At 41.5% G+C, this 72089-nt stretch overlaps 1 protein-coding gene and 3 long non-coding RNA genes across 8 annotated transcripts in view; 3 read left to right on the top strand and 1 right to left on the bottom strand.

The window, feature by feature from the left end:
- Nucleotides 1-2911, top strand: part of LOC143135073 (uncharacterized) — a 4553-nt gene extending 1642 nt beyond the window's left edge. The window contains exons 3-7 of one of the 2 annotated variants that reach the window (XR_012988785.1): nucleotides 347-419; nucleotides 941-1055; nucleotides 1354-1413; nucleotides 1932-2023; nucleotides 2120-2911. This is a non-coding gene — a long non-coding RNA (uncharacterized LOC143135073). The remainder of the gene's footprint in view (nucleotides 1-346; nucleotides 420-940; nucleotides 1056-1353; nucleotides 1414-1931; nucleotides 2024-2119) is intronic. The other variant, XR_012988784.1, reaches the window with a different exon arrangement.
- A 37448-nt stretch (nucleotides 2912-40359) lies between these two features.
- Nucleotides 40360-55822, top strand: LOC143133919 (uncharacterized). Of its 3 annotated transcripts, none has more exons than XM_076293886.1 (8): nucleotides 40360-40622; nucleotides 44309-44665; nucleotides 44795-44876; nucleotides 46105-46563; nucleotides 51352-52092; nucleotides 52263-52333; nucleotides 52445-52488; nucleotides 54112-55822. In XM_076293886.1, the coding sequence occupies exons 1-8, from the start codon at nucleotides 40410-40412 to the stop codon at nucleotides 54146-54148; spliced, it is 2004 nt and encodes a 667-aa protein (XP_076150001.1). In that variant the 5' UTR covers nucleotides 40360-40409; the 3' UTR covers nucleotides 54149-55822. The 3 variants fall into 3 exon arrangements, with proteins under 3 accessions (XP_076150001.1, XP_076150002.1, XP_076150000.1); XM_076293887.1 differs by having other exon boundaries at nucleotides 40360-40637; nucleotides 46105-46410; XM_076293885.1 differs by having other exon boundaries at nucleotides 40360-40637.
- A 5831-nt stretch (nucleotides 55823-61653) lies between these two features.
- LOC143133918 (uncharacterized) lies at nucleotides 61654-66817 on the top strand. The gene is made up of 4 exons (XR_012988568.1): nucleotides 61654-61799; nucleotides 61949-62087; nucleotides 62815-62900; nucleotides 66037-66817. It is a non-coding gene; the product is annotated as an uncharacterized LOC143133918 (long non-coding RNA).
- Nucleotides 66818-69928: 3111 nt separating this feature from the next.
- Nucleotides 69929-72089, bottom strand: part of LOC143133917 (uncharacterized) — a 7502-nt gene continuing 5341 nt past the window's right edge. The window contains exons 1-7 of one of the 2 annotated variants that reach the window (XR_012988567.1): nucleotides 71955-72089; nucleotides 71752-71840; nucleotides 71562-71654; nucleotides 71351-71433; nucleotides 71052-71229; nucleotides 70751-70883; nucleotides 69929-70285 (exon numbers count right to left, since the gene is read on the bottom strand). The exon at nucleotides 71955-72089 is cut by the window's right edge and continues 625 nt beyond it. This is a non-coding gene — a long non-coding RNA (uncharacterized LOC143133917). The remainder of the gene's footprint in view (nucleotides 70286-70750; nucleotides 70884-71051; nucleotides 71230-71350; nucleotides 71434-71561; nucleotides 71655-71751; nucleotides 71841-71954) is intronic. The other variant, XR_012988566.1, reaches the window with a different exon arrangement.

Raw genomic sequence — 72089 nt, 5'->3', positions numbered from 1 at the left:
TTTTTAAGAAATACATTTGAAATCAATCAAGGTTCAAAATCCCTGTGCACAGCCCTTTTGCAGGTGCTGATGGTGTGCAGTATAACTATTAAAAAGTCAAAAACTAGTATAAATCGCACACTGAAGGGTATATTTTGTTGACTTTATTTGGCGTGAAGGCTTTAGGTTCACGTTCAAACCTGATGAAGAAAATTGTGAAACGTGTTGTTCACGCCAAATAAAGTGGGTAAGGTTAAAAAAAAAAAAGATTTTGTCTTTTGTGAATTAAGTGAAATAAAATCGGAGACCGAATTTCTTAAAGCAGCCCTTTAAGATTCCAATTTTTTTTTCTTGTTCTTCAAACAAGGCACATCAATCCACTGGTGCAAAAGAAGAGAACACCTCTGCCATAGGAGATTCAGCAGAAAAAGGCCAAACAGGTGAGCATTTAAAATTAAAATATCACTAGGAGAAATCCTTGTCTGTCTCGTCTCCAAAATGCAGAAGCCTAGCTTTGTGTTCCGGTAGTGTCTCATCAGTGGGCACATTCAATCTTGCAGCTCTGCACTGATCTGGCTGAACGTAAAGTATGTTTATTAGATTCAGTCAGATCTGCTTGCAGATCTAGTGCTGCAAGATCAAAATCCCACTGATTTCATGCTACTGGAACACGAAGCCAAGCAATTTGCTTCCTTCAGATACAGGTCTTGTTATAACCTCTCTGTACACTTTACAAGTTTACAATACTTCTGTTTGTCTGTAGAGACCCTCATCACACAACCACAGAAGTGTAATTATATTTTGAGCACTAACAGTGGTATTAAATAGCGTTTGTTTTTTGACGTTCTAGCTGCCCCCTTAGCTTTCTTGTTTGTACTCTGGAGTTACACTTTTTAGAGGGTGCATGTAAGTTTTCTCTTTACAAGTGTATCACTGTTATTGTTTCTTTTTTTACGCATAGATGGTCCAGGAGGTTCTGGAGAAGAGTTAAATGGGAGAGGAAATAATGGAGGAGTATAGTAGAGCACCTTGACACACTGTACAAGAAGGCATCTTCTGAATATCCTGGTCCATGGGTATGTTTTGTTTTGAATAAATTAATCTAATTGTATACAACAGTTAGGTCCAGTCAAACTATGAACTATTTTCTGACTGAACGAGAGGGATTCCATGGGTGGGGTTATCTCAGGACATCCCTACTCAGACTTAGGTAGTGCCATTTTTACATTGATCCAATGTTATCGTTCCATTCATTCAAAGTGAGAGAACAGTGTAACATAACATCACAATTGACTGTTTGAGTGAGAAAAATAGAGTGCATGTAATAGGGTGAATAATGTAATAAAATGAAAAATCATTATTGTGCACATATAGCCTCACACAACCTGCCTGCAGAGTGACAAGAAAACCCTAAATTGATGTCTTTTAATCCAGGTATTTGGTAATAGAATTGCTATGTAAAAACAACATTGAACTGGTGATTGTGGGGTTGATAAATGCTATAAGGCAGAACCTTAGCTGTAGGAATATCTATTACCAACTACACAGTGGCTTCATTTTCAAAAAACTCCTGAAGACACAGCTCTTTAGAGAACATCTCCTCTCATAGCACTACTTACAACAAGTCTTGCTGATCCTAGTACTTACCACCTGTCTTGAACTGACACTCAACTGTTTAAAAACAGCACTCACTGATGCACTTATTCTTACTGTACTCTACTGTTTTTAAATTGTTGAGAGAATTGCTTTAAAACTTAAACTGCTACCATGTTAGTTACTTTGGTTAAAAATGTGAGCCAAATCTAATGTAATGTAATATTACTTAAGCATATTTTAGTGGCAAGAAGCGTTAAGTCTATATTTTATCCATAATCCATGTTTAATCACTCTTCCATTTTATAGCTTGTAATGTTGTCTGAATATATCTAATATAATTTTCCTATTGTTTTTAGAAGGATACCAGTACGTAGTCAAAGAAAAAGATATGCACTCGGCATTGTGACTGTTTTCTAATCTCAGGGATCCTTACTCCACCAATGGCTATGTAAGATTTTACTCATTTCCATTTAAGGTTATATATAATAATAATGTTCAACTATTGATCTGGATAATCATAGTTCTTGCCCACATTATTTTGCAGGAACACTTCTACGATGCTGGAAGAGGGACAGGCTATCTGGCATGGCGCCTAAAGCAACGAGTGTCGCAGCGTTTGGTCAAGAACAGCTCGGGAGCCTTGGAATACATGAACACCATGAGCTTTTTAAGGAGGTAGACTTTCTAATGAGGAGACAGCACTCAAAAAATCCTCCATAGAAATGCATGGGGTTAGTTTGTAACGTATGGTGTTGTTTACATATATCACACCCCCCTCCGTGACAAAACGTGGACATGTGAATACATTGAGCCAATCATGTGGTGTGTTGTGAAGACATTGATTGTGCCAATCATGTGTTGTGATCTTGCCGCTAGAGCAAGATTGGTGTTGTGAAGCCTGCCGAAATAGATGCCCGATAAGTGCCCAAAATGTGTTGCAATATGGCTGCTGAGTGGAGGGACTTGCCTAAAAGGACTTTGGGTATACCCACATGTAACATCACTTCATGGTGCATTATCTGTCTTGCTTATGGAAAATTGGCCCATTATTGCACATCTCTAGTAATAGGTTTGAAGCAAAACACAAGTTTGTCAAATTGTAAAAAATCTCTTGATTATATTGTTTTATTTCTTGTTTATGAAATGTTTACTCAGTGTTGCAGAGCATTTTCATGCATATGTGGTTATGGATTGTGAGGAACACTGTTTTATTGTTAGTCAATGATTTGTATGAGTATAAGGCCTTTGCTCAACAAAATGCTTATGGACCAAACTTTGACATATATATTGTACCTCTGCGCATTGATTTGAGCCATATCATGGCAAATGTTAATAAAAAAAAGAAAAGTAATTAATTTGCTGTGGTTTGTTTAATATGTTTATTTTGATAAATATATGGCTCTAGAAACGAATTAATTAATTAATTACTCCAATAGAGTTAATTTTGAAACTCTGATAAGAGTTAATTATGAATCACTGATGGAGTTAATGATACACTCCAATAGAGTTAATTTTAACTCTGATAGAGTTAATTATAAAACACTAGGCTAGTGTTAATATGGCAACACTATGGCAAGTGTTATTTTAACACTGATGAGTGAGGATTATATAAACTCTGGAATAGTGTTAAAATTAACACCCGTAGAGTAAAATTAACACTGGCCGATTTACTGTGTGGGACAATGCACCGCTTAGATTGGATAACAAACTTTTCTCCCACTGCATCCTTATATGCGCGAACACATTACTCAGACAGAAAAACAAGCTGTATACCCACTGCGCACAAATGCGCTGTTTAGGCCAGCAAACCGAAAGACTCACTGTGCACGAATGCACTGCTTAGACAAAACAACTTCTCATACTGCATGTGAACATGCCGTTTAGGCTGGAGGAACAGAAAGACTAACTGTGCGCGAACGCACTGCTTAGACAGGAGAACATCTTTTCCCATATACTGTTGATTTAGGTCGGAAGACCAGAAGTGCATGCACGACCATTGATTGTGCGCGAACGCACCGCTTGGAGAACAAGCCTTTTCTCCTAACCTACTGCATGAACACACGGTAAGCTAGTAAATTAAAAGACTCACTGTGCGCGAACACACTGCTTTAGCTATACAACTCCAAAAGCCCTTACGTTTCGTAATGAATTTAGGCTGATTACCATCCCTGCACACCTGCGTGTAAATCCTTAACAGGGCGAAAGTTAGTCTTGACCACCCTGCCAATTATCAGCCTTTGTTTTCTAAACAAAGCATCATTCACGCGGCTTGTAAGATCAAAAAGCGCAGAGAGAAACACAACAGGTGTCAACAATTAAACCGGCTACACTAGCTTGCATTCAACAAGCCGCCGGTAACGTTCTATAGTAGAGCGGCTACAAGGCCAATTTGGCAAGAATCGTGCAAATTATGATACAAGCATGAAACTTGGTAGGTATGTGCTTATGACCAATACAATCAAATCTAGAATTGCATAGAATTGACCTAGCAAATTATGATACAAGCACGAAACTCAACATGTATGTGCTCATGAGCAATACAATCAAATCCACTTGATTTGCTACTTGAAATGCTGGCCATTTTCCAAGATGGCGTCCAAAAAGACCCGAGAAATTTGCAAAGTTCAAATGTGCAAATTGCAAATGTGGTGTAAATAATTGTTCACTCTCCTTAAATATGTTTCCATAGATGATGAAGTGATACAGATATTAAAAATGTTCCACAATGACAAATAAGCCACTTATGACACACAAATAGCATGGTGATAACATGCTAATAATGCCAGTTCTTAATGTCAATGGAGGGTGTTGCGTGATGCCACCCCCCCAAACAAATAAAATGGTTATGACATGCTAATAATATAATGACACTAATATGCTAATAACGGCAATTCATGGTTTTCTCGATGTTGCTGTTAAACAAAAGATGCGTGTACACCAGAAACAACCTCAGCTACAAAGTAGCCAAGGTCGTTGAAGAACCTTTGTCATGAATTCGCTTTTTTCGCTCTGGATGTTTGATTTAGCTAATCACATAACGGCTCTGGCTTGTCAGCCTGGGACATTCGAAGATAAGAGCATTCCAATTGTTTTTTGCCGAACCGCTCATTACCATCATATTAGCTGACTTTTAATTGCTAAATCGCTTAATCGCTCTGGTCGTCCAGATTGGTTCGCTCCAGGCGAATTCACTTTGGTCGCTTTATTCGCCGACCCTCCATAGACAAATAATGACTTCCGTCTTTCCGGTTGCATAGGTCGCTTTTGGTTTTACATGCAAATAACAGCGGTAACAGTTATTAACGACAAATAAGCCCCTTATAACACACTGATAACATGGTGATAACATGCTAATAATGACAATTCTTGATGTCAATGGAGGGTGGTGCGTGATGCGATACCATTGTGGTAATAATATGCTAATAACAGTAATTTATGATTTTCTCGATATGGGCGTTTAAAAACACTAATAACGTGCTAATGGTACTAACGGTAATAATATGGTAATAATGTGCCGCTCACTATAATTTGTGCTCTCTGCGACTGTCCCCACAATTACCCCAGAGTTAGAGAACAAGGCGACCAGAGTGAATCAATCAGCAGTGGTCCAATGTCGCTGTAAGTGACTAAAATTAATTCAGAATAACCTCAGTGGCTGGTTTAATTCAGATAGTTTTGGTCTAAATATTGTAAGGATATGGATAATGATACAGTGCATATACTCAAATGTAAAATGGCATATACAGTGTAATTTGTGGTAGGAGAGTAGGCTACAAAGTAGGGCAGTAAGAACAGGAATATTATATATGAGGCATACTAGCATATAAGTGTTCTGTGTAACCACTCTGAAGGCCTGACTGACCGCAACGTCAAAAAAAAAAAGTTTGGTTTGACTAACTGTAGCAACATTGCCTTTTTCCATCCTCAAGGTGAGGGTGGGTAAAGAAATATAACATCTTACTTGTGACATGGTCAGAATAATCAGCAATTGATATTGATATACTGCCACACCACTCATCAAAGGCATTTTCTTCTTCTCCACCTGCTGTATGTGTTTGCACAGCTTTGTTAAAACAGGCTTACATTGTTGAAAAACAAATAGCATTTTTATACACGTGCGTCTTTCTGTTAAAATACCTACACTAAATTCTGAATCACATTTTGCCAATCAGCCCAAAACGAATTGAAATTTAAATAACTGTTCCATGCATGGATTCAAAAGGTGATCAAAAGATCATACCTCAATCTGATTTTTTAGATTAACAATGGACAACGACTGACTGGTCAAAGTGCTGTCTGTGTCAGCAGGACACAAAAGAACAAGTCTCCTGATACGAATCCTGCAAAGACAGATAAAGATGGCTATACATTATTAGCAAAACATATCCCACTCCCACTCTCTTAATGCATTGCCTATCAAACTTGATTGTGCAAGACTTGACACAGGAATGAATTGAATTTCCAATGACTTCATCATAGAAGGAAACAGAAATGTAGTGAATGTTAACATTGATTTGGGCCACATCTTCTAAATTAATTGCAATTAATGAAGTTCTAGTGTCTTATTTGGTGGCCATCTTTAAAAATGGCTGCCATATTACATTTTCAAGTTGCAAATGAGGTGGATTTCATTATATTGCTCTTTAGCACAAACACACAAAATTACATACTTGTATCATCATTTTCTTGCTCACTTCTGGGCTAAATTCAGTCTTTTGGCGGCCATATTGTAAAATGGCTTCCATTTCAAGTGGCGAGTCAGGTAGATTTGATTGTATTGTTTTTTTAGCACATTCATGCCAAAATTCATGCTTGTATAATATCTTGCTTGATCAATTCTGTGCAACAAATCCATTTCTATGGTATTTTTTGGCGGCCATCTTGGAAAATGGCCGTCATTTAAACTGGAAAATCAGTTAGAATGTATTGTGTTGGTCTTAAGCACATACCTGCCAAATTTCATGGCTGTATCATAATTTCCTTTGTCAATTCTGTACAACAAACCAATTTTTAGAGTTTTTCATGGGGGCCATTTTGGAAAATGGCCGCCATTAAAAATGGCAAATCAGGCAGATTTTATTGTATTGGTCTTGAGCACATACATGCCTAATTTCATGCTTGTATCATAATATCTTTGGTGAATTCTGAGCAATAAATCAATTTCTAGGGTCTTTTTTGGCGGCCATCTTGGAAAATGGCCGCCATTTCAAGTGGCCAATCAGGTAGATTTGATTGTATTGGTCTTGAGCACATACCTGCCGAATTTCACGCTTGTATCATAATTTGCACGATTTTTCCTGTAGCCGCTCTACTACTACCGTGAAGGCGAAAGTAAACGCCTCACTAGAACGAATATCAAAGGGAAAACCAGTTTGAATCCTCAGGGACCAAAGGCACCTGCACGATAACGTGGCGGATTACTGGCTTCTAATGAAATCATACTCACCGGTCTCAGAATTGAGGCGAGAAAGGCAAAGAGGAAGAGGCATGTCCCTGAATGCATTATATTACGGCGGGACAGCCTCCAGGTCAGTCACATGACATTGTTGATATAATGGTCTCGAGAAAAGGTAGAAGGATGGCATCATTCAAGGTGTAGACCATGGTGACGGTCTGAGGGAGGTCGAAATAGATCTCCGTTTACCACAGTTTAGAACCAAACGCATAAACGGAGTTTTCAAAAAAAAAAACACTGTGGCCGGAGTTTTTTTCTCCGTTTGCGTCTAAATGAAAGGCTCAAACGTAGGGAAATGTCTTCGTTTATAAAAATACACATGCTCATGTAAACGGGGTCTTAAATTAGTGAGTGAGTGCACCCCCCCCCAAATCTCATGTCACCCTGCCCGGTACACATGAATGTTGGTGGGCATGTAGCCCCACTAGACTTTTACGGAAAAATCCCCCCCCCCCCGAAACCCAAAAATGCAGTTTTTCCTAAATAACTACCTGAACCGTGGCACCGAGGATGAAGACATTTTTATCAAAGTGAATAATTTTTATCAAAGTGAATAATAATAATTTTCGTCAAAGTCAATAATTTGTGTCAACTCGCCGCAATGTAGATTTATTAACGCACCCGTGATGATCTACATCTCCATTTAAACCAAATGTTTTAGAGCGCACGTTGAGAGATGTATCTTTGCAATGGATGATTTAGTACCAACGTTACACCGGTCTGATACAGTTTTGCCTATGGCTATACCGTGAGACTGAGACGCTTTTTGTTTGTTCGAAGTGCGTGTTTAGGGTGTGAGAGGGGAGTCGATGTGCTTTTTTTCCAGCTTGGTAGTTGTAGTCTATGCGATTAAAAAACATGTGTATGTGAAGTATCCAAACAATGATAACACTTTTCATTATGGCTGCTTTAGCACAGACCTTGAGCTACTGTACAGTGGGTTGGGTTCCATTTAGAAGTGTCGCTTTCCGTGATTCACTGTGTGGCAAAATAAATCTACATTGCGGCGAGTTGACACAAATTATAACCTGACCCTTGCCCGATGAATATCGCTCCGCCTAGCTCCACTCATCCATCTGGAACCGATCCATTGGAATGGTGTTTCAGAAGGCTGGGCCTAATCAAAAAATGCTTGCATATGATTGAATAAGCCACTTGTCCGTCATTTATTGACGTGCTACTTCAACCACTCACATCGAAGCCAACCCGTGACGCTGATAACAGTCTCAAGGTCGCTTCTCCACTACGTCACATCTATGAAACTCCTGCCCTGCGTCCTGATTGGCTGAACCATAAAGTCGGTTGCAGAAATCACTCTCAATGGAAGAGGTCCCAGATGGATATGAGTGAAGCTAGGCGGAGCTAAGCGGAACGAAATTCATCTGGCGAGGGTCAGGTTACACAAATTATTCACTTTGACGAATTTATGTACTTTCAGTCCTATTTACTTTACTTTGGGCCATGCTCTTCCTTACTTGAATCACCTTTAAAAATAGAGGATTGAATTACTTGTGATTGTTTAGAGATTTTAAAGGTTTTATACCATGCTACAATTTTTTTGGCAAGTGCTACAAATCTATTCACCTTTGGAGCGCCAGTAGGCTACTTTCTGTGCGGCCCGCAAACACACATGCCAAACAAGCATACACAAAAGTTTCAAGATTGGGGGATGGAGTAGAATATGAAGACAAATTGATTAATGTGATTTATTTTCGCGGAATGGATGTACAGGACTGAGCGGTGGTCATATTTTGTACCGCTATGCGGTAAATCTAGTTATTTCTGCCATGGCAAGCCTGCTTCATGTTCATCTTAAAGTCTTTTTGCTGTCATAGGTGAACATTGTGCACACTTAATGCACGCAACAAAGCATACCTCCGACTTTTCTCCAAACTTGCTTGAAGTTATTTCTCCTGTTTTCATTTTTTTCTTTACATCTTCAAGCTTCACGTTGCACTTAAACTACACAATACAGCACAGCAGGCACAGGCCCGGTGTGATGCGTGCGAGTGGAGAAGCTGCGCATGACACGTGTTGCGCAGATGACATTACAAATTACATTTTGTAACTCTGAGCCTAACTTGTATAACTTTGTACACACTTGTTACTTAGGCCTACTTTGTTAAAGGGACACCAGGCAACGTTTTTGTGTTAATTACTCATCTTCGTAAGTCGGTATATGGTTAAATGACTCATTAAGTATAAGTATATATACTTTTTTGATCCCGTGAGGGAAATTTGGTCTCTGCATTTAACCCAATCGGTGAATTAGTGAAACACAAACAGCACACAGTGAGGTGAAGCACACACTAATCCCGGCGCAGTGAGGCACTTCAGCAGCGGCCCACTGGTCAGGGCTCGAACCGGCAACCCTCCGGCTACAAGTCTAGAGTGCTAACCAGTGAGCCACGGCTTCATTCGCCCTTATACTTATACTTATACAACTTTCTGGTCCGGTCCGAACACATCCGGATGTAACTCGGCGGAAATACTCGAAAATTTAGTCAGATTGTAGTTTCTAAGAAGACTGCAAAACGGACTCCGACTTGGCTTTGTTGCTGTTGAAATTGTAAGTAGCCTACCCTTGGGTGAACTTCGTTTTTGTAATGTGATTTGATAGTCTCTTGAACAATGTGTTGCTGTTGAAATTGTAAGTAGCCTACCCTCTCTCGCCTTTTTAAAAAAAAAATGCTTGATCAAGGACCCGGCCCGGCCCGAGGATAGTGGCTGGAAATATCGGCCCGGCCCGGCCCGCAGGTTCTCGGGCAGAGAATCTAAACTCTATCGAGGATTCAGTAGGTAAGTTATATTACGTTAGCTAGACCTCGGGAATGTTTCCAGGGTTGTGTGCAGTGGCGACGGTAGTGCTAAGCCTTCACACTCAAATTGTCAGCCGCCTTTCATAGCTGGCCTGACGAGGGAAATGGCCTTCTATGGCAAACAGTCACTGGCTGAAACTTAGCCTTTGTTTTGAACTACGTTTGTATGAGTGGTAGGTTGTGGTGTAAAATCACTTGATTGTAGGCTTAGCTGTTAGTTTGTTGTTCAGTTGAACATATTTATCTAACAACTGTCTCTTTCCCCCCCCTTCTATTTCTGTTAGGTGCCGCTTCACTCTGCTACTGGAGGATCAGGCTGACTGCAACTGCTATGGATGCTATAGGCCTACTGAATGGATGGGAGGAAAGCATAGCACACATGAATTTCTAGATGAAGAGGGAATAAATGCACTTGCTTAACTGATAAGTTGTCAATGGTTATTTATGGAAGCTTGTGTAGCCTAAACCAGACATACGTAGGCCTAGCCAAATTTATCCTGGCTGTAGATAAATATATGAAATATCCAAATATTTTGCCAGATTAGGCTAATAGTGGTTTACTGAGGTTTAATATCAATTGAAATACCATTGAAATCACGTTGATCTTTAGTTTGGTTGTAATTTCAACATTGTTTCAATATTCATTTTAGTGGAAATACCATTGAAATCCTGTTGATCTGTTGTTAGTATTACAACGTTGCTTCAATATTAATGAAGGGTGCAAAAGTGATGTAGAATCAATTTTGCAGTGCGACGTTTCAATGATTTTAACGTTGACAAAGTAATGTTGATTTTAACATAGATTCAATGACTAATTGTTATCTGGGTGCAGAATGAGCAGTCATCAACACCAACTGAAAGCCCCGTTTTGCAGGTAGCCTTTTGCATTGCATACAATTAGGCTTTCTCTGAACTGCATTTTCCAAAGGCCAGCTTTCGTGCTTTGTGTCACAACTTCAGAACGGCTTGACGCACATGCTTCAAATTTGGTGTGAACATTTGTATGGACTCAATGATGAAGTCAAATGTCCAAGGTCAAACCCAACTTGAGTGTGATATCTCAAGAATGCCTGACACACAAGGTTTTTTGGTACAAACAAGGGTTTGTATGACCTCAAAGATTAAGTGATTCAATGTTTTCTTTTTTTTCAGGAATCTCCCCACCAACATTAACCCAGCAGCTTTCCATCCACTGTTGTAATTCCTCTGGCATTACATTTCTAGTTAGTGAACATTAGTTCACTTTAGCTACTGCAGCCTTCATACTGTCATATCAATATCATGCCACTGTCAAAACAATATTTAGCTTAGGCATACTTCTTTATGCATTTAATGAGCATTTTGTGTAATAATTCACAGCAAGTTAATAAATATAAATAAGTTGGAATATGAAGGTGGTCCAAGAGCAGACAATGCACCGGTCCATGCATCAGACCGACAGAATTAAGTGGTGATTGCAGTCAGGTACGAAGCACTGCACCATGTTGCTAACGTTAACATTAACCACTTTCAAACACACAATATAAAATACACAATGATAAATATAAAGCTTCAGATTTTCACTCGCAGATGAATAGAGCATCACAGTCCCGCCCCAGTCATTTGAGAGGGAGTTAAGTCATTTAGAGACGAATGACCGCGTCGCAGGAAGTGCATCATAACAAAGGGACGCCAGACCCTCTTGTAACAGCTGTACTCTGCAGACTCGTAAAAGTAGTAAGTAAGAAGACAGAGAAAGCCCTGCGGTTTGCTATGTCCAGAATGTAACGTTACATTCTGGACATAGCAAACCGCATAGCCTATATCGCTTTTCCTGAAGGGGTGTCTTTATTATTTTAACTGTATTGATTCTAATTTGTATTGATGCTTTACTGTATTGATGCTAGCCTTCTCGTGATATTTTAAGTAGGCCTATTTCTAGAAAATATATATTTAATTAATTTTAACTGACCCGCCCGCAAATGACCCGAATATCATTAAAATATTTGGTTTATGACTCATAACCGCGGGTGACCTGCAAGCTTACGAGGGGAGTTGTGGGAGATTCAGGTAGGGTTGCGACTTTTTGGACTCGCCCACTCTGTCAAAGAGACGCGAATCATGGCCGAATCTTGGACCACCTTCATCTTCCATCGCCATCTTCCACAGCCCTCTCTGTCTGGCTCTGTCTGTCACACCCACCCACCACTGGGTGTCTTCCTATTGCTCTGAGCGCTTTCTGCCACTGGAATTCTGTCAACATTCTAAATCACGTTTCCTGCATTTTTTTACACTGATCACTAAAATTATCATAACTTTTGAAAGGTTAATGATATTCCAATACAGTCTTTTTTGTTAAATAGCCCACAACTTGCTGAACATTTCATACACTCTATATTTTTCTCTATCTTGTAGAGAAATATGATGAAAATTCATTTTTATGTGAATGAAATTAAATTTTGACAAATTCCGGATATACATTTGGAGAGGATTTTCAAATACTGTTCATTACTATATCAACATTACCATATGTATTTTACATCATTTGATAGAACTGATCCTTCTGATTACAATGGTATGTATATCCCATTGATGGTATGTATTATACTCAAGAAATAAGGTTTTTTGTGTGAGGAGGTCATCCAGCACCAAAAATGGAATGTTCGGCACGGGCACGAAAGGGTTAACAGGCCTGCATTGTAGCACATAAATTCAATATCAAGTGTTTTCCCTATACGTGTGTCTATCTATTTAGCCAACAGCAGAAAATAGCAGAATATCCAAACGTTTTCAGTAGGCTAGCCTACCATTGTTGCAGAAATCACATATAAGAAAGTATCCCTTCGATTTCTGTTTATTTTCGCATATTCCAACATAAGGGACTGTACGATATTTACCGGGGGGGGGGGGGGGGCGGTCGTCAGGGGGGGGAGGGCCTAAGATAATTTTTTAAGCCTTAGGGGAAGGCCCAGGAGAATTTTTTTGGCCTGTGGGGAGGGCCGAGGAAAATTATTTTTTCCTGATCCATGATAATTTTTTCCTCTGATCAATGATCCGTTTTCGATATTTTAAAAGGTTTGTAGGCCAAAACATGATTTGCGTCTCTTTGACAGAGTGGGCGAGTCCAAAAAGTCGCAACCCTACCTGAATCTCCCACAACTCCCCTCGTAAGCTTGCAGGTCACCCGCGGTTATTAGTCATAAACCAAATATTTTAATGATATTCGGGTCATTTGCGGGCGGGTCAGTTAAAATTAATTAAATATATATTTTCTAGAAATAGGCCTACTTAAAATATCACGAGAAGGCTAGCATCAATACAGTAAAGCATCAATACAAATTAGAATCAATACAGTTAAAATAATAAAGACACTCCTTCAGGAAAAGCGATATAGGCTATGGGAAATATTGGGAAAAGTTCTTAAAGAAGATGACAGTAGTACAAGTTATGGTCTATGTAGGCCTACTTCTTGAGGCCTGCAGGAATAAATCTTATGGCACAGACTACACAGCCATATCTACCGGTATGTATAGGTTCGCACATGCATAAAAGTTACCTTAGTTCGTTGTGTTTGTGACTTTAAACAGTGGATGTGCTTTAGTAAAGCTTTGTGCTTCATTCAGCATTTTAAACCAGTTCTTACACTAACGTTTTGACCAGCAATGTATCTCTTTTGCCTACCTTGCCTCCCCATTTCTATTTTCTATGTCCATGGCCAAATCTTATCCTATTCTAATCCTTGGTGGTTGCGTGCATGCTTGCACTCTTATTCTCATTCTCTCTCCTGCGCAAACATTATGTCCTGCATGCCTGCGTGTAGTTCTACTGCATAAAGTTTCGCAAATAAATTAGTTTGTTTTACAGAAATGGACTACTGCATGCAGGCTATAACCAAAAGCACACATTTTGTTAATAAGCGGGTCGGATCGCGGGTCGGGTATAATTTTGTCCTAATTAATATTCGCGGTCCGAGTTGCGGTCGGGTTGATTAAAATATCGGGCGACCGCGGGCCGCTTGTGACCAAACCCGCACAACACTGGTTTGTAGCCCCGTGTATGTGTGCTTATGACATTTGCTGGCCGTTTTAACCTTGTAAACGTCATTTTCGACCAGTTTTATTTGATTCACGTAGGGGGGAGGGCCTAGGAGAATTTTTTTGAGCCGGGGGGAGGCCCCTGGAAAAAAAATTTGACCAGGGGGGAGGGCCAGGCAGAACATTTTTAACCCGATCGTCTGGCGACCGGCCCTCCCCCCGCTAAATATCGTACAGTCCCTAAGGAAGCAGCATGAGACTCCCGTCAAAATGGTCATGAGGGGATTCCTCCCAAATGGCCCTATCACGTCTTTGAACTGACGTCATGAGGGCGTGTTTCAGCTCGTGCAGCTCGTGGAAGGCAACTGCAAGATCTGTCTGCAGGCTAAGACTCCCCCGATATTTTAAGGCCATGTGACATGGTGTCACGGTGGTAAGTCCCTCCCCGGCTGACAGAAGTCGGACAGAATTTCTAACCAGCAAACATTGCGTCCATCCCAGTATGCATTGTGTTCAACCCAGCATGCATCACATCAAGTCAGATCTGCACAGATCTGCCGCAAGTCGAACTCGCCTATTTAGAGACGAATGACCGCGTCGCAGGAAGTGCATCATAACAAAGGGACGCCAGACCCTCTTGTAACAGCTGTAGCCTACTCAGTGATACTGCAGACTCGTAAAAGTAGTTAGAAAATAAGGCAGAAAAACGACAAGTTTCCTCGTGCTGCTTCCTTATGTTGGAATGTGCAAAAATGTACAAACAATCAAGAGGATGCCTTCTTGTATGTGATTTCTGCAACAGTGATACTGCAAACGTGTTGATAGCCTATTGTTGATTTATATACTGTAGCCTAAAGCATGTCACACAGTAGCCTAGCCTACAGAAAACACTTAGTGATATAATGATAACTTGTATGCCTACAATGGTTTATTAAACATCAGTCATTTATTTAGTCAGTCATCATGTTCATGTTAATGAATAGGAAGGACACCTAAACGATAGCCATAAACCAAAATTTCACGCAATATCTGCCGTGAGTCCCTATGCGTGAATCACGAGCTCCTTCCAGCTGACTGGCAGATCTCGTGGACAGTCAGTCACGATCGATTATTTAATAAATAAATGTGAATTACGAATAATAATAAAAAGCTTCTACCTAATGTGACTATTTTTTCCATGAACTGTAAAAGAAAACACGTTTTTTCCAGCTGTATTCTCCATAAAGAGTAAAGTAAATGATGTACTTATTTCCGGAATTGACGTCACTTCCTGGACTCGTCTGAGGCTGGTCTAATGGGTCTGAGGTCTCTAAAATGATTTAACCCCTACTGGTCCTCCGAGAGAGCTTAGTTTCCGGAAGTAAATTTCCCATTCATTTCTCCCATTGATGTTTTGGAAAAATCCGTATCTAAAGAGTTTTAGAGTATGTCTTAGGCTAATCAGCTATGGAGTAACTCATAAGCATACAACATATCATTTCGAGTGAAAAAACGAAGAGAAAGTCCAAAAAAAGTCAAAGGCTGTGTACATATTTTCATTTCCGAGCGAAGGAACTACTCATCCCATAAACCACCGCGCCTCACTGAATAATTATCACGAACTGACTGCCATCCTGATGCATGGACCGGTGCATGGTCTGCTCTTGGACCACCATATTCAGTTTGCTGTGAATTATTACACAAAATGTTCATTAAATGTACGAAGAAGTATTTCTAGGTTAATGATTGATGATATGACTTGTACAGCATGAAGGCTACAGTGGCCTAGCTAATGTTAACTAGCATTACCAACCTCCCTGCAAAACTCACCACACAACTTTGTAGGTCTTGTCCCTAATGCTGGCCCTTACAAAACCCACAAGCTAACTCTCGGACACACAACAGTCAATAATGTGTCCCGATTTAAAGTGGTTTTCACCCCTTTGGAAACTGAAATATTCACGGGGGCATGGACTGTTTGCTAACCATTTTACTGCAGTGTCTAGCTGCTAGCCGGTGGTAGCATCCAGCTTGCATGTGCTATCAGCTAGCTAGCTAGTTACAGTGCACTGTACTGTTCTTCCTAGGCAACTTCTTCTTATTATTATTCCGCTTACCACTTTTTCCGTACGCAAGTACAGTTTAACTTAGAAACTTCATTCAAACTTTGTAACGTAGGTCTTCAAACAGATCGGGTTGGTATGACTTTTCAACTTTGAAACTTTTATACTTTTTAAGCTATTAAAGAAAAACTTTTTAAAAATCCCCATAGACTTAACATTGCCGATTATGACATCATAATACGTCCGTTAAGCAATTAGAATCCTATGGCAGGTGTTCAGGCCAGAGCCATATAAAGGTTCAAAAGTTGAAGTACTTAATGAGGACAGGGCTTTTTATGCCTTGACTAAGTTGATGTTTCCTATAAACAACAATTCATGTTCATAGAAACAACAAGGTCACTAAAACATTATATGTTGTTGTTATATGTGTTGCAGCATGTAGGCTAATGTTAGCAGCATTATAATGACATTCTAATGTCTGAAAGGCTAATGATTAGCCTTTCGGCTACCTGAAAAGTTAAGTGTTTAAACTAGCATTTACAGTGTTCTATTTGATGGTCCCCCTTGAATTTTCGCCCTCTATATGACCATATACAATCGCTTAGTACAGCCGTAGCTGGTTTTGAGTCTACCATGTGCAGTTAAGTTTTTATGGCTTATACCCGAATTGTCAATGGAGAAATTGCATTGAATTCTTACTTCCGGAAACTCCTGAGGGCGGGACTGTGATGCTCTATACATACAGTTGGTTAAGACGTTCGGAAAGGTTACCGCCCCCCACGAGGGGAAAAGCATGCTAACCTCACACAATAGAAGTCAATGGGCGAACTAGCTAACAGTTAGACTTTATACATTTGTTTTACATTCAGGTGGAGTTCTGCTTGTTTCTGAATACAATAATTTGAAGGAATTGTGTTTACTTAACTGCCCAGTGTATCCTAACAACTTAATTCACCCTCGATTGCCCAATGTTGACGACAAATTTCTCTGGAAGCTATATTCAATGGTAGCATCATTACGTTGCTAACTGGCTAACTTTATATCGTCAGTGTAACATAACCAACTGGTACACATTACTTGTTAAAACTATTCCCACGGCCATTGTAGGGAATGTGCATTCATGTGAGAATAAATTCAGATGCAACTTACGAGTATGTGATGTTAAGGCAAAAGGGTTAGCTTGCTAAACCGAGCTACAGTCCGGCCATTGAAAGCAGTTCTACAATGAGTACACTCAAGACAGTTCTGGCCGTTTAACTGGAATTAGCAAAATGAGGGAACTTAATGTTACCCTTAACCTCCTTGACACACAGATAACTCTCAGTTGAAACGTGTTTGCCGTTTAGTGATGTTTGCTAAAAGATTTAATATTTTTATAGGTGCTTTCTGTACTCAAGCCGGTGCACCTCCATTAGATTACATGCAATCGAAACAAATGTTTTCCCCCTCGGGGGCTTTTCAGCCACGGTAACCACGGCAACTGGGGGCGGTAACCACGATTATGACTAGTTGCCGACTGTATGTATAGCAGAAGATAGAGAAAATTTGGAGCAGTTCGCCAACGTCCAATCAGCGTTGGTTTTGAGGCGGGTTTAGGTGTGACGCAACGAGAAGCTACTGTTCAATCCAGTGTTGTAGTAGACTACTCAAGTCCAAGGCTCGAACTCGAGTCCGAGTCATTAGCTAATTTTAGAGACTCGTGACTTGACTTGGACTTGAGCACTGATGACTCGAACTTGGACTCGGACTCGTGCATTCGCACTCGCGAGGACTCGTCGAGGACTCGACTTTTTTTTATAATATATCATAAGGCTATAATTGTAGTATGTCATTAGGCTATAATTTGCTATATGATTTTAATATCTAAATTATTCGTAATACTAATTTTAGTTCAAGGGAATGTTAGGCTACTGCTTCGTGTCGTAGGCTACATCACAAGTCACATCATGTTCACATGCAAAGCAAACGTAACTTTAACACCAAAATGCCTGGAGATATGGCCGCCGCTATTTCAATGTAGTAGGCTATTGCCAGGCAATATTAGTTCTCATACATGACATAACATTACCTAAGATTACACTCAGCCTAGGCTAAACAACACACACTGCTGCTGGATAGCTGATCATCGTGACTTGGTGAACAGTGTTTTCCCTGACTGACGTGAAAAGCGAGGTTCCATTCATTATAGTAGAGCGGCTACAGGAAAAATCGTGCAAATGATGATACAAGCGTGGAATTCGGCAGGTATGTGCTCAAGACCAATTCAATCAAATCTACCTGATTGGCCACTTGAAATGGCGGCCATTTTCCAAGATGGCCGCCAAAAAAGACCCCAGAAATTGATTTATTGCTCAGAATTGACCAAAGATATTATGATACAAGCATGAAATTAGGCATGTATGTGCTCAAGACCAATACAATAAAATCTGCCTGATTTGCCATTTTCCAAAATGGCCACCATGAAAAACTCTAAAAATTGATTTGTTGTACAGAATTGACAAAGGAAATAATGGTATAGCCATGAAATTTGGCAGGTATGTGCTTAAGACCAACACAATACATTCTAACTGATTTTCCAGTTTAAATGACGGCCATTTTCCAAGATGGCCGCCAAAAGACTGAAATTTAAGCCCAGAAGTGAGCAAGAAAATGATGATACAAGTATGTAATTTTGTGTGTTTGTGCTAAAGAGCAATATAATCAAATCCACCTCATTTGCAACTTGAAAATGTAATATGGCAGCCATTTTTAAAGATGGCCACCAAATAAGACACTAGAACTTCATTAATTGCAATTAATTTAGCAGATGTGGCCCAAATCAATGTTAACATTCACTACATTTCTGTTTCCTTCTATGATGAAGTCATTGGAAATTCAATCAAGCAAAAATCAAGCAAAAAGGCACATAACTGAGATTCAGTGTTTCACAAATGAACTATGTACAAAGACTACAAACCCTGGAAGGCCTAAATTAATCTCAGAAATCTCACTGAGGGACAATAGAAGAGAGCTTATGCAACAGCATCAGGACTGACAGAGCCGTGCATCAACTTGCCTATCTTTGTGCTTAAGAGCAATATAATCAAATCCACCTCATTTGCAACTTGAAAATGTGTTTCACAAATGAACTATGTACAAAGACTACAAACCCTAGAAGGGCTAAATTAATCTTAGAAATCTTACTGAGGGACAACAGAAGAGAGCGTATGCAACAGCATCAGGACTGACAGAGCCGTGCACCAACTTGCCTATCTTTGTGCTAAAGAGCAATATAATCAAATCCACCTCATTTGCAACTTGAAAATGTGTTTCACAAATGAACTATGTACAAAGTCTACAAACCCTAGAAGGGCTAAATTAATCTTAGAAATCTCACTGAGGGACAACAGAAGAGAGCGTATGCAACAGCATCAGGACTGACAGAGTCTTGCACAATCAAGTTTGATAGGCAATGCATTAAGAGAGTGGAACAAGGGAATATTTTTTGCTAATGTTGTATAGCCATCTTTATCTGTCTTTGCAGGATTCGTATCGGGAGACTTTAATAGTTATTTTGTGTCCTGCTGACACAGACAGCACTTTGACCAGTCAGTGTGTGTTATACGTTCGTTGTCCATTGTTAATCTAAAAAATCAAATTGAGGTATGATCTTTTGATCACCTTTTGAATCCATGCATGGAACAGTTATTTAAATTTCAATTGGTTTTGGGCTGATTGGCAAAATGTGATTCAGAATTTAGTGTAGGTATTTTAACAGAAAAACGCACGTGTATAAAAATGCTATTTGTTTTTCAACAATGTAAGCCTGTTTTAACAAAGCTGTGCAAACACATACAGCAGGTGGAGAAGAAGAAAATGCCTTTGATGAGTGGTGTGGCAGTATATCAATATCAATTGCTGATTATTCTGACCATGTCAGATGTAATATTTCTTTACCCACCCTCACCTTGAGCATGGAAAAGGGCAATGTTGCTACAGTTAGTCAAACCAAACTTTTTTTTGACGTTGCGGCCAGTCAGGCCTTTAGAGTGGTTACACAGAACACTTATATGCTAGTGTGCCTCATATATAATATTCCTGTCTGTTCTTACTGCCCTAATTTGTAGCCTACTCTCCTACTACAAATTACACTGTATATGCCGTTTTACGATATCCTTACAATATTTAGACCAAAACTATCTGAATTAACCCATTCGCGCTGGATGCTGCATGACGCAACATTGACCCTCCCGCTGGATGCTGCGTAGTGCAACATTGACCCTCCCGCTGGATGCTGCGTAGCGCAGCATGCTTTTTATTTCATGTTTCTAGGTGCTACAGAGGCTTAGATATTACATTTTGGTAGACGTTGACAATTTTTAGTATGTTTTCAGAAAACCCTCAGGAAATAAGGTTATTTAGTCTAGAATGCCATAGGATTCTATAGGCGTTTTTAGCAGGCATTTCAGGAGTAAATGGGTTAAACCAGCCACTGAGGTTATTCGGAATTAATTTTAGCCACTTACAGCGACATTGGACCACTGCTGATTGATTCACTCTGGTCGCCTTGTTCTCTAACTCTGGGGTAATTGTGGGGACAGTCGCAGAGAGCACAAATTATAGTGAGCGGCACATTATTACCATATTATTACCGTTAGTACCATTAGCATGTTATTAGTGTTTTTAAACGCCCATATCGAGAAAATCATAAATTACCGTTATTAGCATATTATTACCGCAATGGTATCGCATCACACACCACCCTCCATTGACATCAAGAATTGTCATTATTAGCATGTTATCACCATGTTATCAGTGTGTTATAAGGGGCTTATTTGTAATAGCTGTTACCGCTGTTATTTGCATGTAAAACCAAAAGCGACCTATGCGACCGGAAAGACGGAAGTCATTATTTGTCTATGGAGGGTCGGCGAATAAAGCGACCAAAGTGAATTCGCCGGGAGCGAACCAATCTGGGCGACCAGAGCGATTTAGCAATTAAAACACTTCATCATCTATGGAAACATATTTAAGGAGAGAGAACAATTATTTACACCACATTTGCAATTTGCACATTTTAAATTTGCAAATTTCTCGGGTCTTTTTGGACGCCATCTTGGAAAATGGCCAGCATTTCAAGTAGCTAATCAAGTGGATTTGATTGTATTGGTCTTGATCACATCCATGCCAAATTTCATGCGTCCATCATATTTTGCTTTGACAATTCTGTGCAATAAATCAATTTCTAGGGTCTTTTTTGGCAGCCATCTTGGAAAATGGCCACCATTTCAAGTGGCCAATCAGGTAGATTTGATTGTATTGGTCATAAGCACATACCTACCAAGTTTCATGCTTGTATCATAATTTGCACGATTCTTGCCAAATTGGCCTTGTAGCCGCTCTACTATTAATTTTCATTCAGGGCGTGCCCTGCCGTGCTTCTGTCTGTTAATTTGCAACAGGCTATTATCGGATGAAATAAAAATAAACTAAACGTTTTCCCGATCAAGATATAGCATAATTCTTAATTTTGGTGTCATAAAATATAGAAGCATAACATTAAATTGCCTAGTAGAGTGTCCATGTAGTGTCAATGTAGGCCTACATGTCTGCGCAAGTGAAACTGACAAACTGAACCTCTCGTGGGTAGGCCAGAAACAACTATATTTAAAACCACGAATGAAATGGATTACTGTTACTGTTCAAACGAGCGATTTGATAGCCTAATCCACTGCACGAAAAAAAAGGAAATAGCAACGTGTTCTATTTCTAACAGGTGAATATCGTAGCGAATAGTATGGCGATGGCAGCTTAAAAAACATTTATTTCACTCATCTCGCTGAAATGAACGTGGCCTGTTGCACAAATAAATTAATTAGGCAGATGATCTACATCTTCGTTAACCTAAAGCTAGTTTTCATCTCTATTGTTGATGTGAAATATGTCTCCATAGTGTCAGTGAAGTGATAACATAATTATGCAGTTGCCGGTAGCCAGTGTTCACGTCACGGGAGTCAGAAAGAAGCTACCAAGACGGGCCCTGCTCTGTTTCTGTCCCTCCCAAACTGCGTTAAAATTGTGTAGGCTATTTAACAGCCAGAATTTTAAAAAAATGCCCTTTTATGATCCACACTACCTCTTACAAAATAGGCCTACTCCAACGTTCATCTAGCTCTTGTGAAGTATGAACTTCTACAACACTGCCTATACAATTGTCAGCAGTCAGTAACAGCATAATGTGACTTAATGGCCTGAGTGATTGGGATGTGGATTGCTCATTTATTATGAGTAGGCCTATAGGCTATGGCAGTGTTTTTCAACCTTTTTTGTACCACGGCACAATTTTGACACTTAAAATGTCCCACGGCACACTAATCCTGTGTGAGGAAATAAGAAACATACCATAGCCTAAAATTTCAAATAATAGCTACACAGATATGGCCTTATTATGGCTTCTATGCAAGACCTGCTCAATAAAACAAGCGCCCTCTGTTTCATTTGTAGGTGACTATCTTATTTAATTGTTGTTATGAACTGGATATGTGATGATTCTGTGAATACTGGATATGGGGCCCCTTTGTACAATGCCTGCATACCACAAATAGTGCATTCATACATGTGGTTATAAATTCTTTGATGCAACAGTTGCTTTTTTCTGGACCAGTGAGTGACATTTGGGTAATTTTCTGCGGCACACCTGATGATCTCTCACGGCACACTAGTGTGCCCCGGCACAGTGGTTGAAAAACACTGGGCTATGGTATAGCTATGGTATGGTATTCTCTCCAATATAATAAATACAACACATTGGGTTTGGCAAGAAATTTGGCAATACTACTTTCACACAAGTGATGGCACCCCTGCTTGGAAACAGAAGATTGTCTGTTTTGCTTTTAAGGATTTCATCTGCAATGGAAAAAAAATGGAACAACATGTAGGCTATACTTACTTTAGTGCTGGACTTGGACTCGACTTGATCAATAGGGACTCGACTCGGACTCGACGTGGATCAATAGTGACTCGACTCGGACTTGACTTGGATGAGTAGTGGACTCGACTCGGACTTGACTTGGAATTTTTTTTTAATGACTTGGACTTGACTCGGACTTGAACACTGAGGACTCGAACCTGGACTCGGACTCGAGGCATAGTGACTTGACTACAACACTGGTTCAATCTAAACAACATGACGACTTCCACGGATGAGATGAGCATAGCTATCGCTGAAGTTTTATCCGAATATTCAAGTATTCCTGGGGAAGCCTCTGCAAAGTAGCTGGGAGGAATGAAGGACACAGACATCCTCCACGGCCAATTCCAGTTAGTGTTTGGTAGCCCTGAATCTTAATCTTAAAGGAAAATTCCGGTATTTAGCACTTTGAGTCCCTTTTCTGGTTTGTTTTGGATGAACTAGAGTGGTGGACACAAACTCTTAAAAAGTGCTATGAATCTATCAAATATAGCTTAATAGCTAAGAAAAATACAATTGGTAAGAATAGAGATGCTTTGTTGCAATAAGAATAATAAAAATAAGAATATGATACTACTACTACTGCTCATAATAAACCTTTATATCAAATAAATGTTTCTGACAATCACTTCTCACACCCTATGCATCTGTCTGCACTACTATTCTGCCCCTTTCTTGTCATTTTAATGCTTTGTTAATAAGAATAATAAAAATAAGAATATGATACTACTACTGCTTATAATAATAATAAACCTTTATATCAAATAAATGTTTCTGACAATCACTTCTCACACCCTGTGGATCTGTCTGCAATACCATTATGTCCTTTTCTTGTAATTTTAATATCTGTGTGAGTTTGTAAAGTTTTTTTTTTAACCCTCATGAGTATACACACAAACATGCACACATGCACGTGCCACACACACACACACCACACACAAGTTGTCGACTATTTACAAACAAAAAAGCTTTAGGATTACATAATGAACAATGTAGCATTTTGAAATTTTGAAGCCCTCTTCTTCATTTCCTCCATCCACTGGTCAAGTGGCAGAACAGCAGTCTGGGGACAGTAAATGTGGCCATAATACTGGCTGTGGCCAGTATCTTTGTTGCGGGGTTGGTGGCACAGACTGCACTTATTTTTGTCCACAGTGCGGATGTAGGGCCTCCGAGCAGGTGTTGGGGAGGGAATGGGGCCAGCAGGAGCAATCTGCCGGACGGCAGGAACAGGAGCTGGACACAAAAACACAAACGGGGCAAAGGCAGAACTGGGGTTGGGGATGACAGGTGAAGGAGCAGAAACAGGTGTTTGAACAATGGGGGGAAATGCAGGACCGGGGTTGGGTACAACAGGTAAAGGGGCAGAATCAGCAGGGAACAACTGCCTTGGCCGGAAAACGTTTGGAGGAGGGGGGTGCGGGGCCAGAACTGCAGACTTTCGCTTGTCCACTGCCTTTCCCACTGTGCTTTCAGGCAGGTGGTAGCGGTGTTGTGGACCAGGCTGTGAGGCTGCTGCAGTGGGGCGAATCTGCCCCATTGGCTGGCAAGTTCACACCCTGAAGCAGGATGGCACATTCTTTCATCTTCAGCCGCTTGTTGTGCCACTGAATTAATGTTGTTTGATTCACCTCAAACAATTGCAGGGTGGTACTCTGCATCACAGTCCCATTGCGCATTTGGGGCTCCTGTGAATATCACACAGTTTAACAAAGATGGACTCTACCAGGCGGCAACAGTCTGGCCACTGGGCAGGTGATCCTGTTGACCCAAGGACGCAACGGGTCATGCTGTCCACACCAGGCGTGAATTCAGTCTATTCTGTCTATTCCTGGTACACTGCGCTCATCCACAGCCAGATATCACAGGCAGAAGAACAACACAACTACCACAATGTACTTGTCACAAAGAGTCTTACCAGCGGTTCCCCAGGCACTGGTTGCACTGCTGGGGGAGCAGTGGCTGCAGTGACAGAGACTGTGAGGCTGGTCGGGAGAAGAAGGACGGAGGCGTAGGTGGTCGTAGCGGATGGACCAGAGGAGGCATAGGTGGTTATGGCGGATGGACCAGAGGAGGCATAGGTGGTTATGGCGGATGGACCAGAGGAGGCATAGGTGGTTATGGCGGATGGACCAGAGGAGGCATAGGTGGTTATGGCGGATGGACCAGAGGAGGCATAGGTGGTTATGGCGGATGGAGCAGAGCCAGCGTAGGTGGTCGTGGCAGATGGACCAGAGGGCACCCTGGTCATGGAGTTAAAAGACTGAAGAAAAAAAAAACATGTTTATGGAATTTAATCTATCTTTTTTACTTTGCTTTTTATTAATCTATTTACTCTTTAGATTGTACAAATGGTATTTTGTTTGTTTCTATTTTTTTTTTCATTGTGCTATACAATTAAAGTTAATAGTACTATCCAAATAATACTACTTGTACTGTTATTATTAAGAATAGTTACCAGTTGTTGCTTACTGTAGGTGCTGCTGTAGTGGTGTTAGCAGACCCAGTCTGGACAGAGGCAGGAGTGCTGGCTATGCTGGTCGTGGCAAGTGATGAGCCAGGGGACAGGTCCAGCACCTCAATAGTGGGATCCAGGTTGAGGTCCAAACTGCTATCTCCGAAGCCCTCATCCTCCAACGGTACAGGTAATCTATACCCATAAGTTCACCTGGGACAGACAGGGAAACACAGTTTTCAGAAAATTAATATGAATATTCTTTTTTTATGAATAAGCTAAAACTCACCAGTATAGACAGATGGTGGCTGAAAAGATGGTACAAGCTGTCTTCCAAGCACCTTAACACTGTGGGTGTTGACACAGTGCACCAGGTCCCCACAGTAGCTTAACAGGGACGGAGGTTTGCCTGCCAGAGATGCTATTTTACGGCCCTGATTCCACCTGTTCAGGCCTTCCAGGAGGTGCAGCTGGAAATTCAAGCTGTTGGCACTTGTTCCTTTAGATAAGATCAATAACTTTAAGTTAATTTGGTTGTGCTTTGCTATTCGAAAGCCATTCTTGTGTCACCATTAATATTTCTGATGAATAATGATTTATACTGACCTGGAATGAACCTGTTCAGATGGAGATGAAAGGACTCCAGTGATGTGGAGCACACCTGTAGTTTGGTGGCCTGGCCTTGCCTTGCTACGTACTTCCGCTCGATTTCTCCCTCCACAACTCCGTCTGGGATTCCGGCCATTGGCCTCGCTCGCAACGAGCAATTCGACCCCGAGCCAATCAGCGAGTAGGAGGCGGGAGTTGTGAGAGATGACGTCGAGATTCTGCGCTGTGTTTGAATTGTAGTCCCCTACTGGAGAGTTGGCAATGGCGGAAGTTAATGAAGCAATTCAGTCCGTGCTGGCTACGCTTCCAAATGTTCAGGAATTGAAGTCCGAACAAAAGGAGTGTTTAACACATTTTATTTCGGGCAAAGATGTTGTGGCCTTACTCCCTACGGGATTTGGGAAAAGTTTGATTTGTATCGTGCAGTAGCCTCAATAATAAATTACAGCATGTGCGGCAGACCCGGTATGAACGAAGCGGCGTGTTTTCAATGATCACATCAAACTTTGACAATTGTGATGATATTGTAGCGCCGAGGCTATTTGCCCCCGTGTTGGGCTTTCCCCTGTGTTCTAAGACGTCTAGTAAGTTTAGTCAGAGTAGAAGTGGACTACGTGCGAGTGAGTTGTGTTGCGTTGTGTTGTTGGCTGATGAGTGTGAATGACGAGTGATCGAGACCGTGATTGATCATCGATCAGTTTGTTGTTTTGTAGTGGACACCTCCTGTTGCCCGTGCACTTGCCTGTACATCTATAGGAAACTATAGGAGTTTTGGAACAATATATCAGCCTCCCCGTCTCCTAACTTCTCATCGGCGTTAGGCCTACAATATGTTATCTTCAAACTTACTGTCGAATAGTAATCTGCTATTTGCTATTCTTCCACTAACTCTTAAATTTGTATCGCAAAGCCGGCATCTGTCATTTACATCCATCTTCTTCGCTCTGGTGGGGAATGGTTGTTGTATAGCCTACAACGCACGCAATTTCTGGTGAGCGTTGTAGTGTAGCTTACTTCACGATCGAGCTGGCGCATAACATAGCCTACGTCACGGCCAAACGTTAGCGATTGGGTGAAATCAGATCCAATCGTTTCAAACTTCTACAGAGTCCACGCATCCAGTTTGAAAATGTACGTCAATAGCCGAGATCCCAGACCTTTGTAGAAGCGAACCGAGGGCCAATGGCCAGGCTAGTAGTTTGGAAGCACAATACCCTCTTTGGTGGTGGTGCCAGTCTGTGTGTAGAGCAGCACACCTGGTTCGTCCTGAATGCACTTTACGTGCCTTTTCTGGACTTGCCAGATGTGCTGCATCCTCTCCGGGTCCAAGAGAGGGACACCAAGAAGGTCTCGACCCTTTACCCCCATTAGCTCGCTGAGGAGGTGCTTGATCATCAAGATGGTCTGCTGCTCTCCTCTTGTCCGCCTTCGGCAGTGCAGGGCCAATTCCTCCTTGGTAATCCGTTGGTCCACCACAGTGTCGGTGATGCCAGGGACACCTTAATGTCTCAGCTGCTCCCTCTTGGCCTTGCCTCAGCAGAGACACATCCCCACTGTCCCATTCAAAAATGCACGAAGACATGCGTGCCATGAAAATGGGGTAAAGAGGATGTGCATCCTTAGTGCACCCAGCTGCCAGTCGCCGCATGAAGTGGTAGATATCCAGCTTTACCACCAAGTCTGCCCACCCACCAAATCGCTGCTTGAGCTTGGTCTACCCAGTGCCCTCCCGACAGCAGTCGCAGTCCACATAGAGGAGCTGAGGCAGAGCCACACCCGCATCTGTGTACCTCCGGATGAGGTCAGCTGCCATTCGGTCCAGGGCAGGACCCTCCTGAGCTGTCAGAACACTGATAAGGATCTGGCCCACCTCATTACTGACAGATGTCAGCCACAGCGCTGTTCCTTTTGCTAACCTCAGCAGCTTCTTTGTTATCTGTAATCACACAGAAAAGACAGTCAGTGATGCTAAATTATTTATTTATGTAACATTACTTCCATATTTCAGGTCTGTACTACTACTAATGGTGTATTTCCAATTCTTTTGATTAAAATATAAAAGTAGTTACCTATTTGGTGGAGTCCATTGTCAGGATGGTAAATCTCAGTCCAGCTAAGTAGTAGTCAGTAAGTCCAGCTGGTCCAAGATGGCCTTGCTGGTCGAAATGAAGGCTGTTTTGCACCCACTGCACCAAAGAGTCTCTGTGATCAGCAGGTAATACCGATCCACATCCAGTACCTGGCGGGCTCTCTTGTGTGCCCCATAGCCTGTGAGCTGTCTCCCATACACAGGACAGGACAGCCCGAACTTCCAGAGGTGGTATGGCATCCACAGTAGAAACCTGTGTGTGAAGTAGCGCTCTGGAGTAGGGCCTTGGTGATAAATCAGAGCTGGCTCTGGTGGATCATACCACAGCTTCAGGTCGGTACAAAGCCAATGTTGCTTCCACAAAGCTGCTGAAATCCACTTCTGATCCTGTGGTGATATGGTTTTCATCAACTTTGCGGGAAGCCATCCAGACTCTGAACCTGGAGCGGTCACCGTATTCTCAGCAGGTTGGGCAGAGGATTCAGCCGAAGATGGAGCAGTAGAGGGAACACAGGCGGAGCTGATAACAGGGAGCAAAGGACGTCCCAGAGGAGGCAGCGGCTGACACTTCCTAATGTATGCCTCTGTATACCAGAGAGCCGAACTCAACTTTGGCGGTCGTTAACGTTAACTACCAAACGAGCAATAGTCAGCCTCCGATTGCACCAGAGTCTACGTTTACGGTGGGTTTGTTCCAATCCGTCTTTTTCAGGCAGGTGCGCAAACCCTTTCATCGACCCGACGAGAACCCAGCAATGGCAATCAAGACGAGTCAAAACAGCAATCAAAAGTCTACAAACAGATACCGCAAGGTAGTTACTATTATGAAGCTAATTCATACTAAATTAAGACATAGCTAGCTATAGCTCATGTATAGAGGAATGATAACTTAATTTGAGAGAAAGGTTAGCTTACCTGCATGCATGCATCCAATGTAGCTTAACGTTAACGTTAGCATCCTGCATCTTCTCAGAATAGCATTTATAACTCTGCTATTACATGCTCGACATGCTCAGTTAAGGGCTTTATTTGTAAGCTCAGTTATGTAGGTATTCATTTTTTCTTTAGTGTTTGCGTTGTAATTCGGTTTTATGCTTACCTTGGTGAATTAGACCAATTTCACAGCCAATTTCACTTAACGTTAGCGCGGGAAAGCCATAGTTGGGGGGAGGGAAAAAAATGGACATTTAAGCCACACTACGAATGGGGTGTGTATAAAATTGTGCAAAAGTGTGCACGTAATGGTATAATTTAGGATGATATTGTAACGATTGATGCGACACCCAGTTGTCCAATCAAAGGTTTATTAGCGGAAGCGGGAAACACACATACCAAGACCAAAGACACCATTACACAGGAAAACACCTGTCTTGCGCACGCGCATTTCTGCCGAAATGGATGCCCGACGAGTGCCCAAAAAGCGTTGTCAAATGGCCGCCGAGTGGAGGGACTTGCCTAAAAGGACTTTGCTAACACCGACATTACACAAACCAGCATTCACACACATTGCATTCTGGGAGGCTAGCACTTTACACGACGTTACAATATATTTCCTTGATATTTCCTTAGTTAGAGAACAGTGCAGCTGCCGCTTGTTCAGGCTGCGCGCGAACTTGAGTAGAGAGATGCTCTCAGTAAGGAAAATGAAAGAGCGCACTGGTTATATGTTGACTAACGTAAAGTAAAGCATAAGTGATGAGTAAAGCATAATGCATACCTGTCAATATTTAGCTTTCCAAAAACGGGACATTTTTTTAGAGGCAACAATGCGTACTATGGGCCTCAAAAGAGGCCAAGGCCGCGCAGGGCAAAAGCCTGAGTGTGAACAAGCTGCTGTGGGAGCCAAAGACGGCCTACAGAGAAGGTAACATCCTGGCATAATGACAACCTAATGCAGTGCAGTAGAGCTTTTGCTGGCTTGTTCACTAAGGTAATAAAATGTTTTTTTTTGTCTCCAGCAAAAAAGCGCTGTCACATTAACAACGCTACTGAGGCCCAGTACCTGGGACAGCTGGTCCTGACCTTCGGCTGGTACTTTGGGAGGAGCTTCAAGTGGCTGGTCGAGAATGATGTCGGTTACATCAAATAGTAAGTACATTGCAGAAAACATTCAAGAAAACCAAACCAAACAGCGTACAGTTGACCCGTTCTTAAACTAACCATGACGTGTGTGTGTGTGTGTTTCAGTGTTCTTGACCGCCACTTGGAGGAGACCCAGGACCCAAAGAGATAAACTCCCATCAATGACGGGTGGCTGAAAGACAGCCTGATGAGTTATGTGACGCTGTTCCCGCCCGTCTCTTGTCACCTAGAGGTCAACGTGGATCGGGCCCTTTATGGCCAGGGGCAGTTCAAGTCCTTCACCTTCCTTGAAATGTGGCGCTGGTACAGCCTGCATAAACGCTACCAGGGTGCATCTGGGAAGCGGGCCAAGAAGTCTACCAAGAAGTCTGCCAAGAGTCAGACACAGCAGCCTGCTCCTCCTGCTGCCGCTGCTCCTCCTGCGTCTCCTGAGCCTCCACTCCTTGCTGCATCTGAGAAGCGGGCCAAGAAGTCCGCCAAGAGTCAGACACAGAAGCCAGCGCCGTCGTTGCCCAGTCAGCCTGCGCCCAAACCGTCCTCCAGGTCCGCCAATCGTCAGACACAGCAGCCAGCGCCATCCACCGAGCAGCCTGCGCCCAAACCGCCCTCCAGGACCTCCAAGCGTCAGACACAGCAGCCAGCGCCATCCTTGCCCAGTCAGCCTGAGCCCCCCATCCATGAAGCGCAGCAGCCCGAGACGTCCACCAGCCAGGTTGCTCCTGACGCTCGCCCTGAGCCGCAGCTGTCAACATCACCCTCCAACAGCCAGTCTCAGCCTGCCTCTCAGTCTCAGTCTGCCTCTCAGTCTCAGCCTGCCTCTCAGTCTCAGCCTGCCTCTGCCACCACGTTGTCGCAGAGCGACTCTCCTGTAAGTGTAAAAATGACGTTTGGCACGGTCCTGAAAATGGACTCCACAAAGAAGGCAAGTTAACCAAGAGTGTGTTGCATACATACAAGTAGATAGATAGATAGATAGATAGATAGATAGATACTTTATTGTTGAGGTGAGGCAGGGACTGAGCCTGTGATTCTCTGTGCATAGTGAGGTAAGGTAAGGTGCTCTGTGTGAGTGAGTGTCATGGTGATGGTCCAACAGTGCAACAGTGCAAGAATAAAGTCTAGAGACCAGCATAAAATAAATATGGACATATCAGCGAGTAGGCAAGGTAATATATATCCTTCTTCTTTGTGAAGTACTCACAGGAAAACACCACATCATGCAAACCTAAACTGTACTCTTATTTGTTTGTTTGTTTGTTTTGTCATAGGTGGTGAAGAAGCTGTCTGGGGAGGGCAAGAGCTCGGCCGAGTGGTTCACCAGCATCGGCAACGAACTCTCCCAGATCGTGTCCTTTGTTCTCACCTGCGAGGAGTCTGTGGATAAGCTGGAGCCCATGTGCCGTGGAGTGATGGAGAGATCCCGCCTCGCCAACCAGCCCGTCCCCCAGATCCTTTACATCGACAGGGGCTACTGCAGGGCACAGGGTCCGACGGCTGTGGAGACGCTCTTCCAGCCTTGGATGGACAACGGGATGGTGGTGAGGCTGGATATCTTCCACTGGCTCCATCGTTTCGACAAGGCCCACTCGAAGTACCCCGCCTTCAAATCTGCGCTGGCCAGGGCGGTGCTGCGCGGCCGTCAGGGCTAGAGACTCATCTGTCATGGAGGACAAGGATGTGGTCTGATGTTACATCTCGCGGGAGCAGTTAAAGCACCACGTCCGACTGGTCACCCTCGGCGCCCATGAGACGTTTCGCCTCATTCACCTGACAGGAATACCTGTTTCGCCAGAGCACGGGGGAGTCTGAGGCTTTCTCCCTTGACGGTCTTGTCAACGATGGCCCGGCCCCCGAGGAGGAGGTGTATCAGCCTGGTGAAGATGATCCCAGCGCCGAGGCAGACGAAGCCTACCAAAGCGACGAGGACCTGGAAGACATAGATGCTGCCCGCATCACGCTGACCAACAACGAAACGGCCACTGTCCATCTGCCAGCCTTTGTGAGTCTCACCAACATGCTGCTGAACCACAAAGACATTTATATACATATATGGACATTCATATTAGACATTTTTAGATTATTTTAGAAAGAACATTTGATGTGACTCTCTCCCTCTCTCTCTCTTTCTCTCTCTCGCTGTTTTGCAGGAGGACGCCTGCAGTGCCAATCCCCTCTCTGGGTTCCAGGAGCTGGAGGCCTTCTGCGCTACCCTAGTGCAGCTTGGGGGTGCTGACCAGAAGTTACAGCTCACCACCAACCAGCGCAACGCCATCCTCGACGCCTGGAATGCGGTGGAGAAGCATGACAAGCAGCCACAGAAGTACCACTAGCTGTACCGCACGCACTGGGGCAACACCTTGTACTGCCGTACAAAGAGGGATGACCTCGGCGATGCCGCCCTGATCCAGCGGGTGAAGATGGCCAGGAGGTACGCGCCGGCCCAGCAGGACATCAGCCCGCAGCACAACCGCCTCATGTACGTGCTGGTCAAGCTGCTATGGTTGAGAGATAACCATAGATAACCCGGAGAAGGCCAGCATCCTCAAGGCCTATGAACGCATACAACACAGGGTGTTGGTCGACGATCCGGTGCTGTCCAAGGCCTATGAACACATACAACACAGGGTGTTGGTGGACGATCCGGTGCTGTCCAAGGCCTATGAACACAAACAACACAGAACACAGGGTGTTGGTGGACTATCCGGTGCTGTCCAAGGCCTATGAACGCATACAACACAGGGTGTTGGTGGACGATCCGGTGCTGTCCAAGGCGGGCACCCCTCTCCCCAAGATCAACATCAAAATGGTGAGGGACTTTATCCGACAGCAAGAGAGGCTGGTCAACTTTCATGCCACGAGGCAACCTTCAGTGATCTCAAAGACCACCTCCGTATCGTCCACAGAGCTTCCTCCAGCGCCACGGGAACCCGACGTCCTCCCTCCGCCTGACTACCGGGTGATGGAGTACGTACCCACGGCCAGCACGGCCGGCACCAAGAAGCTGAGGGGACGGGCTGACATGGCGGCGCCGCCGCAGCTTCCTCCTCCTCAGCCACTGCTTCCTCCTCCTCAGCCACTGCCTCTTGTGTAGCTGCTGCAGAGACCCCCCGCCACCTTCAGCATCACCGGGCCTGTGCCCACCCCCACGCAGTCTGTGCCCCTCCTCCACACAGACCGCGCCGACTGCTGCGCCCTTGGTTCGGCTTGTGCCCATCCTGCCTGCCCCTGCTCCCGCTGGGCCTTCCTCCAGCCAGGCCCATGCTGCTCCAGCTTCCTGGTCCAGGTCGACCCATTACAAAAGGAAGCTGGTGGCAGACCAACCCACCCAAGTTGGGGCAAAGCTCTTCAGGGTTCAACAAATCCCCAATTGCAAGGTGTGTGGCCAGCCTATACAGGGACATAAAAAATACAAAATAAAACGTATTGCCCTGTGAAAGACATGTCACCCTCCAAGGGTCTGGACAACAGGGTTTACAGAAAATTTGCCCACTTTGTCGCCATCATAGATGGCTTGGAGAACTGACACTGTACAAATTGTAAATACTTTTTTACCTGTAATTTCTGTTATGGTCTTACAAGTGCCCGTTGTCATGGCACGTTTTTCTCTGTTGTGCACCGTTCTATTTTATGCACTTTCTGACATGTTATCTATGTTCTGGTCTTACAAATGCAAATTGCCTTGGCACCTTTCGCTGTGCTTTGCAGTGTTTTGACTGTACAAACAGTACAATAGTTTTTGACTTGTGATTTATGTTCTGGTCTTACAAATGCCCGTTGCCTTGGCACTGTTCACTGTGTTTTGCAGTGTTCTCCTATTATGCACTTTCTGACTTGTGTTTTGCAGTGTTCTCCTATTTTATGCACTTTCTGACTTGTTATCTATGTTCTGGTCTTACTAAAGCCCGTTGCCTTGGCACCTTTCACTGTGCTTTGCAGTGTTTTGACTGTACAAACTGTAAAATAGTTTTTGACTTGTTATCTATGTTCTGGTCTTACAAATGCCTGTTGTCTTGGCACCGTTCGCTGAGTTTTGCAGTGTTCTCCTATTTTATACACTTTCTGACTTGTTATCTGTTTGCTGGTCTTACTGAATAAAAATGGTCAATCAGTAACAATGCCTTGTTGAGTGTGTGTAAATGTATACAACACGCACGCACGCACGCACACACACACACACACACACTAGAACTAGGTTTCTAAAGGGTCAAAATCTTAAATCTAAATTAGTTTAATTGTGCACTAGGTCTGTCATTTCAGGTTTTTAAGGAGAAATCAAGTTGGTATTTGTTGTCTATACCAAAAAGCATATGCTTAAAATTTCAATCATAATGGTCATAAAAGGTCTTCAAAAGTCTTACATTTAACTTCTTGAAACCTAAATTTAAACACTTTCTTTTTTAAAATTTAAACACTTTAAACACTTTTCATAATAGTTGAAAGCATAAAGGACATAGGGTGGGAAAAAACTGTCATCTCACACAAGCTGGCATTTGTGATGAATCCAATACTTTATTGAAAGAAAGGGAGCAAACTAACTACATGGTATGACTTTTCAATAGCTTTTTGATAGCTTGGGACTTGTGTACAACAAAGGTGAATAAAAGGCATTAAAATGAATGCAGGGGGGCTTATGCTTGGTGAAACTGTGTGATTGTGTTGTTTAGAGCTATAAAAATCCTATTTTCCAACAGCACCTTTTCAGGTGATGTTCACCTGATGATGTCAGAGCCACGTGTAGCGCTCCCTGCGGGATTCCTCAAACTTCCTGGTCCAGCAAACCTGGGGGAAGGCATAAGATAATCATATGCTAATCAGGATTTTGTCACAAGCATCGATTTCACATCTGTAGACTCTCTGGCAATAACCTGTCTAATCAATTGCACTTCAGTCCTGCACACCCCCATTCGCAGGGCTGGACAATGCAGAAGTGCTAATAGGCTGCAAAAATAAGAGAGCACAGTTTACAGTATTGAATGAAATAATCTATCATTATCAGGAATTGCAGTAACGATGATTAGATAAACTCAGCATCTCTTTATGGAATGAAGTTTAATTTTCTTGACTATACCTTGGTTGCATGCGTCCTTTCCACACCTAGGTTTGGCTTTAAAGCTGCACCATGGGACCCACCATACCGCCTTGTAAACTGACAAAAAGAAATTAGTAACATTATGTGAAGCGTTTTAAAATGTTATATAACATATGATAACAAAAAAATATCTGCATAAAGACATGCATTTACCGATGTCAAAGTCAAAGTAGGCTTTAAAGGTGCCTTCCCACTGGTGTTACAGTTGGTGACATGGAAGGCCACACTGGAAGGCTACAGTTGAACAGAACAGGAAATTAAATTAAAAAATACACAATACACCATCAACACATCACACTTTTATGAAACACTTCTTATATCTTTTTCGTGTGGAAACCCATTCACATGTCTGTGTCCCCCCAAACAGAGACATTTGGCCCCTTTGTTGTAGTGGACACTTCTCAATCTGTAAAATATGACAATGAATCATAACTATCTGTTCCCTGTAATGATGACATAGCTTTCCTGTGTTAAATACATGTCCAAGTTTACCTTCTGATACAGTTCATGCCATTCTTCTGGCGTGGTGCCGGTCTGTTCCCCGCCTCAGAAGGCCAGACCCCCTGTGTGGCAAATGTGCGCAGGCAGGCCACCCATTCATCGTCACTCATAGCTCTGTGCTTCTTGTGTTTGAAAGCCATCTTCCAATAGAAGATAGTGTGTGGCAAAATACAAAGTTTATGACTATTCAGTAGAACAGAGTAGTTAATAAGTTTCATACATTTATTTCACATAGCACATATTTCATCTGAGTGTTTTTGGACAAAGTTATAGTTTGATATTTGGGAGGAAGGGATGATGTGGTGTATGATGTGGGTAGGATAATAATATGCCATAAAAATCAGATTATTAGGCTACATACAATTTCGATTACATAGGCTTACAATTATCCCGTTTATTATCAATTTACCCACTTAAACAACACAAGCATATTACGTCATAAAACGTCATGATAATAAAGGTGCAGCTTTATAGGGAGGGAAAGTGAAAACCAGCGCCCCAAGTGGTTGCGTTCCTATCGAAGAGCAGCTCCAATGTTAAAGGAACCATATGTAAGAAATGTATTTCAATTAATCATAAAATGGCCCTGATATGTCACTAGACATTAAGAAGTCACGTTCATTTAAAATACTTATATCACTGACAACAGTAATCCGGCCAGGATATTGTCATTTAAAAAGTGAAGTTGCAGCCCTCAACTGATGTTGATGTTGTGTTTTGTCATGTCATGTTGTGTTTTGGCCTGATGCACCACCCTCCACCTATCTACTAATCACAAAGTCAGTAGTGTTTCGGCATCGGGGTTGGCAACCTCGAGTCAGGGGGGAGGGGGAGGGGATACACCGCTCTACAGTAATTTGAAAGTGATGTACCAGTTTTGCCCACAATCTTACATATGGTTCCTTTAAGTCCCATAGACCTATTTTAAAAAAAATATTGTGAAGCCAAATCAGCGATGTTATCCACCAAAAATATTTTTCAGTGTCTATACAGTAATAATATTCTAACTGTGAAAATGTCAGACCCTATTTTGCCTTATTTAAGAAAATCGAAATTGTTCCTTTTGTTTCATAAACTAACTACAAAAGAAGTCACGTGACTTTACCCTTCGACGTTACTCACGGTAGCATGGTTTGTTTATTAGCCTGGTTAGCATTGACACTAGCTCTTCATGTGAGTAGAAGCACAACACCACTCGACTTATCGTGACTAAATTCAAGATGGCTGCAAACGCTAAACTTCGTGAAGATATTGTCTGTATAAATCGTCTTGTAAGTAAACTACCAGTGCTTTTTCAAAGTTCTCAATGTCTCGTTTTAAATGTCAGGGCCCTCGGAAGTCTACCAATGAAGTGTGGAGATACATTGAGCCTCGTAAATGGTGTAAAACAGTGATTTATTTGCATGGCTATGCCGATGCCGAGGCACCACCATTGACCGCCTTGTTGGTAGCATCGGCTAACTAGCGCCAGATTTCGGAGTGCAGGGGACAAGCCGAGATGGGCTATGAGACATACGTTCACACTCGGTATCATGTTTCAAAACACTTTAGGTCAAAATCACACCGGAATTCTCCTTTAATGTAGCCTAAGCATAATAACGTAGTAACATACATTATGACAGTAAGCCTATGCACGATAATTATATTGATATAAACATGTAAAACTTTAAAAGTCCATTAAAAATAATGAAACTGGCCCTGACCTCTACAGTCTGCTCCCGGCACACCCCAAGCGAGTTCCTTCCTGTCAAAAGTCGTGCTCATAGCGTATATCGTAAATACATCAATATTTTTTCTCACACTACAATAACTGGTTTTGGAAGGGATTCAGCTATTTATACCACTCTAATGCCCTAACTAGTAGCCATGGTGACCTTATTTTTTGCATTGTGTTTACGTTCAGATGTTACAACATGGCTACAATATGAGTTAGAAGTAAAAACAATACCTTTTCTTTAATTATTGTCCATTTTTACAAAGGAACAAGGCCTGCTGGGAATGGGGAAAATGTGTTTATCCCAATGACCTTCCTGTCATTCGTGATTAACATAGGCTACATTAAGTGAGGCTATACTTGGTGTGTTATAATCAGCAATGCAATCAGCAATTAGTAAGCAAAAGTGGCACACAGAAGAGAAAAGAAGGCGAGAACTGGAGGAGACTAAATGAGTCCAAACGAATGAAACTGAACACTAAAACCCCTCAAATGTTGCTATTGGCGTTGATGCTAGCAATGCTGACATTAAAAATCCTACCTAAGGAGTAGGCTAGCATGGGACAAGAACGATTGAGTACTCGACCATACTCTCCACAGAGAACAGCAGGGCCAGGCAGTTGACTTGCTGAACAGAAGGGCCGTAGAGTGAACTTCTAATGGGTGAGTAGGTTGCTTTTTTATGGAGTAGGTATGTGAGGTGCTGTCAGGGCCAGGTTACGGTCATCTGGGGCCCGGGGCAGAGGCCTCCCCGAGGCCCCCCCCCCTTTTTCGCCAATATATATTACTATTATTATTATTATTATTATTATTATCAATATGCATAAGACAGAGAGAGAGATAGAGGCAATTAAATTATGACAGACATAATGTAAAAATGAAATTTGCATTTATATTGTGGAATCGTATAACCAACATACAATTGTACCAACATACAAAAAACAAGTAGCCTACAAACATGGGGCAATGTACACAAAAAAATCAACCATGAAATACATTATTACCATCAATTACTTCAACTAAGGCTTGAAAACTGCCAGTGGTACCCAGGTCAGACTAAAATGTGCAACTCCCGAACTCTGAACTCATGAAACATTGTAGCCTAGAGTTTGGCGCGCACGCACACAGCCACGTCATGATGCATTGTAACACGCTATCTGTAATACACTGTAACACGCAGCCCTAGCCAGCCACGACGTCAAATACATTGAAACGCGGAGTCTAGCGCGCACACACAGCCATACCACATTAAATACAAACAAGGGGGGTGTCGTAGCCGATAACGGTAACGTTGTCAGGGACAGGGGTAGTGCGTAGACGTGGACTTATCACTATATTGATCCTCGTTTTGGAAAAAAGTGGACAGGGCGCCTGCAGGAATGAATGCGAAACGCACACACCCACCTAACTTTCAACGCTTTGATAATATTTGTCCCGGTTAGGTTCCTGCATTGGTCAGTTAAAAAGTAGCCTACATACTAGTGGGCTAATAACATCCACATGCAATATCTTTATAACAACAACGCCGACCTATTTATGTAGACAACTTTGTATAGCCCTATAAAGGCTAAAGTTACCTAGTTTTGTTCTAGCGAAGGCTACGTTCACTTATGGCTTTAAACAGTGGTAATGCTAGCTAACGTTTTGACAAGCAATAATCTTGCCTACCTTGTGCTTGCGGCTTGCCCATTTGAAATATAGCCTAGGCCTACTCCTCGCTTTGCTGTCTCCATCCTTTTTGTTTTCGTTGTTTAAAAAAACGTGTTATATCCATGATGAGTCTCGAGTTAATGAATTAGCTTCCATTGTGTGCTGATAACCAGCATAGATGGTAATAGAAAACAACAAGCTAGCCTACAACTTCTGTAGCATGCCTGTGTATCTCCTGCTCAAACAAAAGGTTCGCGCGTGTATAGTTCTGCATTAAGTTGATTTTGATAACGTTATAACTTTACTTTACAGAAAATTGTAAATAGCCTACTGGCATGCAGTTAATGGAATAGGCTACTGTGCAGAGTTGAGAAGTGGTAGCCTAGGCCAATTTGGTGTGAATACACGCACACAGGGGAAATTCTCTCTCGTTGAGCCTGGCTGATACGCACAGTGCGTACGGCCGTGGTTTTGGCGCGCCTTACTGAGAACGTCTGGCTGAAGCTCTCTCTTTTTTAGAGATCCGCTTTCATATTTCCTAATTGTCTCATGCGAAGCCATTGTTGTATGTGATAGCATGTATTGATACGGGCAAAGACAGGTGACGATAAGACACTTGTTTTCTTTTTTAAATGTCCCGCGCCGGGGCCCCCTAGTGGCCGGGGCCCGGGGCAGCAGCCCCTTTGCCCAATGCCCGCGGTGCTGTGACCTTTTTGTGGAAGGCTGCCGCTGCGACACACTGTTTAGGCTAGGCGCCACGCGTATGAGTTTCTGTGTTTTCCTTGATGGCTATTTTAATTGTTCTATGGCTGTTATATGCGTTTCGGTTTCGAAAGTTGGGGGAATTCGGTTTAACAGGTGGTAGCGATGATTAGTCAGGTAGCCATGGCTCTTTCTGATCCATCCATTTGAATCTCCATCACACACGTAATTTTGTGTGTGGGTGTTTGTGTCGCGGGGGGTGGGGTTGGAGGGGGGGGCCCAATGAAAATGCTTCAACCGGGGCCCAGCACAGCTAGGCCTACGCCACTGCATTAACACGACTTGATATCACTTGTTGTGAGGATGATATAATAATACATAAATAAATGTTTAATTTTGATGACTCTAAAGGCGAAGGAAGTACAAGAATTTCTGTGTGAACCATCTGAGTTACAAGATTCATTTCGAAGGCTGTCACGAAGTTAAAAGTGCGAGTCTGCGCAGTACGATGGGGGACCAACTAAAAAAACGTTCAATTTGTGTCAGTGCCCTCCCATCGAAAACGACGGAGTCTGTTCGTCCATTTCTTTTGTCTATTGTCTCGTCTCTAAATGCTTAACTCCTTCCTTCCGCCTTCACTGCATGCTTGCTTGCTTTGACGAAAAATGGCGGAGGCAGAGTCCTCCGAATCAAGTCCGAGAATTAGCTCTAGACCAAAACCTTCGAAAGTATGGGAGTATTTCAGGCCAACTGGTAACAAAAGAGTGGTCTGTACACTCTGTCAAACTTCACTTGCTTATCACGGGAGCACAACCGCGATGCACGAACACCTGAAAAGGAAACACACAGGAGTTGTTGAAGTTGCGCCCACAGAAATAGTATGTAAATTAACGGTAATATTTAAGTTATTTATATTGTATTTTTTATTGTGTAACATTGACGTTATTTATATTGTTTATGGCACAGGAGCGATTTTATGTTTTGGCCATTCAGTTGAGTTCAAAATAAAATGGACACAACAAAAATAACACTTGATTTTTCTTTTAAAATTAGTCGTTTAGATAGTCGACTAATCGAAAAATGTGTCGAAAGATTAGTCATTACAAAGTTAGTAGTTAGTAGCACTAATTCAAACCACGCAGGCGTGAAGTTTATAGCGTTGTTACTGCAATGATCTAGGAAAATGTGCAAGAGATTTTTCAGCCGTGTTAAGTCTGCAGTCTGGGCGTATTTTGGCTTAATGAGATGCGAATGGACAACTGAATGGCTTGCCTATTTGCAATACAGTGCAGAAGTAAAATCAAAGCGAAATGAGGTAACGAATTTAATGAACCATCTACTTGACAAACACAATTTATAAACAGTTGAAGGTGAGTCTGTGAGTCACAAACCTCAACGATGGTGAAAAGCATTATATTTGGGCCGTCATGGCCCATGGGCTAGGGTCCCGCCATGTTTACAGATAACTTGAACTGCACATTATCATTTGCATAGCGCATTTATGAAAATTCGGCTAGTGCTGAGCGCATAGTCCAATCCACCTTATTAGCCTGGGTTTTCCCATGCTGCCTCATGCGCACGATTTTATTCACGCTGCTAGCAGAGCCCGTCTACTGAGAGCCTTGCCACTCCGTATTAAGGGCCAATCTCAATTCTCTATTTTACCCCTTCCCCTTCCCCCTTCCCCTTAGTTTTGACGAAGGGTTATCTCAATTCTCATTTCGATCGAGGGGTAGGGATAAGGGCAAGGGGTAGATACCCCTTAAAACCAAGTAAGATCGGGAGCTTAGGGGTAAGAGAAATACCCAACATACAACGCTCACACCGGAAAAATAAGCACACGAGAGATTCATTGACATGAAATGTTGGCATTAATAAGGATTATAAAATTAAAATGGTAATTGTTTTATGTTGCATTCAATCTTGTGACCATATTGAAGGTCCTGTTCTTCACGAGGAAGTTTTCAAAAATCGCTGTTTTGTGAATGTTAACAGCACATCATTATTTGCGCGAATGTCTCGCATTTTACATATTTCCATGTCTACCCCGCGAATTGGCAGCATACCATGTCAGAAAAGTCCAACAGCAGCTAAATTCGCTGAACTTTTTTACCGCTCGTCTGATATGAATGCTGCTGCTGCCGACTCCTCGCATAGGCTACAGGTAGCGATTGCTTCTGATGTCAAGTAACGACCATTTGGATATTATTGTAAAATATCGAAGGAGTTGTGGGATGTTTACATAGCAAACTGCATGTTTATTTTGTCCCCCATCCCTGTTTCATTCACCCGGACCAGAAGGTTGGCTGCGAACGAACATAGGCACGTTCTGCTGTTGTTGAAATAATTCCTGAACGGTTTTATTCCGAGCTGAAAATGCAATGATAGCCTATTTGACAGAAGACATGTTGCTAGTGACAAAATATTAGCTTTCAGTGTGGTACGATCTCTGTAAATTACGTTAATTCAAGTGTTTCAATCATTTAGCTCTCCCTTATGGTTGGCTAGTGGTATCTCATGTCCAAGGGGAATATTCTTCACCCCTATGTCTTGCCACTCGGTTTCGAGGGACAAGGGCTAGGGGTAAGATGAAGGGGAAGGGGAACAGAGAATTGAGATAGTCTCATTGTACCGAATTTTGGATGCAGTTTTTTGGATGCAGTTCCACCAGAGTTCCACTGGGGGCGATCGCCATGAGTGCAGAATGAATGGGAGTCAATGGAGCTAGACGGCTAAAATGGTCTCTTTCACCTGATTGTCGTTGTCAAATCTCAGATTTGATTGTAGTTTGTATAACTTCAACATGGGTTATAAGTCAAAAGTTGAATGAACGAGTACTTATGTCCTTTTGATTTCTTACAGGTTGGGTCGTTGTTGCACATAACACGCTAGCATTGTGCTAATGAATGACGTCATTGACACATTTGAAAGGCTTTTAAGAACAATTAAGTGACTTTAAAAAATATAATACTCAACCAAGTGTATTTTCTTTGCCTCCCCTTTCGAATACAATACTCAAATTACTTGAAAAAAAAAAAAGAGAGAAAAGTGGATTTTGAGGGGTACAGCTCCATAGACCTCCATGCATTCTGCACTCGTGGACGAGCGCCCTCATGTGGAACCACAGAAGGAACTGCAACCAGTTCAGAAACCGGAAGTTTTCCGAGAGTGGCAGTTCTCCCCTTATTAGACATTCTCTGCTGATAGGCAGCCTGGATTCAAAATTGCTCCTTTTGTTTCATAAACGAACTACAAAAGAAGTCACGTGACTTTACCCTTCGACGTTACCAGAGAATGTCTAATAAGGGGAGAACCACACCACCACTTTGAGAGGTCTACGAAGATCATGACAGTGGTCCAGTCAAATCTTTTACTGTCTATGGTCAAATCCTAGCCGAGCTATAACTGTACCTGTGCATGTAAACATACTGACTGACAAAAAATCAGAATGAGTAATTATAACAGACGAGTAGCCCTGTGGACACACAATATTGTTGGAAAATTGAGATGTGTGAAACCCTATTTCACTGAAATAATTTGTTATTTAAAAAAAGACTAAAATGTTCAGACTAAAACTTGACTAAGATACCTTTAGTTTTCTTTTGACTAAAACTAGACTAAAATGAGAAGACTTTTAGTCGACTAAAACTTGACTAACAAAAATTATATTTGAATGACTAAATATGACAAAGACTAAAAAGGACATTTCAGCACAAGACTAAGATTAAATAAAAAATAGGTGACAAAATTAACACTAGCCTGGCTAACGCCTCATCTCATTGAGATGGGGTCTGGGGGTACTTCATTACCCACAATCCTGAACAATCCCACAGTGATGCGGCATCACTGTGGGATTGTTCAGGATTGTGGGTAATGAAGTACCCCCAGACCCCATCTCAATGAGATGAGGCGTTAGCCAGGCTACTGTGTTATGTGAATTACAGTCCTTGTTGAGGGAGGAGTTGTGGTATCAAACATTCGGTCGTTAGGTCAACGTTTTGGACACAGGTAGGCTAGGATAATACAATGTGTTTCCATCAACCCTATTCGTATAGCCTGCATGCGATTTGAGAATTATGCGATCCATGTTTTTGTGTAGGCTTATTTTTAATGTAAATTTCAAGTATTTCCAGTCAGGGTTTCTTAGTCGAATTGTCAAAATATGAGCATCAAAAAGTTGAATGGAAACCCAGAATGGCTTCTTGAACATGTACTGTATAGGCCTAGTCTCTTTGCGAGCAAGACTGTGGACGTGAAATCTGCAAACTCTTGAGACCTGAAATTGCTGCAAAACATTTATTAGCTGCACTGGTCGAAGTCAGGTCTGCAAAGTGATAGGCTGTAGTCTTTTTGCTTCTTGTCAAAATGTAGCCTACCGAATATGTTATACTTAATACCTAAACTCATTTTTTGCATCTCTTTTCCATTGATGTGGACTGAAAATGAATGGAAAGGTAGACATCTAAATGCAAGTTAGGCATTGTCTGGGGAATTCTGTAATGGCTAGTGAGGTGTAAACAAATGGGTCTGACATTTAATTACATTTTATTGTGTGTTATAATAGTCCAAGCAGAACAAATCAGCAACACCTCAAGAAAACTATGAACCCATCAGATTCCAGGAAGAGTTTACATCTGGGGCTGCCCTATTCCGGAGAAAGATCCTGTCTCTCATGGAGTCTTTGATGGTGAAAACGACATCAGGAATAGTCTCCATATTTGATGAAATGTACATGGGAGCAGAAGCTGAGTTGATGCAGATGAAGAAGGAAGTGGCAGTCCTCACACACAGACTGAAGGAGATGGAGCAATTGTGTACTCAGGTTGTGTGCGACAACCTGCCGGCCCTCAAAGTGGAGCCAGAACAGCGTTTTTTGGAAACCGCCCTGTTCCATGGACAGCCAGTCCCAGAGAGCACAGAGGTGGGCATATTACACAGGCTTTACTGCCATCATTAAGTGTAAATGTTACTTATAATGTTATGACTAGAACTTATTTAATTAAGTATCTCTTATGAAATATAACTTCTCTCAAATTAAACAACTTCTTAGACTGTGGTGGAGTTTGCGCTGGAGTGTGTTGTGATGAAAGCAGAGGAACCAATGAATGCAGAAACAATGGTGCAGCCACCTGGTAAGGACAGTAGACTACATATACTGTATGTGAATAACTGTCATTTGTCAGGGTCATTTTAAAATTAAGATTGAAGATTTTTTTAATTGCCATTTTATGAACTTTTTATTTTATGTACAACAATGAACGAAATAATGTTTCTCCTGTACCAACAGTATGCACAAATCATTTTACTGAATAATTTTACATAAATAATTGACTGAAGAGTTTGCTGATACTTTTGGTGCTCTCATTAAGGTTATGTTTTTGTTTGTTGCTGATTGGATCATAAACAGTCACAGCAACGAAGAGGATTGACTGAAGAGTTTGTTGGTATTTGTTGGAGCCCGCATCAAGGGTTGCGAATCTGAAGCATCTGTCGGTATTTGTTGGGAGAGAATCCATCATTAGTCTGGTGTTGGGTTGGTCTGGGACGTCAGATACCACTATGGAGCCTTCTGGAGGTGTTGTGGGCCTAATTCAATGAAACACCCATGAAGGAAGGTGTCTGTTTGATAACCTCAGTAAAATGCTCTTGAAGGCAGTTCTGCTGGTGATGTTTTTTGCCCACAAAGGTTGATGTGTTAGTGATTTTGTATTTGACATTCAATAGGCTTGATTGTTGAATGGCCGTTGTGTGAAATCCCATACAATGCAACATCTCTCTAGTGAAAAAAGACTGTTTTTTGTTTGTGGATATTGCAAATTAACTTCATAGCCAGAAAGAAAAATAACATTTTGCAATGTATATTCGAAAAAGCGATAATATTTTAAATTGAAATTCATGTTGTGATGTAGATGCTTTGTTAAAAGTGAACCTACACATTTTGGACTTTATTGTGCAAACCAGGCTATTTGATCTTAGCTTTTCTGGTGCACTGTTTTTCATGAAATACTGTTGTAGAGGACTGGTGTTAAACACAATGTGTCTAAGTTACTAATACGGTTCCTAAGACTACAAACATCATGATAACAACTTCTGTGTGTAATGGCCACAGTCTTCCTCTAAATAGTAGAAATAATAGAGGAAATTATGAAACTTCATCTCTGATAGCCTGCTGGCAATCCCAACAGGAAAAAACTTTGTCGATCTTTGTATTGTACACAAATCCTTTGCTTGTTTATAAAAATGATGCTGATGTCCATCTTGAGGTGTTGGCTAGTTATTGTTTCATTTACTGAAGTTTCTTTTCCCACTTTCTTGTACACTTTTATCTGTCTTCCTCCTACATGTGTTGTGGATCTGCAGAGTACCAGCTGGAGTTCAACAGTGTGCCGGACGCTCCACAGGAGCCCCTGGTCAGAGCTGATGAGGAGCTGCCGAGAGCTCCAGTCTGGCCAGCAGAGGGCGCCGAGAGCCAGTTCCCTGCTGTAGGGCAGCCGCACCATCACACGGACCAGGAAACAACCTGCTCCACCGCCACAGCAGAACCTAGTTCCAGCAAGGCCACAGAGGAATCTACCGGTCCGAGGCAGGATGGGGTAGTCAGCGGTTCTCCACTGAAGTCAGATCAGGCCTTCCATACCATCGATCAACAGCAAAGCCAGCCCGCTGGTAGGACGATCTCCATCTCCTCTTCAGCACAGCACACAAGTTCCCCTCTGGTCCCTCATACTGAAGATGATGTAAATGCTATGGGGTTCACTAGAAAACATAAAATAAAAGTGCGGCTTAGAGAATTTCCTTCATGGCAGGAGTTCAAAAAGCGTAAGTACCTCATAGGAATGCTTTGAATTGAATTCTGTGAATTTGCATTTGTGAAAATGGGTATCATATAGGGAGTGGAATGGAAACAAAAACCCCACCAAATTGATCTATTTTCCTTTCTTCTAATCAGTTGGATTTGATTGATTTAGAAAGTGCCGTGACGTTGTCTAAAGAATGAGTAGGTTTTATCAGGGGATGGAAATAACTTTTAATAACTAAAATGGAGCTTTGAGAATTTCAAACACATAGTTTTGCACATAATTGTGCAGGAATCCTCTCAGTGGCGGTTCTAGACAAATTGTGGCAACAAATGATATTTAAAGATTATAAACATTATTTCACTTTAAAATCATATATACATTTATTTTGTACAAGAGTGAGTGCAGGTGCAAGGGAGGTAGGGTCATAAAAAATGAAGAAAAATACAGTACAGGGTGTCAATTCCACAGTTGAGTCCATACTTTAGTATTTGAATTGGCATAATTCTGGATCAATTGAATTTTAATTAAATATAGATACACTACACTACAGCAACAGAGGCTTACAGGAAGGGTTACAGCAATCTTGCACAGTCTAGCTCAAAGAAAACCTCCCTGTATGGCTCAATAAAACAAACCAATTCAACTGGGGCATTTGGTGTGCTAAAATGTCTAGCAATATGTAGAGTCCATCATGACAGAATACTCAAGCCATGGATGAAGATTATTAGCCTGACGTAGTCATACTCAATTCTAGTCAGAATATGAGTCTGATACTGCTCCATTGGGATGTAATTATAGGGCGTGTTTCAACCGATACAGGGGGGGAATGCCCCTGCACTCAATTGGATAGACCTAACCAATCAGAGCAACAAAATAGCTTACCGTGAGGTGTAGGAAGAAAACACACAAACCATCCTTCTTCTCCTTTATCCCCTCCGTTTTTAAAAATAATTCTGTTGAACAGTGATATGCTACAAACATGTTAAACAGCTGAGAAAGGCTGTCGCAAATCCCTCGAACAGGTGGTCAATCAGAGATTTCAAACGAACGAGGGAACATGTCGCAATGCAACAGCGCTGTTTTCCCTTGATGAAAGTGAAACCACGAGTTTTCCCACATCTCAACTTTGGCCAAAGTTTTCAGAAATAATTGTTTTCAGTGATACCTCATTAAATAATATGAATTTTCCATATAGGGTCTTAAAAGCCATGTATCCTTCTAGCCACAGCGTTTTTGTTTCAAACATAAGCCTAATCTAAGCATGCTCAGATGACGTCATAGACCTCTCCAGAATATATCCCGCCTCCTAACTTCCGTATCCATCCAACTTCCGGGCGTGGATTGTCTATGGGAAATAACATGGCGTTTTGAAAGATCGTACCTGTCAAACTCTGTAGGTGACAAAGTAGAAAAGCTGCTGGGCAGATTGTCCTACACACTTCTGCCATCTAGTTTCCACTGGATTTTTTGATTTTCGGTGCCGTTTAAGTAGTATAGTCTATAGTATACTACTTAAACGGCACCGACAATCAAAAAATCCAGTGGAAACTATATGGCAGAAGTGTGAAGGCCAATCTGCCCACCAGCTTTTTCAACTTCGCTACATACAGATGTTTTACCGGTATGATATTTCGAAACGCCATGTTATTTCCCGTAGACAATCCACGCCCGGAAGTTGGATGGATACGGATGTTACGGAGGCGGGACTTATTCTGGAGAGGTCAATAGACCAGGCGCTGTTGCTCACCTGTCCATCATCGTAAAGCCTGATTTGATTGGTCCGCCCAATATAGGGCGAGCATACTTCCACCACAATAGAGCATCACAGTCCCGCCCACAGGAGTTTCCGGAAGTAAGAATTCAATGCAATTTCTCCATTGACAATTCGGGTATAAGCCATAAAAACTTAACTGCACATGGTAGACTCAAAACCAGCTACGGCTGTACTTAGCGATTGTGTATGCTCATATAGACGCCAAAAGTTCACGGGGCACTAACCTCGTTTTGAGATAAATGTCTTTTATTCGCGATGTCTTGGATAAGTACTTCATTACCCACAATCCTGAACAATCCCACAATGCCACAGTGATGCCTCTGATTGGTGGAAAGGCCGTTAAGGTCATAGTTTGAAACTTTATCAGCCAAAATTATTGACAAAGATGGCAGAGTCTTTTACTGCCTATGGCGAAAATCTTAATGTGAATAAAAACTTTCTAGACGAACATTGGTACTTGTATCAACAAGGATTGTGGTTTATATATCACACAAACTTAGTCAGGGCCAATACACCATCAAATAGAACACTGGAAATGTTTGAACACTTAACTTTTCAGGTAGCTGATATCATTAGCCTTTCAGACATTAGAATGTCATTATAATGCTGCTAACATTAGCCTACATGCTGCAACACAGGTATGAAATATATTATGTTTTAGTGACCTTGTTTCTATGAACATGAATTGTTGTTTATATGAAACATCAACTTTAGTCGAGGCATAAAAAGCCCTGTATATCCCCATTAAGAACTTAAACCTTTGAACTAGCTAGCTAGCTGATAGCAAAGCTGGATGCTACCACCGGGTAGACACTGCAGTAAAATGGTTAGCAAACCGTCCATGCCCCCGTGAATATTTCAGTTTCAAGGACGAAATCAAGAGTGTACAAAGGGGTGAAAACCACTTTAAATCGGGTCACATTATTGACTGTTGTGTGTCGAGGGTCAGCTTGTGGGTTTTGTATGGGCCAGCATAAGGGACAAGACCTATCAAACCTACGAAGTTGTGTGGTGAGTTTTGCAGGGAGGTTGGTAATGCTAGTTAACATTAGCTAGGCTACTGTAGCCTTCATACTGTACGAGCCATATCATCAATCATTAACCTAGAAATACTTCTTCGTACATTTAATGAACATTTTGTGTAATAATTCACAGCAAGTTAATAAACTGAATATGGTGGTCCAAGAGCAGACCATGCACTGGTCCATGCATCAGGATGGCAGTCAGATAAGAAGCACTGCACAATGTTGCTAACGTTAACGTTAACCGCTTTCACACACACGATATAAAATACACGATGGTAAATATAACATTCAATACCAAAACACTATTATTTACACGATTACTCCTGAAATAACTGCTATTAACTATATAAAAATCATTGTTTGGAGGAAAGGGTTCGCGTGCTGTTGCCGGTTGGAAATTACTTGACGCTGGTTCGTGCTGCTTATATATTTTTCAGTGAGGCGCGGTGGTTTATGGGATGAGTAGTTCCTTCGCTCGGAAATGAAAGTATGTACACAGTCTTGTACCTTTGACTTTTTTTGGACTTTCTCTTCGTTTTTTCACTTGAAATGATATGTTGTATGCTTATGAGTTACGCCGTAGCTGATTAGCCTAAGACATGCTCTAAAACTCTTTAGATACGGATTTTTCCAAAACGTCAATTGGAGAAATGAATGGGAAATTTACTTCCGGAAACTAAGCTCTCTCGGAGGAGGGGCGGGACTGTGATGCTCTATGAAGCAATGCCAGACCGAACTTCCCGACCTCAAATGTTGTGGGCGGGACTAAGTTCGGAATGGCACCCAGGCTAGAAGATTATACCAGTTTGGCCTGAAGAATATATTCAAGTTGGGCTGTACTGGTACATCATTCTTGGACTTGCTGATATCCTAGAAAGATGTACAGTAAACATAGGGCACAACTACAACATTTATTCACTTCTGCATAATGCATGTATATCTGCATGTATTTCAAAATGTAAGCCAAGTATTTACTTTAAGAAAAGAAACGTTAGAGCCATATTAAGACAAAAAAAGAATTTACAGCAGAAATCACCATTTTAAGGACACACAGTAGGCCTACAATGAAATTGTAATTGCACTGCTTTGCAAATAGTAAGAAGAACCTTCTTCACAAACCTGATAATGCAGTACTTGATCTATTTGCTGGCTGTTCCTCTCTCTGTCCCTGTATGTTTCCTCTCCATCTTCTTCATGCTCCTCACCCTCTGGAATTCCCCTCTCTGTGTCAGAGCCCTGACTTGCATCACATGCCCTCTTTCCAACCTCCACCGACTCCTCTGGCTCTCCCTCTTCCTGCTCCTTGATTTGTTTATCACTGCTGCACTGGGGCAAAAAAGGACGCTATGTCCCTTCCTCGTTTCATGATTACAAGAAGAAAACAAAAAATGTAGGGTCATGCATTTCGTTGCCATCCCTCCCTACTTAACACATGTCTTGCAGATAGCTTACTGTTAATCACTACTTTACTCAAATGTATTTGTTATCGCAATGCAACTGCCAAGACGGATTAAGTTACGTGGTTAACATCACAACATTGTGTAGAGCAAGGATACTGACATTTGGATATTCGTTTCTGCTTCGATTAGTTTGCTAAGATATGATTAAGTTTCTAAACATGTTTTGAGACCAGACATTTACAAACTTGAGTTCATTATCAGTGTAATGAACAACAGTAACACGGTTATGTGCAAAAACAACAAATCACATACGAGATTTGCTTACCTTCGACTCTTGCAACAGGAGAAATCGTAGCTCCTCTCTCCAAGAGTAGTTTCTGAGCTCATTCACCAAGCAGCACCACACGAGTGCCGCTCTAATTTACCCGTTTTGGGGGGGGGGGGGGGGGGGTCCTCCCTAGGCCTTTTTGTAGAACCGCCACTGAATCATCTAGTATTTAGTAGTATTTAGATGTGTGTGACATAAATGTCGTACAATGCAATGACTGTTACTCTGTAACATAGTTTGATGTTAACCTATCCCCCCCCCCCTCCATGAAAACCAACAGAGTGCCTGGAGTTCAGCTCTGCAAGCTTCTCCCCAGATGCCCACTCCTCCTCTGCTCCACAGGAGCCCCTGGTCAGAGCTGATGAGGAACTGCCAAGAGCTTCAGTCTGGCCAGCAGAGGGCGCTAAGAGCCAGTTCCCTCCTATGGGGCAGCCGCGTCATCAAACGGACCAGGAAACAACCTGCTCCACCGCCACAGCAGAACCTTGCTCTAGCATGGCCACAGAGGACTCTTCAGGTGCCAGGCAGGATCGGGTGGTCAGTGGCACTCCAAAGTCCAACGAAGCCACCCCTGCAGCAGCTGGTAGACGTCGTGGTCGGTCTGCGGGTCTGAGCCCGGAGAGTCTGTCAGCACCAGGCACAACCCTTCATCTCAGGAGCCGTTCAGCTGTGGTGGACACCAGCGGCAGAAGTCATGAGACTTTAGATGAGCTGGACAGCTCTCCATGTATGGATCCACCTGGAACAAACGGTCTACTGTCACCGAAAGTAGAGAACCCTTCAGTGGTCACAACTGCAGAAGAGACTACAAGTCACTGTGTGTCTTCTGAATCTGAGACTGAAAATCCCTCTGACATGGAGGTGAAATCCACTGCAGTCAAGAGAAAGAAAGCAAATTCTAAAGCCAGGGTGAAATCAGGAGACACAAATCAACAGGGTAAAGAAGACACATCATTAAAAAGAAGCTCTGCAGAGAAGAGTGAGAAGATTCCAAGAAAAACACGAAGGATGACTGATCCAGGTAAATTTTGTAATGAAAGCTTAGGCTAGTAATAGTAGTTCCTGTATAGCTGAAAATGTGGTTGGCAGTTCCATCAACTGTACAGTAATTCATTTTTCATTTGGATGATCTGATTTGTAGTTTTTCTTTTGCTTCAAGTGAAGATTTTAATAAAACATTTTCTGTTTCAGAGTGCAAACATGATGTGAATGGTGCCCTTTATCCCTTTGAAAAAATTATGCAGAGACGAACTACAGCTGATGTAAGATAAATATAACACCGATTATCAATGCTTCATACAAACCTACAATATCTATCTTTATATGTCAGTGCTATTGACCACACCATGGTTTATTGTTTTGAATTTCCTCAGGGTCAAGAGGAAGTGAGGGTGAAATGGTGGCCATGTTCTTCATGGTAGGTGTACTTTGCATATGCTGGGTTATGCAAGATTGTGAATGTGGTGTTCTAACCAATCATACTCATTTAGAGAATGACACTTGTCCTACTGTGATGTAATGTAGTGCTTGATTTCTGACAGGATGTACTGTGCATTGTGTACTGTATAGTATTTTCATTACAATCTTAATTGCTTGGTAGCCTGGTGAATCACAGACCAGTGGTGATTAATCTCACCATTACACAGTATTCCCAGTCCTTATTATAATCACCATTAAGGAAGGCAAACTGATTGGTTTCCTCCAGTGCATTGCTCCTGTTCTCATCTGAGGCAAGCCTTTAGATTCATGTTAACCGAGTCTCCAGTTAGTTTACCATGTTTAAATAGTTGGTTACTTACATAGAATAGATATTATCTATCTATAAAGCCAGGAATGTGTGTATTATGTCTGTAATGTCTGTCAGTTCTTTGCACATCTCTCAAACCGTTAAACAGACAATGTTGATGTTGTTTGGATGTGAAATGTGAAATACATAGTTAAAGGATAATTCTGGTATTTAGCACTTTGAGTTCCTTTTCTGGTTTGTTTTGGATGAACTAGAGTGGTGGACACAGAAATGTTGACGATGGGTCCTGTCTCGATTTTTTGACTCGTTTAGAATCGCCTTTGACTGCTTCAGACTGGCTGGGTACAGGCATGCACTAACATGTCCTTAAAACAACCCTTAACGTTTTTTTTCAAAACTGTGCAACTCACAGAGTGGTTTATAGATAGATAATACCTAATACGTTTTTATCTCCAGTCGTTTAGATTACTGTAACACACTCTATGCTGGTCTAACAAAACAGATGCTAAACAAACTTCAACTTATCCAAAATGCAGCTGCTGGAATACTCACTAGAACACCTAAATTTAATCATATCACCCCGATTCTTAAATCACTTCACTGGCTCCCAGTTAAACAAAGAATTGATTTTAAAAATACTTCTTCTTGTTTTTAAGTCAGTAAGCGGCCTTGCCCCACCCTATATTTCTGATATGATATCTTTTTATGATCCTACCCGTCACTTAAGGTCCTCTAGTAAATGTCTCCTGACAATCCCCAGAATCAACACTAAGGCTGCACATGGTGCCTTCAGTTACTGTGCCCCAATCCTCTGGAATAGCCTACCTCTGGAATTAAGGTCATCACAATCAATTCTCACTTTTAAAAAGGGACTTAAAACTTATTTATTTTCTTTAGCTTTTAATTCATGACTACAGGTCTCTGCTTTTAAAACACTCCATTTTATTATTATTATTTTTATCTATTAACTTTCTTTTTGTTTTTGTTTTTTCTTTTCTTTTTTTTTATTTCTTTGTCTTTTTTTTTCTTTTGCTAAGTGTGTTTTTTATTTTAGATAATTTAATGACAACTCTCCACTCAAAGCACATTGTGTCTATGTATGCCATATGAAATGTGCTATATAAAATAAACTGACTTGACTTGACTATTCTATGTAAGTAACCAACTATTTAAACATGGTAAAACAGACTGACATGCAGCGATTATAGATTTATAGACAAAGGTAGGTGAAAGGAATGTCCTGGAAAAATAAAACGTTTAAGTTTTAGATGAATTGTGTGACTTGTTTTTCAGTGGTGTGAAATGGAGAAACTCCTGGGAGCCAGCCTAGAGAATGAGGCCATGACACTGATTTCATTCAACTTGAAATTCTAGTCAATTCATGAGGTTGTGAAGAAGTATTCCAGAAGGTCTGAGATGTATCGTGTGGTAAATTTGGATATAACTACTGGCACATTTTAATTGTCTATACCAGGGGTGGCGAACCTGCGGCTCTTTACCTTCTCTCGTGCGGCTCGCGGCAGCTCAACTGATGTTCCCACTTCTCCTTGGCCTTAGAGTTTTTTATTTTTTGGAATAGCCTATATTTCTGGTAAATGAAAATGCTTATCATAATTTGATAGTACTCATAGTTAGGCTGCAATGTTTAAATTAAAATAATTTTACCGTCATGTTATGGATAGGAAAAAAGAAACACGTTTGTTTCTTTAGCCAGGTGTAATGTTACTGTTGCAATCAGGAAAACCCTGAAGCTAAGCGCAAATAGGAGGACGAACACGGGACATTCAAAAGGAGGATTTATCTTTTTGTAGCATAATCCGTCTGGTTGATATGTCAACGTAACCAAAATAACACCGTTTAAAAAAATTGTTTTAGTTTGGTACTTGGTATGCCAGATTTAACTGATGCATAAAGCTTCAAACCTGAACATTTCCCAAAGGCACTGACCTTTGCAAGTACAAGGTAAAGGTAGGCTATATAGACGTCAGTCAGAGAAGCAGACTCCTTTTCTTTTTGTGTTTTCTTTTAAAAAATATAGCTACTGAACACTCGACGGAACATTTGATGGTCACATTGGCATCATATCAGTTGTTACATTGAAGCTGCATTGCTCATGCTAATAAGTCATTCCGTGAGGGGGAATAGTATAGTATAGTATAGTATACTCTTTTGATCCCGTGAGGGAATTTTGGTCTCTGCATTTAACCCAATCCGTGAATTAGTGAAACACACACAGCACACAGTGAACACACAGTGAGGTGAAGCACACACTAATCCTGGCGCAGTGAGCTGCCTGCTACAACAGCGGTGCTCGGGGAGCAGCGATGGGTTAGGTGCCTTGCTCAAGGGCACTTCAGCCGTGGCCCACTGGTCGGGGGTCGAACCGGCAACTCTCCGGTTACAAGTCCAGAGTGCTAACCAGTAGGCCACAGCTGCCCGAATTTGTGATGTGTGTCAGATTATCTTCGTTGCTTGCTACTCATTCCTGAAAATGATCATTTGTAGCTTCTGCCAACTGCCTATTTAAACTGTAGCCTATAGGCCTAAGTCGATGTTGTAGTGTGGGCATCTTTTTTGTTGTGTGAAAAATTTTTTGGCTCTTGATGCTGGACTGGTTAGCCACCCCTGGTCTATACTGTGGTGGAAAATAGAAAAGTTACCCAAATCACTCTTTTATGTTATCCGTACGTGAATGTGTGAAATAATAACTCTCTTTGATAATCAATAATTAGGCTATATGCATTATGCATACATTATATGACTTTTGTAGACGCCTTAAGATATCAGACTTATCTAGCTATTTTCCACCATTGACTACCTCTTGAAGAATACCAGACAACTTGCCTTATGCCATGCATGGTGCAAGAGATGTTTACTGTTTCTACGTATACTCTTTTTCACTAATTTTCCATTTAATCCCAAAGACTTTTGATAAGGCAGTGTAGATCACCTGAATACACAGTTGAATTAGCGTTCACTAGTGATATTGTTTGTATAAAGTCAATAAAAATGTACCATCTAACTACTACAGACATTGTCTTCATTGATCATATGCTTTGCAGTTATTCAAGAAAAAACATGTCTTAACCACCACCCATGAGTTTATTAGAAGTTCAACAGATTTCATGTAGGCTACATTTTAAGTGGTAGATCTTTCTTAAATAATGATATAGCATGAAAATAACATTGATTTGCTGTTCTTTGATATGATTAAAATTGGTATTAATTAATTAAACAATCCCTAGTTGGTAACAGTTTGAGACATGCGACTATGCGTTTGCAGTGTTGCCTAGTGTGATAGGATTTTTATAAGGGAGAAAGGAATCAACAAGAATGAGAGGTGAAGCCAGAGAGTTCTCCCCACCAGAGCTTGGGGCAGAAGTAGTGGGGGCCGTAGTTGGGGCAGTACTAAGGGTAATACTTGATGCAGTAGTTGGAACAGTTGTAGTGGCAGTAGTAGGGAAAGTACTAGGGGTAGTTGAGTAGTAGGGGGAGTACTAGGGGTAGTAGTATGGGAAGTAGGGGTAGTAGTTAGAACAGTAGTAGGGGCAGTAGTAGTGTCCATTTCAGTAACGGCTCTTTTGGATCTGGAGAAGACACCCACATTCCCCACCGTGTCCACAGCCACCAGCTCCACCTCCTCGGAGCAGCACATATGGCCAGGGTCACATTCAGTCCCTCCACACCAGTCACCACAGTTGTGTTGAGGGTTCCACTGCCCTGGCGGACTGATTCTCTCGATGCCTGTCCAGTTGCTGTCCCATCAGGTTTGCAGATAGTTCCCATGAGAGAAGACTACAGTTGCCAGTGCAATTAGCATTCACGCTAACCATTTCGCATGTGGGAGACAATATGTTGGTCGCCTGAAAGATGAATGAAAATTTCCTCACAAATTGCTGTAGGGCCTATGTCCTGTTAAACTGCCTGACTGAAGCATTGTGACATGGAGAAATGTATAGACAAATAAAAGTTGGTTGGTTGCTGCAAAATAAATATCACCTTAGCAATGACTGTCAGGCGCTGAACAGCATAGTTGGAGTCTGAGCCTCAGGCTCGATGGTCAACGTTACGTTGGTGCCTGAAGAGGTGTCTGAGGGAGCTGTGAGGGTCACCGTTGATACGCTGTATTTGATGTTATTACAGCAGGAATGGGCAGTATTTCTGATACACAGGAAATTTGCCTGAGTAAAAATTACTGAAATTGAGGATTTTTTTACTCTATGCCAGATAACATTTGGTCCCTCTTTGAAAAGGGTACAAGTTACCTTTTTGATAGAGCTGTTTTTACTGAGTCAATTTTCCTCAATTTAGTGTTATTATTTTACTCTTTTTGGTGGTATTTGACTATATTCAGTGCATTAAAAAGTTAACTCTTGTACTTTTTAATCAGTTCAGAGCTACGACCAACTCACAATGCATTTCCCAGAATGTCACAGTCCACAGTATTCTTAACGTTATCACATATTAATCTTTACTGAAATTTAATCTTAAAAATCAATACGTAATCAAACTTATTTAAAGCTATATACTACAGCTGTCATGTTATTGTGTTATTTACATTGATGCCACACACCATCAAGACTATCCACAGCACACTTGGCCTGGTTGAGATTGAAGACTGGCATTGTGAATTTAAGAATTTAATCATGTTTCACAATTTCCACCATACTACAGTAATCTTATTCATGTCATGATAATCTTCTGAAGTTAGTTAACCCTGACCGCAATTGGGCTCAAAATGAAAATGTTATGAGTTTATTCGCTATAACAATCACTGGAACATGTATACTACTCTTTTTTTTCCTCAACCAGATACCCCCCCCCCCCACACACACACACACATATTTGTTTCCCCTCAGACATGTTTTTGTTGTCCTCAATCAGATATTTTTCTTTCCTGAACTGCAGTCAATTTTCCCCCCATCATGTCCTCTAGGAGGCACTGTACTATTGCCTCTATGCCAATCCTTTACGGAAAAAAGACATACAGTATAAACCACAATGACATCAACAGATGATAAGTTGTTGGGTGGGTTTGAATTCCCTTCCTTATAGCATGCCTTTCTACATTCTACAGTGGGGAGAAGTTCACCTGGTCTAAATAACAATTCTATTTCCTTATTAGCTGCATACTTGTTCCTCACTGGAACTTCAAGATATACATGATTATCTTGTTCAGTTGTGCATTGGACTTGAATTAAGAACCTGAGGCACAGATATTGCACAAAACACACATATATTAGCAGATATTGGCCTATTGATTATAATGTGGTTAATTGAAAGCTCTGTCAGTCGCTTTGGATAAAAGCATTAGCTGAATGACCACTGTCGGTCCACTGGGGGCATAGCTGGCGGTCCGCTGGCATTTTGCTCATCGGTTCTCTGGCGGTTGCAGACAAATTGCCCAATATTTTGCCACTATTGGTCTAAAATCTTTTTCATTTGTTCTGTTATACTCCACATATCATTTTATTAACTTTTCTTAATATTTGTGACAAGTTAAATTTAAAGAGATGGTGGTCCAACGGCAGACCACAAGTGGCACACCACCGGTGGCATACCACCAGCGGTCCGCTATCTGCCAATCTGATTTTGCTATCTAGGAACTTGCATACGGTAGCCTACTATTTTATATCACAGGGGCCAAATTGTATGTATTTCTTATTTTTAATTATTTAAATAATATTGAATCTTTATAAGTATGTGTGAAGAATGACAAAGATGTATGGTCAAATGTGAAACTATTAGTTGTTACTGTTGGCGCAGCCATATTCATTGTGTGTAGTAAACTGGTTATATCATGTACGGAGGCAATCACTGCTCACATCGGTTTTTAGGCCGGAAAAGAGAAAGACTTTATTTGTGCACCAGCATTTATACAAATCATTACGCACATCGTACATACAATGTATGACGTATGAGGTCACTGTTAACACCCCTACTTGATCTCATGCTGTATAAATCATATATATGCAATACACACCATCTATACAATAACCTAACATATGAGAAATTTTAACAAAGACAATCTCATATCTTGATGGAGTTTAGAGCTTACATACCAAACATAAATTTCACAAATCTCTCCATCTTGAACTTTGTCATTGGCTTAGTCATAACATCAGCCACCATATCAACTGTAGGACAATATTCAATTATCACTTTGCCATCATTAACTGCAGAACGAACAAAATGATACCTTATATCAATGTGCTTGCACCTCTGGCGGCACACTGGATCTTTTGATAAGGCTATTGTACCTTGATTATCCTCAAAAATCTTCACTGGTGCATATTGACAATCATTTTCCATTCCATTCATCAACTGTACAAGATACAAACTCTCTTGGGTGGTCGCAGCCAGCGCGATATATTCAGCTTCACATGTTGATAAAGCAACTGTGGCCTGTTTCTTAGATTTCCAAGAAATTAGTGGACCATCATTAGTTAAACTAAAGCAATATCCTGTAATGCTTCGTCTGTCAGTCAAATCGGCTCCCCAATCTGAATCACTATATGCCACAAGTTTTAAATCTGTCTCACTTTTCCTGTAGCATAACTCATGGTCAGTTGTGCCTTTCAGGTACCTCATCACATGCTTAGCTGTTACCCAGTGTTGTTCATTTGGTTCTGACAAATGCTGTGATAGCTTACGCACAACAAAGCTTAAATCAGGCCTAGTACAGATCATTATGTAAATCAAGCTTCCTACAACCTCCCTGTATGTTCTGGGATCAACAGGGTCAGCATCACTGTTGTATTCTAGCTTCTGTTCACATGGGGTTGACCTTGGATTACAATCAGACATGCCAAATCTTTCTAGTACCTTGGATATGTACTTCTTTTGACTCATCTTTACAACTCCTTCTTTCTGATCAAAATCAATGCCTAGGAAGTGTTTCAGCTTTCCAAGATCTTTCATTTTAAATTTCATAGCAAGTGTCTTCTTCACATCATTCAACAAATCATCATTACTAGCAGCAATAATTAAATCATCAACCCATATTACCACTATTGCTCTTTCTTTTCCGATTTGCTTACTGTAGACACAGTGATCTGCAGGGTTTTGCACAAAATCGCTCTTCATCAAATAATCACTCAGCATTTTGTTCCAGTTTCTACCGGACTGCTTCAGACCATACAGTGATCTATTTAGTCTACAGACTAATTTTTCTCCTGTCTTGGATTGCACTTCAAATCCTTCTGGTTGCTCTATATACACTTCACAATCAATAGGAGCATGCAGATATGCTGTCTTGACATCCATCTGATGCAGGTCTAGATCATACTGTGCGGCCATCTGCATAAGTGCACGTATTGATGTCAGATTTGCAGTTGGAGAAAAAGTCTCCTTGTAATCTATGCCCATCACTTGATTGTAATCTTTAGCAACATATCTAGCCTTGTAAGTTTCTGACTGATCTGCATTAGTTTTTACTGCAAAGACCCATCTACCTCCTACTTCATGTTTACCTTCTGGTAGTGTAGTCAGTGTGAATGTATTATTCTCTCTAAGAGAATCAATTTCCTCTTTCATAGCATTAGCCCAAATATCTGCCTTGGTTGAGCTCATAGCTTCCTTGAAAGTTTGTGGTACATCACACATTCTGTAACAATAGTCAATAGTAATTGACACCTGATCTTTTGACTTTACTTCAGTAATGTACTCAGAGAGGTACTGTGGGATTCTCCTATCTCTTTTCGGGTAGCGAGGCTCATTTCCCTCAATCTGAGTAGTATCATGGCTATCAGAAATTTCCTGATATACCTCTGTCGGTCCTTGACTCCTTGGGGTCCACATATCTCTTCCCAAGAAAATCATCATCCAATATCATTGGGTCTGTCTGAGTTTCTCTCTCAACTATGTTCTTTGTGAGAAACTTTACAAGTCTGTGTTTCATAACGTTCTTTGTGTCAGGGTAGTACACTAGATATGCAGGGCTATTTTTATCATATCCTACAAAAACTCCCTTATCACATCGTGAGTCCAACTTCTTCCTGTCATGTTTGTATGCATAGCACACAGATCCAAAAACTCTCATTCTAGCTAGGTTAGGCTTCTTGCCCGTCAGCATATAACATGGAGTTTGCTTTGTTCTGCCATTAAAGCATCGGTTGCGTATCACTGCAGCTGTCATTACAGCATACGTCCACAACTCTTTTGGTAAGTTACTCTCAATCAACATGCATCTCGCCATGTCAAATAGTGTGCGCCAATTCCTCTCAGCCGTGCCATTTTGATGTGGTGAGTATGGTGCTGAGGACTCATGTCTTATGCTATTCCTGTTAAGCAAGGTCTGAAACTCTTGTCCTGTGAACTCAGTGCCATTGTCAGACCTAATGCACTTCACATTCCCATAATCTGCTACATCTGCTAGAAATCTCTCTGTAGCCTTCACTGTATCACTCTTAGCTTTCAGGAAATACACAAATACTGTACCTGAGTAGTCATCTGTAAAAGCTAGAGTATATCTGAATCCATCTTTTGCCATGGAGTCTATAGGACCGGCCAAATCTGTGTGTACAAGTTCAAGTGCTGCTTTTGCTCTTGTATCTGGTTCTCTGTTCCTGCTCTGAACAAATTTACCTTGTGTACATATCTCACAATTTAGTTTAGATTTATCCATTTTACCCTTAATCTGCATTCCCTCTACGACATTCTGCAATCTGGAAACGTCATCATAGTTACAATGCCCAAGTATTTCGTGCCAAGTTTGGATATCATAACAGCCGTTACAAAAATCCTCATTATCATCACCTTCATCACTTACAGTATTCAAGTAATAAAGTCTATTATGTTCTTTAATATCAAACTTGGTACCGCTCTTGTGGCAACCCAGTCTCCTACTGAAAATGTAACAGTCTTACAAAATAGCATGGCGAAAAAATGTAAGGCTGTTACATTCTTTTGAAGCTGAAGCAACGTGATATCTCGTAGCTCGCGAGACCCTCATTCTGCCTGAGAAGGACTAAACCAGCAAGGTAACTACCATTTTATTCATTTCTGAGCTAGGGGTACTTCTTTTGTAAACAACTTGTTTTACATATTTATGTTTGTTTATACAGAATGTAATCGATATGTGCTTTCACAACTGATCAACAAATGTACCATTTTCTTGTGTTTGCACTAGCTTCTTAGCTAGCGTGCTAGCTAAGATACTTGACAGCAGTAGCGAGATATGTAAACATCCGGTAACGCCGAAGCTGGTTACGGTCATGTGACACACGCAACCACAAGAAAGCGGAATAGAGCGAGCCATGTGGAAAAGGGTAAGTTACGTCAATTTTGTAAACAATAATGCTGTTTTTTGTTGTTTTCGAACAAAATATAGGCCTAGTTATCCTGAACAACACTCCTTGATGGTGTACAAAGCCCACAATCGTGCGATTTTAGTGCAATTTTTCAGTACAGTTCAAAGTCGTGTAAATGTAAAAGACGTGGTCAAATTATAGGCCTACATGAATTAGCTAAATAAATCATTGTTAACCACACGTTATGCTTAAATGTTCGAAATGAGTGCAATGATTTAATTTGACATTAAATTGCTTAGTTTTAAGCAGGTCAGTCTCACAATAAGCTACTTATCCTTGGGTCTGGGTAACTCATGGGACAAAACATGTTGTTAATATAGGCTATTACCGTTTTTTCCTGAAAAAAAAGCCAATAACAACATTTCTGTGTCCAAAGTATTTCATTTCTGCAGTGTAGGCTACTATGTAGTGCAGCTTTTAATGCCCAAAGTACTGTATTTTTCTGCATATGAACTACAAATATTCCTCCAAAACCAGTGTTGACATTTGAAGTAGGCCTAGGGGAGTTATTTTTTAGTAAATAGTATTTGAATACTTACCCACAACAGTTTTATGTAGGCCTAATGTATTCTCAAGACCATTTTTGCATAGGCTCTTCCATTTTCATGTTAGAGATCTTTTTCATGTTTCAAACCTTTGAAATGATTTTACTGATGTTTCCTGTTACACCTTAATTGTGCTTCAGCAATGCCAAGACACAATCTGTGGAGCCTGGTCCTGAAGAAGAGGAGGCATGGCCTGTCCCAATGCATGCAGGGCAAAATACATTTTGTGAGTATTGCTAATATTAAATCACCTCCAGGTATACACAACTCTGTATAGGCTTGTTGCACGAGTGGCTCTTGGTGTGCTTGTTTGTTTTCCGATGGAGCCAGGTGTGTTTGAACCTGTCGCTATTGTTAATGTAATTACTGTCTACACGGACTAGGTTGGTTGTTGCACCTAGTGAATCAGCACTTTACAATAAAGAAGGATTTATGGTGTCGGAGTAAACATGTAAGGAGCAGAATATAACAGAAGATGTCGTTACAACACAGCTAACACTCCACCCGAGATAGACGAGCCCACTGAGGAGCCTTTTGTGCAATTAGTCAATAGGTCTATGTAAATAAAATGATGGGGCAAATAAAGCAGAATGGTGGTTGCTAGGTTGGCATTTAGGTGGTGGTTGCAAGGTTGTTGCTAGGGCAATTGAGATGGTTCCTAGGTTGTTGCTATGGTAGATATGGTGGTTGCTATGCTAAACATAGTGGTTGCTATGTTGGTTGCTAGATGATGACATTTGCAGACACAATGCTTTGCGTTACATCTAGAGGGATGAAACTTTGCACACTTCATGTGGGTCATGTGCAGAAGGTCTGACTTCAATTTCAGCCTCGTAGCTCCATGCTACCACCCAAAACTCCACCTCTGAAGTGGGAGTGGTCAACTTTTTTTATGTTTTTCCTTCACAGTTTTTTTTGTGGGTGTCTCAGAGATCCCACCTTTGGAGCAGTTGTCAGGGGCCTCAAGGCTGTGCAGTGCCTCTTGGTCCCATCCCTCTAGCACCTAGCGTTACCGCGCCAGAAGAGGTAAACCTTGTACGTTTCAAACCGTTTATCTCCTTCCGGGAATAATCCACCGACTCCAAACTGAGCCTGGCTTGTTTGTGATGTCCCGTTGTTCAACATATTCTGATTTCATACTTATCGGACCAACATAAGTGAGTTTTTTGGCTAAAAATGTAAAAATGGCTAAATGTTAAATCGCCAAAAAAGTAGTTTTTGCCAGCACAGTGCTTCGCGTTACAGCTAGAGAGATGAAACTTTGCACACTCCATGTGGGTCATGTGCTGAAGGTCTGACTTGAATTTCAGCCTTGTAGCGCCATGCTACCACCCACAACTCCACCTCTGAAGTGGGAGTGGTCAACCTTTTTTACGTTTTTCCTTCACAGTTTTTTTTGTGAGTGTCTCAGAGATCCCACTTTTGGAGCAGTTGTCAGGGGCCTCATGGCGGTGCCATTCGTCTTGGTCCCATCCCTCTAGCACCTAGCGTTACCGCGCCAGAAGAGAGAAACCTTGTACGTTTCGAACAGTTTATCTCCTTCCGGGAATAATCCACCGACTCCAAATTGAGCCTGGCTTGTTTGTGATGTCCCATTGTTTAACATATTCTGATTTCATACTTATCGGACCAACATAAGTGAGTTTTTTTGGCTAAAAATGACTAAACGTTAGCAATTCCGCTGCTTTATTTTGCATAGCAACCACCATATGTACCCTAGCAACACCCAAGCAACCACCTTATTTACCCTAACAACACCCTAGCAACCATCTTAATTACCCTAGCAACCACTTGAATAATGTCAAGCTAGCAACCACCATAGCAACCAACATGCTTACCCTAACAACCACCATAGCAACCATGTTATTTTGCATAGCAACCACCATATCTACCCTAGCAACACCATAGCAACCATTAAAATTACCCTAGCAACAACCTAGCAACCACCATAATATGACCATAGTAACCACCATAGCAAAGCCATTACTGACCTGACCAACATATGTGTGTTTTTTGGCTAAAAATTGAAAAATGGCTAAATGTTAAATAGTCCAAAAAGATTTTTTGCAGACACAATGCTTTGCGTTACATCTAGAGGGATGAAACTTTGCACACTTCATGTGGGTCATGTGCAGAAGGTCTGACTTGAATTTCAGCCTCGTAGCTCCATGCTACCACCCAACACTCCACCTCTGAAGTGGGAGTGGTCAACTTTTTTTATGTTTTTCCTTCACAGTTTTTTTTGTGGGTGTCTCAGAGATCCCACCTTTGGAGCAGTTGTCAGGGGCCTCAAGGCTGTGCAGTGCCTCTTGGTCCCATCCCTCTAGCACCTAGCGTTACTGCGCCAGAAGAGGTAAACCTTGTACATTTCAAACCGTTTATCTCCTTCCGGGAATAATCCACCGACTCCAAACTGAGCCTGGCTTGTTTGTGATGTCCCGTTGTTCAACATATTCTGATTTCATACTTATCGGACCAACATAAGTGAGTTTTTTGGCTAAAAATGTAAAAATGGCTAAATGTTAAATCGCCAAAAAAGTAGTTTTTGCCAGCACAGTGCTTCGCGTTACAGCTAGAGAGATGAAACTTTGCACACTCCATGTGGGTCATGTGCTGAAGGTCTGACTTGAATTTCAGCCTTGTAGCGCCATGCTACCACCCACAACTCCACCTCTGAAGTGGGAGTGGTCAACCTTTTTTACGTTTTTCCTTCACAGTTTTTTTTGTGAGTATCTCAGAGATCCCACTTTTGGAGCAGTTGTCAGGGGCCTCATGGCGGTGCCATTCGTCTTGGTCCCATCCCTCTAGCACCTAGCGTTACCGCGCCAGAAGAGAGAAACCTTGTACGTTTCGAACAGTTTATCTCCTTCCGGGAATAATCCACCGACTCCAAATTGAGCCTGGCTTGTTTGTGATGTCCCATTGTTTAACATATTCTGATTTCATACTTATCGGACCAACATAAGTGAGTTTGTTTGGCTAAAAATGACTAAACGTTAGCAATTCCGCTGCTTTGTTATTTTGCATAGCAACCACCATATGTACCCTAGCAACACCCAAGCAACCACCTTATTTACCCTAACAACACCCTAGCAACCATCTTAATTACCCTAGCAACCACTTGAATAATGTCAAGCTAGCAACCACCATAGCAACCAACATGCTTACCCTAACAACCACCATAGCAACCATGTTATTTTGCATAGCAACCACCATATCTACCCTAGCAACACCATAGCAAACATTCAAATTACCCTAGCAACGCCATTACTGACCATGGTGTGTTTTCAAGAATCACATTTCACCATTTAAATGTGGTTAGTTATATTTTGCTCTATAAATTCATGTCATATTTACACTAGGTGTCTGCACCAGCAGCAGCATCAGCACCAGCAGCAGCATCAGGAGCGGCAGCACCAGCGGCAGCATCATCAGGAGCAGCAGGAGCGGCACCACCAGCAGCAGTAGCAGCGGCAACAGGAGCAGCAGCAGGAGCAGCCGGAACGGCACCACCAACACCAGCAGGAGCACCAGCAGCAGGAGCAGGAGCGGCACCACCAGCACAAACCATCACAGCAATTATGCTCAGTTGTTTCATGATTATGACATTTATCCATATGAACAAATCAACATCACATCTGGCCCACGCCTTAGCGCTTCAGCAGGTGATTTTCTCTGGTGGTGGTCGATCAAAGCTGGGCTGCAACTAATGATTAATTTCATTGTTCATTTATGATCAATTGATTCATCAATTGTCACAGCTCTACATAGTGGGAGGCGTAGTGGTAGTAATCAAGAGATCAAACAGTGGCTGACAAAACAAACACAAAAATTTAGCACACTAAATAGTTGCTATAATATCATTATTGATTATGTTAAAGCAAGATATGATAGTCATCACAATATGAAGATAGAGCTCATACAAGATTTTTTTTTATAGTAAAAAGTAAAAGTTATGACACCATCGCTCAGACCAGTACAAACACCTATACCCCTTGACAAAGAAGGTACAGAGAGAAGTACATACATAGTTCCCCAGAAGTGGTTGTGCCTTACCAAATAAAACTGACAAATTCACTGTAATTAATCTGTAATTAATGTTCTGTGTTGCCTTCTTGTGTATAATAAAGTGTATTTTTCCCACCTGCCATCTTTTCTTTGACTTTACACAAAAATATCTATTATTATGCTGTAAAAGAAATATAGTAATAAGCAGCAGTAGCACCACCACCAGCAGCTGCACTACCAATAGTTAGAATTCTATTGTCACACTTTGCTCATATATATATATATATATATATTTACCAGGGATAACACGGGGCAAATGGTTCAATGCGACAGCCCTGCAAAGTACCATCCACACAGCCATTCGGCTGCATTTTCTGACAGTTTTAGATGCACAAAAGTTCATGGATCAAACCAAGCACCTCATAACATCTATATTGTGCTTTTATCTGATATATGCAAGTGTTTTGATATGAAATAAACATGATTTGCATGACATCACCCTGCTGGTCAGTTTTGACCTACACGACAGCCCTGCAAAGTACCATCCACACAGCCATTCGGCTGCATTTTCTGACAGTTTTGGATGCACAAAAGTTCATGGATCAAACCAAGCACCTCATAGCATCTATATTGTGCTTTTATCTGATATATGCAAGTGTTTTGATATGAAATAAACATGATTTGCATGACATCACCCTGCTGGTCAGTTTTGACCTACGCGACAGCCCTGCAAAGTACCATCCACACAGCCATTCGGCTGCATTTTCTGACAGTTTTAGATGCACAAAAGTTCATGGATCAAACCAAGCACCTCATAACATCTATATTGTGCTTTTATCTGATATATGCAAGTGTTTTGATATGAAATAAACATGATTTGCATGACATCACCCTGCTGGTCAGTTTTGACCTACACGACAGCCCTGCAAAGTACCATCCACACAGCCATTCGGCTGCATTTTCTGACAGTTTTGGATGCACAAAAGTTCATGGATCAAACCAAGCACCTCATAGCATCTATATTGTGCTTTTATCTGATATATGCAAGTGTTTTGATATGAAATAAACATGATTTGCATGACATCACCCTGCTGGTCAGTTTTGACCTACGCGACAGCCCTGCAAAGTACCATCCACACAGCCATTCGGCTGCATTTTCTGACAGTTTTGGATGCACAAAAGTTCATGGATCAAACCAAGCACCTCATAACATCTATATTGTGCTTTTATCTGATATATGCAAGTGTTTTGATATGAAATAAACATGATTTGCATGACATCACCCTGCTGGTCAGTTTTGACCTATGCGACAGCCCTGCAAAGTACCATCCACACAGCCATTCGGCTGCATTTTCTGACAGTTTTGGATGCTCACCAAGTTGGGTTGATGATGCCATCCCAAACCCTCAAAAGCTTCCTCTGCCTTTAAGTCCATGTGAAATGTTTTTTGCCAAAGTTGAAACTATTGCTTTACGTTCTCATCATGCCATGCTCATCCAAATGTAGGCTACGCATGGTCATATTTTGCCCAGTTGAGGAAAAATTAAAATATTCAGAGGGTGAAATAAAATAGCATATGTTGTTCATCCGGATGCAAGGAAGCATCTCCAAGAATTTTTAATGCCCCAGGTACCCCGGTTACCTCAGTAGCGCCCCTCAAAGGTGTAAAAATTTAATATTTTGAGTTGCCAAAATTGTGGAACCACTGGTCAGATTTGTCTGAAATTTGGTATGCTTATTACTTAAGATATGTGTTATAAATAATGTTTCTGTCATTTGTGTACCTCATGTGCAAAAATGGGAAAATTACATTTATTTTAAAATATTACAAATGTTGCAAGCTTTTGACTTTATAGTCAAGCAGGTGATACCTCTTAATAATTCAAGCATGTTTCTCATGTTATGTATAAAAATATTTTTGTAATTTTGAAATTATAGCTATTTCTGTAATTAGACTACATGCCCCATGACGTGTAGCGTCATTTCAACGCTGCTTTATAACAATGGCGCCGAATTTGTAGTTCATTAAAACGGTTTTGTATTAAAACATAAACAAAATATTGTTAGGATGCAAAACACTGGCACAGACGACTTTTGCTGGGTATAATATGTATAGAAATAGTTAAAGCAAGTTGGTACATTACTCACGACATTGGCATTCAATGAAAATAACTATAATTCCACAAAATATCGAAAAACGTGTAGGCTACTTCTGACCCTTGTTGCTAGGCAACGCCCCGTAGGCCTACCTGCTTGGCTGAAGAATAAGGAGGTTATCCTAATCTTTGCTGTTCAAAGCAACATAAATAGATAACAATATAACACTTAAATTGAACAGGTAACAAATGAATATGTTGGTCAGACTGTAATTAGGACAATAGCAATAGGCTAATAAACAAATGCCCATTCAATCAATGATATAATAACAAGTTATAGTGCTTACTGCTTAATGGACTAAGTGCATGTTGAACAAATGTGCCTTTAGACGCCTTTTAAAAACACTGTAAACTATCACAGGAACAGAGAGCACTACTTATTGCACCCACATGGAACCACTGAGGAAGTCTTGAATTTAGCGTTCATGAGTAGGCCTAGTCGACAGAACAAATGGTAATCAGAAGACAGCATGGCGGTTGGGGAAGTACTGTACATCTTGATCATTGAATTGAAATAACAAGGAGCAGATCCAGTCGGTGTCCCATAGGCCAAAGTGAGAGATTTAAATGTAATGCTGGCTACTAGGCTACAGGGGGAGTGTAGGAGAATAGGCCTAGGAGTGGATATGCATGGCCAATATCCATACCCCATCTTCCTCCTTGCTGGAACAGTTGGCTACATATAATGTATTTTTACTATAGGCCTATTAAGACACATTGTATCTATCTAATTTTAATTATGGTATAGTACATGTCAGATTACAACAATAACTAGAAAATGCAATTCCAGGGAATTACCATTGCATGTAAATGCAAAAAAGTTGCTGTGTATAACATTATATTACTTACAGTATGATTATTCAGATTACACAGTCTTACAGTATTCTTGAAAACCACTTACTTGGTTAGATGTTAGCTTAGAGTATATGACAGTCAGTAAAAATAAATGGTCAATTCAATATTGATCAACATTCTTTGTTTTAATACAGCAGAATGATACTCAGAATACACTAATGAACACTTACCAATGTAAGCTTAAAGTAAAAATCACCGTTGTGTGTGTGTGTATATATATATATATATATATATAACTCGATAATGCCAATCAATGATCATATCCTAAAACAGATTTATTTATCAGTGGTAACTCTGAACTGATTCAAAGGTATGAATGGTTGACAAATATGATTCACAGGTATACATGTTCCATATAGTTAGTGAGTATAGTCCTCACACAACAATATAGTTCTCAGAATGTCTCAGTGTAGATCTCAGATAAGTCTCAGTATGGTTAAATGGTATGTGCACAGATATGGTTACATGTTTGTAAGAATGTATGTTAGTATGCTGCTAGCAACATTGTCAGAGATGTATGGTTGACAGGTGTGCACAGACAGGCACACACGTAATGTCATACATGGTCATCACCACTGGTCTGGTCTGGAACCTAAAAGACAAAAGCAAACAAGTTTAACAGTTATGCCAAAACAATACAAGGAATGTCTGCAATTGTCCTAACAGTAGCCTATTCATGGCTTTCATAAGGTCCCTTTCCACAGGAGTATAATCAAGCACCAAATGCATTCATAATCTAGGTGCTTGATTGTATACACCTGTGGAAAGGGACCTGATGAAACCCATCAACTTTACTTAGGCTACATAACAAGCGGTGAACAACGTTACAAATTTGGTAAAAATAAAAACAGGAGCATATTTGTTATCTTTAACTAAAATGTGAACGGTGGAAGATATAACGTTATGACCATCAACAATGAGTCACGTTATTCATGCCCTTCATGACACCCATGATGGGTTTCATCAGGCTCCTTCACACTATATAGCCTAATCAAGCACCAGTCTGCATTCATAATCTATTCTAGGTGCTTGATTCTATACACCCGTGTAAAGTGACCTGATGTGTTTGTGGTGCTGATGGTGTTTGTGCTGCTGTTGGTGCTGCTCCTGCCACTGCCACTGACAGCTGGTACTGCTACTGTTGCTACTGTTGCTGGTGGTGCCTCAACAAACTGCTGCACATTCTCTGACTAAGGGAAAAGCGCATCGTTGTTAGATATGTATGTACAAATGTCTTTAAACACAATGGTTGCACTTGAAATCATTCATCCTTCTCTTTTAAAGTATTTTCTGTGTTTTTAAGGAATGAAGCAAAACTACAGCAATTTAGACAGCTTGATACAATTGTACATATATACCTGGGGATTGAAATCTGCATTAAAGGCTGGTAGTGGTGATGCTGCTGCTGGTAGTGATGCTGCTGCTGGTGCCTAGCATCCTTACCTCATGGGGGGGGGGGGTGAGAGGCGCAGCAGGTGTTTCTGCTGCTGCTGGTGTTGCTGTTGATGGGGGTGATGGTGGTGCCTCAACAGACTGCTGCAGCAGATTAAAGGAAAAGCGCATTATTGTTAGATATGTATGTACAAATCTGTTTTAGTCTGTAAAACACACTGGTATGCAAAAGGTTTTAGACAGGTTCATACAATTGTATATATACCTGGAGATTGTAATACGCATTGTATGAGCGTACCACCTGCCTCAGCTTTTCAGCAGTGAAAGCTTTACGCCCTTCACCTTTTCCTTTAAAAAATGCATCAAAGTGTATCAAAATGACCATAGTGAGGAACAAAGTTAAAGTCAAATCATGTTGCAACAGCTGTGTGCATGCAGTTGAAACAGTAATAGCTGGTTATTCAATATTAACGTACCGTCACTGACTGAGACAAAGGGCAACTCCTCAGGCCACCAAGGCGGCCTGTGTTGTGGCAGATATTCAGGCCGAGACAAACCCTGACTCAGTGCTGAGATAGAAGGGTGTTAAAGTGTAATCAGATTCAGTAGTCTGCATCATTTTGATCTTTAAATAAGGAAATTGAAAACATAGAATGCCAGTCATACCATGTTCTTTTATCAGACGGCCAATTGCCATCCGGCAATGTGTGCCACTGATATCAGGGTCAACGTATGGCCTCTCACCCCCAAAGCATCTGTAAGACAGTACGCTCAGTGTCATTAAAAACAAATGTTAAGGTTCCTTTTCTGAACTTCAAGAAAGGATTGACACAAAAACAAACCTTAACACCACTTTCATTTATACATACCACTTGACACACCCCTATTAGTGTACATGTTCAGCAGCTCAGCCTTCCTGTCATTGGTCCAAAAGGCCTCAAGATACTTTGGCCCTAAATGAACCGTAACCGAAAAACCCCCCCTTAAAATCCATTATCAATTAG

The sequence above is a fragment of the Alosa pseudoharengus genome, unplaced genomic scaffold (assembly GCF_046254945.1).
Source record: "Alosa pseudoharengus isolate Yale_2024_CS ecotype anadromous, Long Island Sound unplaced genomic scaffold, YU_APseudo_1.1 YU_APseudo_1.1_scf_2, whole genome shotgun sequence".
NCBI lineage: Eukaryota > Metazoa > Chordata > Actinopteri > Clupeiformes > Clupeidae > Alosa > Alosa pseudoharengus.
The sequence above is the reverse complement of the archived record's forward strand: the minus strand, read 5'-3'. Positions and strand labels throughout refer to the sequence as shown.

Coding starts and splice junctions, on each gene's coding strand:
- LOC143133919 (XM_076293885.1), top strand. CDS start 40,410: ATGGCGGAGGCAGAGTCCTCCGAATCAAGTCCGAGAATTAGCTCTAGA. Junction 52,334..52,444: donor AGAGACGAACTACAGCTGAT/GTAAGATAAATA, acceptor GAATTTCCTCAG/GGTCAAGAGGAAGTGAGGGT. Junction 52,489..54,111: donor TGGTGGCCATGTTCTTCATG/GTAGGTGTACTT, acceptor CTTGTTTTTCAG/TGGTGTGAAATGGAGAAACT.